This window comes from Gadus morhua, chromosome 7, assembly GCF_902167405.1.
Source record: "Gadus morhua chromosome 7, gadMor3.0, whole genome shotgun sequence".
Taxonomy (NCBI): Eukaryota; Metazoa; Chordata; class Actinopteri; order Gadiformes; family Gadidae; genus Gadus; species Gadus morhua.
Genome location: NC_044054.1, coordinates 7,570,153 through 7,642,241, shown reverse-complemented (window position 1 = coordinate 7,642,241; position 72,089 = coordinate 7,570,153). Strand labels below are relative to the sequence as shown.

Genomic DNA, 72,089 nt, shown 5'->3' with positions numbered 1-72,089 from the left:
TAAATAAAGAAGAACCTGGATTCGGGGATTCAGTCTGTATCTGGGGGACGAGACAGACGAACAGCAAAACACCAATGGAAACAAAGGTGTTTATATGGCTGCAACCAAGCAAGCTAGAAACATACAGGGCTCACAACAAAACGGTCGAGAAAACAATTTTTACAGGGCTCACAACAAAATGGTTGAGCAAACACATTTGTACAGAGACTATCAACATCAAGAATACCACGAGGACAAAGTTCACCCAAGGGTACTTTCAATTTCAAAAGCAACACGGCCAAGTCGGAGTCTGATTTGAAGTCTTCATTTTCTTTCAGTTCACGCTATTCCTGAAAAGCTTGCCCAACGTTTACTCGTGTCTGGCCTCTCTGTCGGTCAGTCTCCCCTTTCTCTTCTTCTGTTCCTCCGACATTGGGTTTCTCTGTCTCTTTTTAGTCGGCTGATCTATGATGAATGTAACAATCCCTTAGTTACTTGTGTTTATATCGAGCCTGTTCCGTGTTTGGGGGTCTGTGCCGCAAAGCAATTTGTTACTTCGCGAGACCCGAGACTCCCGCGAGAGTGGGCGGCGGGTCGCCGGCAGAAACATATTCATTTTCTCCGCCAAGATGCGCAAGGGGGAGTTGAAACAACGAACAAGCGAACAAAAATGTATAATGGAACCATTGCAATGACTCCTAGCCTGTTATATTAAGGTAAATCAAGCCAAATTGCCTCGCAACTGGCTGTTTATATCTAGCCGGTGCCATGTTTGGGTGTGTGTCTGTGCCGTAAAGCATTTTCGAAACTACAATCTGACTACATTTTCGAGGATACTTCCGCCGCGTCACATCCGGAAGCGCTCGGTCCGAACACATCAAGTTGCATAGGCGCTTTTTCACTGTAGAGGCCACATGGGAAAATGACACACCCACCAATCGACCCAGAAATGGATGCAGAACCATCAGCATAACTCTCAACCTGCATACTTAATGTAATTTTGGCTAAAAAAGTTGCATAGTGGGCCTTTAATAACGTAGTGTGGCCAAACATTTTATTTCGGGACTAATCTGATTATTCCTGTTAGTCGGGGATGTTATTGCATCGCGCATTAACTCCACAACAAGTTGAATAACCTAACATTTCGTCTCGCAGGCATTTTACGATTCTTTGTGAATAGGTCTTAGGAGTCCTCTTGAGGACTTTTAAGCTCTCCTAGACTTAGGTGCTACTTTTAGGCCTAAAATACTTTGTGAATTGCTCTTAGTGAAAAAAGTTAGGAGTCACGCCCATTATTTTTAGGAGTTACTCCTAAATTCGCCAGTTAGGACCTACTTTTAGCCCTAAGATCCTTTGTGAATACGGCCCCAGATGTGCGCTCCACTTCGGCCACTTCTTAATTGCATAATTATGGCGACACATTAGTGCCATAATTCACTAATGTGATAAAAGATGCATTCGGGCGTATTATATTATTCCACACGCGTAGATATTAACTGCGAGCGCGCAAATGATCTCTGCGCGCGCAAAACAGCCTCTCTCACGCGCAAATTACCTCAGCGCGCGCAAAACCTCTCGCGAAAGATGTTTTTACGCTCTCGCTCGAATTTAATTTTGGCACTATGGGGGAGGGAACCAAGGCAGGGCGATACGTGAAACGGCCAAACGTGATTGGCCGTTTCTGAAGCGCGATATTGGATTGACAGCCCTCCTCATATTCAATTCTGAATTGTACAGTAAATGGCTGAAACGATAGTTACGTATTGTAACTCCAGATTCTATGAGTATAGGCGCAGCCTTTTAAGTGTCGGCCTCATTGTCCTTTAAATAGCTGAAGAAAAGCTGTTTATTGGGAGCAGAACGTCCGCCGGCGCCCGACTATATCTGCGAAATGCGGACGTCGTTGAGGCACGCCGCACGCAGACGTTATTGAGGCCCACGCTGTTGGTGGTCGGGGATTACAAATTTTCAGTGCTAGGGATAACCCAATATCGATAGCCTTAAAAGGCTGCCCCTATACTCATAGAATCTAGAGTTACAATAAGTAACTATCGTTTCAGCCATTTACCGTACAATTCAGAATTGAATGTGAGGAGGGCTGTCAATCAAATATCGCGCTTCAGAAACAGCCAATCATAGGAAAGCCCGCCCTGCCTTGGTTCCCTCCCCCATAGTGCCAAAATTAAATTCGAGCGAGAGCGTAAGAACATCTTTCGCGAGGTTTTGCGCGCGCTGAGGTAATTTGCTGCTCGCGAGAGGCTGTTTTGCGCGCGCTGAGGTAATTTGCGCGCGCGAGAGGCTGTTTTGCGCGCGCAGAGATCATTTGCGCGCTCGCAGTTAATATCTACGCGTGTGGAATAATATAATACGCCCGAATGCATCTTTTATCACATTAGTGAATTATGGCACTAATGTGTCGCCATACATAATTAATCATTTGAACAGCCGTGACGCGTTTCCATTGGTTCAATTGTCAATTGTCAGTCAATCAACGAATTTAATGGTGACGTTGTACCTATGATGGAAATGTAAATATGCATAAAACAATTAGGCTACATAGGCATATATAGGTGTATTATAAAGACCTGTAGGACTCCTTGATTACATTTTTGGGGGAAATTATTAACTTTAAATCCACTTCCAGAGGGCAATGAGTAACAAAACACGCAGTTTTAAATAAAAGTGAGTTGAGATAACATTAGTTTCACAATATATCCAACAAACATCTTACATTCTAACTTTGCAATAACAACCAGTCCTATTGAACATAAAAGTGATAAAACACTTCACTCCCAGCCTCTCATAACTCACCACCACCGCCCCCGTGGTGATCGCCTATAACCCAACCGGAGCCTCGTCGCTCTCTCCCCGCACGCACCTGCTGGTTGGATGGCTTGTGGACAAGTGGAGTCCACGCGCTAAAGCGAGTCCCGGACGAGCCCCGACCCGGTCCGGGGGTCCGTCCAGTCTGAGGAGGCGTCCGGACTGACTTCAATTCGTAGTCGGTGCTGGCGAGCTGCCACTGCTTCACGGAATGGGGGAGAGATCCGCTTGTTACTTCGTCGAGACGCGTCTCCATTTTAAACCCACTTCTACGCTCAAAAATGTCCTTCTGTGTTTAAATTCATACGCATGCACTGCACTTGTAAAGTTTGCGCTGTGTGTGTGTGTGTGTGTGTGTGTGTGTGTGTGTGTGTGTGTGTGTGTGTGTGTGTGTGTGTGTGTGTGTGTGTGTGTGTGTGTGTTAATAGAGGAGGTCCGCCCTCTACCTAGTCTCCGTTTCCTTAGAAACGCACGAAAACACAGCGAAGACATTCCTGCACACATTCGAGGAGTCTGGGTAACTTGAGTCGACCTATGGAGTGACTGAATTTCCGTTATCATGTTTCAGACTCCGCCTCCATCTTCATACATCTTTAAAAAGGGGTTCAAAGAAAACAGTAAAAGCCGACTGTGGTACATTCGGGTTTTTATCAGACGCTTGTATCCAAAGCGACTTACAATAAGTACATTTGTCATAAGAAGGTGAAACAATAGGATAGTGTAGGATTTCGATAGTCTTTTTTTATTATTGTAGATGTCCAAAGTGAAATCAAGATACTGTGGTGGTTACAATAATTGACACACACACACACACACACACACACACACACACACACACTCACACACACACACACACACACACACACACACACACACACACACACACACACACACTAAGAGAAATATAAATCATTTTTCTTCTACAAGCAGCAAACAACCATTGTATCTTCCGCCTCTACTAAAATATATTATATTCAACAAAAAGGCGATCAAATGATTAGTAAAGTAAGGTAATAGTTTGTTCATGAGCAGATATGTGCAAATACGAACGAAAACAACAAACTTTTTAATCTTAATTCAGTAACAAAAGCGATTTTGCAATTCAGAGTCACACAATCAACGCTACGATTTTCGATTTGTCGGGTTTTGGTCTTTTTTATACTCTTTTTCGACCAGACTGGTATGAGGCACTTGGAGTCGAACCCGCGGCCCAAAGTCAAGGCTGCAGTCGTTTCAGGTAAGAGAAGGTCAAAGTTGAAAGGTCAAACGTCTCTTACAAGAACAACTGCAGTCGAACTTGCGTAGCTGGAACGGATTTCCACTTTCAAACTCTGGTCACAACTCCTCTTGTGTGTTTCTGCAGACTGAGATCTAGAGATCTGGGAACCCAGTAATCTAGAGATATAGAAATCCAGAGACCCAGAAAACTAGAGATGTAAAAAAATAAGTACTGTTTTTGATATTAAGTCAGAATCAATAGAGATTTTGCAATTTGGGGGTCACGCACAAAAATTGATTCTTCATCGTTCATTGACCCTAGCGCTTATAACAAATCTAGAGATCTATAAATCCAGAACTCTAGAGACCCAGAAATCAAGAGATACAGAAATCTAGAAATCAAGAAAAATCGAGGAATCTAGAGACCCAGCAATAGCTGGCTGGGAGTTCAGGTGCTGCTGACTAAAGGTGCTTGCACAACGCCGCGCGGCAACCACCCTTATAACCGCCTCGCTGCCGGAGGGTTCAGCGCGGCGGTGTGAAGGGCCAGGCGTTTCCAAAAGCGGCTGCTGTTGCTGCTGTTGCCGAAAGTTTCAACACGGGGAAAGCTGAGCGGTAGGGCAAGATCTGTGCGGCAACCGCTTCCTGGTTTTCAGCCGCTTTTGTAACCGTCTCCCCTCTGCTGCCCTTCCCTCATGAAATGAGGGGAGGGAGACGGGGGGGACGAGGGGGAGAGGGCGACCGGGGGAGAATGAGACGGGGGGAAGGAAGAGGGAGACTGGATGAGGGAGAAGGAGGGACAGGGGAGAGGGAGACGGGGGGGGTGAGAGGGAGACTGGATGAGGGAAAGAGAGACAAAGAGGGAAAGAGAGTGAAAAACATTTGTTTTATTTATAATTTCTGATTAATATATTATTATTCTTAGGCTACGTTTACATGATGACCGTCTGAACAGAAGACGCAAAAGTGGCGGCGCGTCTTCACTTTTTATTCCGCGTTTAGATGTGCATTTTCGGGAGGAAATCTGCGTGCATACTTTGACTCAAAAGTGTGCGGAAATCAATTGGGTGTGCATGTAAGGCGGCTAGGTGGTGCTGTGATACACTATCACACAACACCGCCATGTCTGAGCGCATGCGTAGAATCTTCCTTTTTCTCTTATCTCCGCCGCGAAAACCAAAACATAATTGCACATCTGTGGTATTTATGAGTAGCGTTAACATAGCTTACTATAAATGATGAAACGGAGCTTCGCATGATGTTGCTTTATTGCTGGAGAACTGGGCCCAGTTTCCCGATAACGATGGATCTTCGCTCGTACGATCATTCTCACGATGGATCTTTCGAACCATCGTTAATTTCTTTGAAGCGTTTCCCGAAACTCCTCTTAACATGAATGCGAATTCGCTGCACTCACGACGTTCGTAGGATTGTACCTGTCCACTGACATGGTGCTGAAACGGGCTATGACGCAGGGGGAGAGGCAGGAATGTCGCAGGAAAATGGGGTTAAAAAGGGTTAAAATATCTCCCCATCAAGGCCAAACGCAGAGTAACCTACGAAAAGAATTGATTGCAATAATATGAATGCTAAAGATATTAAAACACAATTGATTAGGCCTAGGCCGACATATATAGGCCTATCAGTCCTAATCCTGAACGCACTGTGCATACATTTATTCACGGCAATTCCCCCCCTGAAATAATTTCATATTACAAAAATCCAAAGTAGCTTGTGTGACAACTACATTTATCTTAATGTGCTGATTTCTAAAACATATATTTTGCGCAGCAAGATAGCCGACTTTGTCTGATTCCGCATAAGGTTGCATTGATTGGCTCTCTAGTATAGAATAGTTGTAGACATTAAAAATGCAACGTTCCATTCATTCATTATCATTCAAACGCGGCTATTGCTGGCCCGATTAGGAGAGCTTGGTCTAGATCCTGCCCATATTGTTGGGCAGGATGCAGTAGGTAGGCTATAGGCAGGGTTCGAGTTATGATTCCATCTCTGTTGGGGTCTCTTAAAGTTGTTGACGGTGGGGGGGGAGACCGTACCGGCCTTGCGCTGAATTTTGACGTGGGGGGGGATATAGGACGTAAATATGGGCTATTATGACACGGCTCTTCTCAATGCCGTGGAACGCTCCGTTCACTTGCATGGGCCCTTCACAACAACGCCAGCTTCTTCGGTTGCTAAGCGACATCAACATCTTTGGCTTACTATTTCTCTGCTGATCAACACTACGTATGGTAAGTTGGTAACAAATAAATCGTAAAAAAACACCTTGTGAAGTTATTTTTTCGTTTGGCAACTAGCCGCTCATTATCGAAAATAAGCCCCTTCAGATCGAAGCACCTCCGTTTCGCGTCGGTGTCCGGTTCGCCCTGTCTGGGCTTATTTTCCCGATAATGACCGGCGTTCTATTATCCCACTTAACGTGAATATAACTCTGCATGTGGAAGGGAAAATAGCTTTATTTGTAATTACAATGTTATGGTGCTGTATTTTCAGAGACCCCCACAGATATTTGAGTTTGCTGCTTTCATGGGAGCCAGACCTCTCCCACTGGCTCCCACCTAACTCGAACCCTGGCTATAGGTCTTTCAACACTGCCGAGCCGGTTCGGTTTCCTGTGTAAAACCGAGGGGGTCAAATCCCCCGTTCGTCACGGCGCAGGCTTTCTTGGTTCACTGGGGAAGGCGGGGCTGTGCACGGAGTCTCTGACCTCTTTAGAATAATTTGTATTATTGCATACTCCCGAATGTTTTAATTTTTTATGAATGAAGACACCCGCATGCAATAATGAGTTCACTCTATGGTAGGCTAAAGATGCTCTTAGCGTCCTACGAGTACCCTGGAGCACTTGTTAGCTACGAGCGTTTTCACGACGTTCGTTACCAACGATGCTTTCGGGAAACGGTGTGAAAAATGTACGATGCTCGTACGACGCACTTCACGATCCACTTAGGCTAACGATGCTTGCGGGAAACTGGGCCCTGAACAGCGTCGCGCCCCGGACGTAACTTCCGGTTCACGTTTATGCTACCGTAATGACGTGAACAGTTATGGTGAACATTAACATCGATTCAGACTACTGGCGTGATCTGAATGTTACAAGATCCTTCTCTGTTCATTAATACTATCTGTACATATCCTGTACATTTCGTGGAAAGACTCCTGTAAGTTTATTAGACCTGCCAGAGCAGCTTGACGGTCCGACGTATGGAAATAATCCAACATGTTTGTTTATTTCCCTGTACTGGCACATGTATGTGACGTAAACGCGTACACGACGTGAGCAGATCTTAGCAGAGTTTTGCGGCTTGACAGTGTAGACGGAAACGATACGGCAGAGCATATTCAAGATTTCCACTCTGAAGGGTGGTTTTGAAAAACACCGTCACCGTCTAAACGAAAGACACTTCAAATAAAATATTTTGTTGTTTGTACTCGCAAGCGTCCTCGTGTAAACGGGGCCTAAAGACACGTATCAAAGCATTATTCATAAAACGAGAATGAGGTTTTTATTACAATTATGCTTCATTAATAATTGCAACAGAAAAATAGTCCCTTACCTGCACACAATAAACAAGGGGGCTAAAACAATAAAAGCAGCAGACATTACAAATCATCAACAGGTATGCGCATATCTTTAATAACTGAACATGTTATGCTGCCGTTTTGTTCCAACAGAACACAAAAAATAAAGATTCAGTTTAAAGTTATGTGGGCCTACAACATGCAACATTATCCCATATAACTCTTGGTTATTATGAATAAAATATCAATTCTGCTTTGAATGAGGTTCATTGTTATGATTATGACAAAAAAATATGATACCAGAGCCCTTGAGACCAAAACTGGTGAAGTCCGAAAATATACAGACATTCACTATCAATAGGTATTTTCCATACATTTCAAATAATAAATGTGCTTATCTAACTATGGAAGATCTTAAAAGACTTATCATGGTTTATCATGCTATACTTTCCGTGGGGGGGGGGGGGGGGAATAAGAGAGAGAGAGAGAGAGAGAGAGAGAGAGAGAGAGAGAGAGAGAGAGAGAGAGAGAGATCCTCTCAGGCCTCCAAAGCCCCTTCATCAAAAGCCATCATCCTCTAACGCAAAAATGCTGTGTGTGTTTGTTTGTGAACGTGTATGTATATTTGTGTGTGTTTGTGCGCACGCCCGCCCGCCCGTCTGTTTGTCTCTGTTCGTTTTTTTCTACAACTGACACAGAGACACTGAGTCAAACACACCATTATTCCATAACCTAAACCCAGGGAGGAGGTCCTCCTGGGTGAAGGTGGACTGGAATTGGTGGAGGTGTGTCAGTGTGTCTGAGGACCCTCCTCCACCTGGGGACACTCTGTAGAAGGACAGTGTGCCAGCAGGCCGGTCCAGATACACTCCTACTCTGCGAGAGCCAGCGGGGGGGAGACGTAGATCTGTTCGTCTACCATTGTACCGGGCAGAGTAACGACCACCATCACAACCAAGACTCCAGGAATTGTTGTTATATCCAAGAATGCTGGCATCACCCCCTCCTTTCCTTGCGATTCCTCTGTATGTCACTCCTATATCTATATCACCTCCTATCCACTCTACCTCCCAGTAACAGCGGCCAGTCAGACCCTCACTACACAACACCTCTTCCCAGAAGTCAAATCTATTGGCAGTAGGGCCGAGATCGTTTATTGGCCTGTGGCATGTGCCACCGCGACCACTGACATACCATGGCATATGCCGTTCTGGAACGGTAAGTGCCGTTCTGAAACGGTAACTGCCGTTCTGAAACGGTAACTGCCGTCGCGACCACTGACATACCATGGCATATGCCGTTCTGGAACGGTAACTACCATTCTGAAACGGTAACTACCGTTCTGAAACGGTAACTGCCGTCGCGACCACAGACATACCATGGCATATGCCGTTCTGGAACGGTAACTGCCGTTCTGAAACGGTAACTGCCTTCGCGACCACTGACATACCATGGCATATGCCGTTCTGGAACGGTAACTGCCGTTCTGGAACGGTAACTGCCGTTCTGAAACGGTAACTGCCGTTCTGAAACGGTAACTACCGTTCTGAAACGGTAATGCCATGGCATATGCCTTTCTGGACCGGTAACTACCGTTCTGAAACGGTAACTGCCGTTCAGGTGGAACGGTAACTGCAGTTCCCAACAATGGTATATGACACCAGCATAACTCCTCCGTATAATTTCAAGACAGGTATTGCCATAAATGTAAAGGTATATATATTTGGTATTTATTGACACAATATCACAACATAACGCCGTAAATAAAGGGATTTACACGTTTCTCTCGTCCGTGCTGTTGTAAGGATATTTCCGATCTGTTTGTTGTTGCTTTTGTAATGACAGATGCTTTTGAAAACAGCCGGACTTGCTCCGGTGACGGTAGTTATAGCCTAGCCTTCTAGGTGGCCATAGAGCTATAGTCTATTGCTTTGTTCCAATATCCATACTATCCGCAGTCATTATACTTTATTTTAGTATGACTTATTTTTTATATAGTTTGAGTACGTAGTGCGTTGCCAGTTTCTACTGGCACCTACCGTTTTTCCGCTGGCATGCCACTCATGTAAAATGGTATTACCAGTTTCTACTGGCACCTACCGTTTTTCCGCTGGCATATGCCACTCATGTAAAATGGTATTACCAGTTTCTACTGGCACCTACTGTTTTTCCGCTGGCATGCCACTCATGGAAAATGGTAATTACCAGTTTCTACTGGCACCTACCGTTTTTCCGCTGGCATGCCACTCATGTAAAATGGTATTACCAGTTTCTACTGGCACCTACCGTTTTTCCGCTGGCATATGCCACTCATGGAAAATGGTAATTACCAGTTTCTACTGGCACCTACCGTTTTTCCGCTGGCATGCCACTCATGGAAAATGGTATTACCAGTTTCTACTGGCACCTACCGTTTTTCCGCTGGCATGCCACTCATGGAAAATGGTAATTACCAGTTTCTACTGGCACCTACCGTTTTTCCGCTGGCATGCCACTCATGGAAAATGGTATTACCAGTTTCTACTGGCACCTACCGTTTTTCCGCTGGCATGCCACTCATGTAAAATGGTATTACCAGTTTCTACTGGCACCTACCGTTTTTCCGCTGGCATGCCACTCATGTAAAATGGTATTACCAGTTTCTACTGGCACCTACCGTTTTTATAAGAATGATTGTGTAGCTGTGAATCATGAGTGGTATGTGTGTATGAACGGGCAAATACCACAGGAAAGGAATATCTACTGGCAAACGGTAGGTGCCAGTAGAAACTGGTAATTACCATTTTCCATGAGTGGCATGCCAGCGGAAAAACGGTAGGTGCCAGTAGAAACTGGTAATACCATATTCCATGAGTGGCATGCCAGCGGAAAAACGGTAGGTGCCAGTAGAAACTGGTAATTACCATTTTCCATGAGTGGCATGCCAGCGGAAAAACGGTAGGTGCCAGTAGAAACTGGTAATACCATTTTACATGAGTGGCATGCCAGCGGAAAAACGGTAGGTGCCAGTAGAAACTGGTAATACCATTTTCCATGAGTGGCATGCCAGCGGAAAAACGGTAGGTGCCAGTAGAAACTGGTAATTACCATTTTCCATGAGTGGCATGCCAGCGGAAAAACGGTAGGTGCCAGTAGAAACTGGTAATACCATTTTCCATGAGTGGCATGCCAGCGGAAAAACGGTAGGTGCCAGTAGAAACTGGTAATTACCATTTTCCATGAGTGGCATATGCCAGCGGAAAAACGGTAGTTGCCAGTAGAAACTGGTAATACCATTTTACATGAGTGGCATGCCAGCGGAAAAACGGTAGGTGCCAGTAGAAACTGGCAACGCACTACGTACTTAAACTATATAAAAAATAAGTCATACTAAAATAAAGTATAATGACTGCGGATAGTATGGATATTGGAACAAAGCAATAGACTATAGCTCTATGGCCACCTAGAAGGCTAGGCTATAACTACCGTCACCGGAGCAAGTCCGGCTGTTTTCAAAAGCATCTGTCATTACAAAAGCAGCAACAAACAGATCGGAAATATCCTTACAACAGCACGGACGAGAGAAACGTGTAAATCCCTTTATTTACGGCGTTATGTTGTGATATTGTGTCAATAAATACCAAATATATATACCTTTACATTTATGGCAATACCTGTCTTGAAATTATACGGAGGAGTTATGCTGGTGTCACATACCATTGTTGGGAACTGCAGTTACCGTTCCACCTGAACGGCAGTTACCGTTTCAGAACGGTAGTTACCGTTCCAGAAAGGCATATGCCATGGCATTACCGTTTCAGAACGGTAGTTACCGTTTCAGAACGGCAGTTACCGTTCCAGAACGGCATATGCCATGGCATTACCGTTTCAGAACGGTAGTTACCGTTTCAGAACGGTAGTTACCGTTTCAGAACGGCAGTTACCGTTCCAGAACGGCATATGCCATGGTATGTCAGTGGTCGCGACGGCAGTTACCGTTTCAGAACGGTAGTTACCGTTTCAGAACGGCAGTTACCGTTCCAGAACGGCATATGCCATGGTATGTCAGTGGTCGCGACGGCAGTTACCGTTTCAGAACGGCAGTTACCGTTCCAGAACGGCATATGCCATGTTATGTCAGTGGTCGCGGTGGCACATGCCACAGGCCATTAAACGATCTCGGCGTCTCTCTCTATTGGGGTGGAGCAAGGCGTTTAAATACGCCCTGTCCCTTACGTCCATTACTTTTGGCCTTTCTGTTGTCACCTTTCTGTTGAACTTAGACAAAGAGAGGTATTGTTGGGCTGTGTTTGGGTGCAGTGAAAGTTTGCAGGCATCTGACGGGAGAACAAGACATGATTGCATGGTGTACCATTCATCATCATCATCATTAGTACTGTTCTCCTGCAATCTTCTTATTTCTATCTCTTTAAGGCTCTTTTTTTGATCGCTCTCACTTCTTCAAACATTAACATAGACAACAAAAATCAGAGGCACTATAGTGGAATCACGTGCTTTCCATTTTCGAAGCAATATTACAGATTGTGTTTAAGATAATTAAAGTTAAGTTCATTTGAAATCTCATGTGTGTGTGAGTGGCTGTCCAAATCAAAACATTGAAACCAAGACAAATGTATAAAGTGCATTTGCTCCCTCAATAATTACACTAAATAAACATAAACATCAACATGTTCGGCATGATGAGCTTAGTGCTGTCAGTTTAATGCGTTATTAACGGCGTTAACGGGGCGTTCATTTTCGTAGCGCGTGATTAACGCTCTTTTGGCTTGGCAAACGTCGTTTTTATAAACACAATATTTTTACCCCACAGTAATCAGCCCGAGTAGCCCCAAAACATTAACGGACCACCGGGAATCCTTCCGACTCTCCCGATTACCACTCCGCCACCGTGTGTGTAGGCGTTATCAGATAGCCTGGTAATGTGTTTAGGCCTACGTACGGTAGGAATATTCATACTAGTTTAAATAATAAATGTTATAATATTTCCCATCTTTGCTGAGCAAGAGTTTTTTTCAAAAGTTCAGTGATTGAAACAAATAAAAGCCTAGGCTATTGAAGTTTTACGGCAGGCCTACCACTGTCATGCACCTACCCGATGCCAAGTGGAACGGGTTGAATTCACTGCGGGTCTCTCTTCTTATATCCATCTTACCAAATATATTTTATTACTGTCCTTCTCAACACTCTCTGATCTCACTAAAAGGCTAGCAGCACGAAATCAAGGGATATTTCGAATAGAAAAAAAAGCATGATTAATCGCGAGTTAACTATGACATTCATTTGATTAATCGCGATTCAATATTTTAATCGCTTGACAGCACTAATATATATATATAAACTAAACAGACACTTACACTTCTTTAGAGCTGGTTTCAGCCTCCACACTCCACCGTGCTTCACACTGGGGGGGGAAACAAAGTGAGAGCAGCATGTTGAAACATTCACCTTCATCATCTGCTGTCTCATCACTTTCTACACAACATGAGTTACAGCCGCCTTTTCAAACCGCTTCATCTAGCAGCGGCTTGAACTGTGAGCTTTCCTCTCCATACCTGAGAGTGTCCAGTCTCCAGCGTCGACCCTCCAGTCCCGCAAAGAGCAGCGTAGCTCCAGAGTCTCCTGGGTGATTGTAGCTCAGGTCCAGCTCTCTCAGATGGTAGGGGTTGGAGCTCAGAGCTGAGGCCAGAGAAGCACAGCCTTCCTGTGTGATCAGGCAGCCAGACAAGCTACACATAGACACAGACACACACATTTATTCTTCATTATATCTTGTTGAGACCAGTTTTTACTAAATATACCACATTTAATAAGTGTATTCATTCTTATGGAGGACAAGTGAAAGCTTGTATTGATACTTTGGACTTGAAACAGGATCTTAGCTACAACTCAATGAGATATTTTCGGTTAGAGACAGGAGAAGTCTGCTGTGTTTGGTATGCTAAGACCATTTCATCACAGGTTCTAACATTGTGTAGAACCAGTGAGTGTTTTGTCAGCAGGGAAAAATATTAACAGAAATGGATCGGACATGAGCAGCACTAGAATAACCAGTTTGAACAAGAGACTGATAACTGACCTGAGAGTTTCCAGTCTACAGTGTGGACTCCCCAGTCCAGCAGATAGCAGCTTCACTCCTGAATCCTGCAGATCATTGTTACTCAGGTCCAGCTCTCTCAGACTAGAGGAGTTGGAGCTGAGAACTGAGGCAAGAGCTTTACAGCATCTCTCTGAGAGATGACAGCCATTCAGCCTTTATGCACAATAAACAGAACATGTTAGCAACTGCCTTTTTACACACATGAAATAATTAATTATATAAATAACCTGGATCTTTCAACATGAAGAGATAGATGTCACATAGATGTTAAATATTCAACAAAAGTTATCATGATACTTCACTTAAAAAATACAGTTCCATGAATTGGCAGCTATTAAACGTTACGAAAAAACTCTCAACTCCACCTTACTGTCTGACTACTTGGTAATCAGAATAAGGATGTTATACGACTATTTTATTCTTATGAAAACAATATATTTATGACCTAACCTTTCTTGATGTAAATCTGTTAAATGTCTTCTGATATTGAACCTTGTGGTGTAACTGCACACTTGTGGTGTAAACTGACCTGAGAGTTTCCAGTGTACAGTGTGGACTCCCCAGTCCAGCAGATAGCAGCTTCACTCCTGAATCCTGCAGATCATTGGTACTCAGGTCCAGCTCTCTCAGACTAGAGGAGTTGGAGCTGAGAACTGAGGCCAGAGCTTCACAGCATCTCTCTGACAGATGGCAGCCATTCAGCCTTCCCGGACAATAAATGCAACATGTTAAGTACTGTGATTTAAAGCGTTATGTGCTCAAAGTTAAAGGATGCAGCCAAGTAAAGACATTCCTGTCACCCAAAATAACCAAAGACTTCGTCAACTCCCTGCCAGCGTCGCTGGCTCTCCAAACGGACGAGGACGGAGAGCAGGTGTCGGTACGGATGGGAATTAATAAGAATTTCACGATTCCGATTCTGCTTATCGATCCGATTCCTTATCGATTCTCATTGGGTGAGAAAATAAGTACAAATGTGTTTGTTTGTATTAAATCTCTTTAATATCTGATCAGAAGTGCGTCTAGTATTAGGAAATTGCACATTTTCAAATCAATTGGTCTAGACAAAAAAACATATGTTTGGCTTTTTAAGCCCAAATGCCATCATTTTGTGCCATAAAACTAAAAACACAGACTGAAAACAGTCAAGTAAGAGCTTGTGCCTTTTGGAATGCTAACAGTGCTCATTTGCATTAAACTTGTAACAAAATTCAACTTCATGAAGTATTGATTAGACAGAGATTTATTAGATGGGCCTACCTAATAAACCGTTGGAACACACAAGATCGGAAACCATAGCAACGCCGGTAAACAAACCCCGAGAAGCCCAATCCCTATGAGAGCTCCCCACACTACGGCCATCCGGAGGCGCACAGAGCTGTTGGCCGTGATATTATATATATACACTATTATATATAGAGCTCCGGGAGTCGCAAACTGCAACAATCACTTTCTCCTCCATGCTGCAGTTCACCTCGGACTGCACTGCACTGAGTTTGACGGTTGATTGCTGATTGGCTGTTACGTTACACATTTCACTCGGTTGTCACACTGTTGAACGCTGATTGGCTGTCATCACGCAAAATTTGCGTCAAAGTTGAAATTTGTTGCGGCACAACTCCTCGTGAACGCGCTCGCCTGTGCACGGCGAAAGTGTGGCGCGACAAATCAAACCTTGTCGCCGGTTTTCTCTGGCGAAAAATTTGCGCGATACAAGTCTCTACGTTCACTTTGTATGGGATCTTGTCGCCCCATCTCGTTTGGTGTGAACGCACAATGCGCCTCTTCCTCGACGGCGCCATGTTTGCTGCATTCTGAACCAAAACAAAGCAGCACAACTCCTCGTGAACGCGCTCGCCTGTGCACGGCGATAGTGTGGCGCGACAAATCAAACCTTGTCGCCGGTTTTCTCTGGCGAAAAATTTGCGCGATACACGTCTCTACGTTCACTTTGTATGGGATCTTGTCGCCCCATCGCCTTTGGTGTGAACGCACAATGCGCCTCTTCCTCGACGGCGCCATGTTTGCTGCGTTCTGAACCAAAACAAAGCAGCGTGTGTGTGACGTCATGACGCATTTGCCGCGACCGGAACCGATAAGCGGAATCGTTAAGCAGGCTTGCTAATGATTCCAAGGAATCGGTTGACTCGGCACCGGTTCTGAACAAGAACCGGTTCTCGATTCCCATCCCTAGGTGTCGGAGTGAACCAGAGGCTATGCAGTAACAATCCACATCAGAAACTAGCACTACACACCACTCTGCACTAATATGGGACTTGTTGACATGTGGCGCTCTCTCAACCCGACAGTGAAGGACTAGGACTTTTATTTTTTCTTTGCCGCAACTGTTCCAAAAAATGTATGTTGCAGTATTGCTTCCCATTGCATTATCAGAAAATAAGTGAATACTCTGTCAAGCTACTTTGGTTGTGCCTCAAAACGTGCCGCTAGATGGCGCTTTAATACCTCCTCCCTAGTTACTGAGTATTATAGATCACAATTCTTAACAGAACTAAATTAATTCCTTGAATTCAAGGTAGGCTCAGTTGAGGACCCCAGAGTATTTTGGGATATTGTTAAAGGTTTTGTAGCATAGTTGATGAAGCATGCACTTATTATGTTGGACAGGACGTGGTAGACGTGGGGAGGGGGACGTGAAACAGGAAGATGCGAGTCACGCATGTAAGATGATGAGAGTTGGAAATAAAGAAAAATAAATGTAGACGATTGTTTCATTATTGGACAACACAACATTTATGGCGACGAGGATTGTTGGATTGACCGAAGGACCTTCCAGATGTCGAGAAGAACAAAACAGATTTAACATTCAGAACAGCGACGTCGAAAACATCTAAAAAAACTAGCCCGATACGTTGATTAGCAGGATGGAAGATGCTAACCAAGAGTGCGCTGCCGCTGGACAGGGACAACCAGCAGTTTGATATGCATTGGCACAAATTTCACCTCCTTACCCTTAGAACATGGGAGCTGCGGACCTATACACAGAATTCACCCATTGGATGGAGTCCTATTACATCTTTGGTAAAAGTGGATGAACAAAAGACTGATAAATTGCCTCAGGAAAAAGGGCTGACATTGCAGAGAATATTAGCACTGTGGGAGAGCAGTAAACCAAGCGAACTTGAATAGGAGTTGGAGCAGCAGTTTAGCGCGCGCGGCGCACAAGAGAAGAAAGGAGCCCGCAAAAGACGGGAGATGACGCATGCACAATGAAATGTCACGGATATGGACTGTCAAACCACTCACCGGATGAATGTGGTGCCAGGACAGTTAAATGATTATTTTGTAAGAGGGTCAGACACTATGCATGCTGCTGTATGAAAAAGAACAGCCAAAAAGGAGAAAAATATTCAACTAGTAAAAGTGTTACAGCAGAGATGAGGCTATGCTTTGACCTCAGAGAAGCGAACAAAGCTGTGATCAGAGAACGCCATCCTTTGCCTCAGTGGATAGTATTTTGCAGGCAGTTCAAGGATCCAAAGTTTATGCAAAACATGATGACTACATTCATAACACACAGAGGCTGCTACAGGTGGTGTCATCAGCACCTGAGGGCTACCAGAAGGCTATGGATCTGATGATGTGGAATGCCAGGAATTGTATGCTACATGGACGACATGGTTCTGTATGCAGATGATGAGGACCAGTTGGAAGAAAGGCTGAGAAAGTCTTCAAAAGATCATAGAAGATTCAAGAAAAATAATTAACACTGAAGAAAGATAAATGTCTACTTGGATTGAAACAAATGGAAAAGTTTTGACATGCCATTTTAGGAGGAGTCAAACCTGACCCAAATAAAGTGGAAGCCATTAGCAAGCACCAAGACCAGAGAACGTGACACATCTTCATTCTTTCTTAGGCACATGGAGATTTCTGATGAAGTTCATTCCAAACTATGCAAACCTATCAGAGCCGCTCAGAAGATTAACAAGAAAAGGTCAGGAATGGCAGTGGACAAGCGAGACTGAAAGTTCATTCATTACCATGAAGAGCTTACTTTATGCATGATTCTCAAACTACAGTGATATCTGATGCAAGTCCAATAGGATTAGGTGCTGTACTGTTACATAAACAGTCCAATTGACAAAACAAACCGATTGCGTATTGTTAGATCCGTCAACTATGCCGCCTAACGGGAGGAGGACTTAGTGAAACCTGTATCCAGTAACGGTTGTAACAGGTCGGCACCTACCCCGCTTGCTCCGGCGCCCTACCCCTGAGCATAACCCTGGTCAGGACCGTGGCTACCGAACGCGTCTGTTTGATAGCTCTACCCTGGGATCCGTGGACTCTGAAGTTTGCCTGGATTGTTGAAGAGATTGGAAATAAATAACTCTAGGCATGTTTCATTAGTTTGACTAAGTAACCTCCTAGATTCACGATGGTTATACTGATTTCGCTGACGGTTCACAAGCGCTATTCTAAATCCTCTTGAAAAAGATGTTTGCTGATTGATGAAAAAGGATGGGTTGATTATAGTTTTATTTGCAGGATTAATATTTGTAACATTGCATAAAGCGAAATAAACTGTCAAAAATGATTAATAAGACACACGCTGTAATGGCTAAAAATACACCGTCAAAGATATTTCTAATAAAAAATTAAAAAAGACATCTGCGGCACATGATGGGAATATCTAGTTTGGCATTGTCTAATAATCTTGGTATCGAATTCTACCTCTCTCCAATTGGTTGGTGGTCCTTAGGATCAGGGTGGGGGAAAAGAGAGAGAATCTCAATCTTTCCTTGTGGCCGGAATAGTCTATTCAATTGGTCCCATGGCAGGTGGCCTTCCTAGCCCCGAAGGGCTACTGGAGGAATCCTTGCTTGGCTGGTTGAGGGATAAGGCTTGCTTCCGATGGGCTGAGTTTTTGTAGGGTGTTTCGGCGAGAGTTTCGTTCTCGTTCTTTCTTCGTCCTTCATGGAGTCCCCACGGCCAGGATTCCTCGATTCTTCTGCATTTTTCTGCTCCTTTTATTCAGTTCTATCTCTAAGTTACCACCCGTCTCTATGCGTTGTCGACCTTGGATACACAGCTGAGTCCCAAATACTTATTATAAATACAGATTAGGTTAAGTTATGGCTTGTTTGACTTGGAACAGTACACTCCTCGCCCTGACCTTCACTTCAGTTCCTGTGATGAACTCCATCCTAATCAACTTGAGTTGAACTTAATACTGATCTTGGCTAGGTTCTAGTTAAACCATTTGGTTTTTGATTTGGAAATCTTCTGTCAATCCTGGGGGGCACACAGATGGATGTGCACCAGCTAATGTAGCAACTCACTGTATCAGTATAGTCGTGAATGTCGTCCGTGGCTACCCTGAAAATATCCATGTTAGTTGTTTGTAAGCAGTCTCTCGGTTCAGATAGTGCTTCATCTGACCATTCTTGTACTGTCATTACTGTGAAAGGCTCTGCTTTGAGTTTTTGCTGTATGTTGTTTGCAGTAGAATGGCAATGTGATCAGATACTTTGAGTTCCAATGATTAACACCACAAAAGCAGCATCAGGGTATATATTCTCATATTTACTGATCATACTATAGAGTTCCGTCAGTGCCTCTTCCCAATTGGCTGACGCGGGAATGAAAACAACTGTCAGTAGGATGCACTGTAGCTCCCTCGGTATGTAGAATGGTCTGCAGTTAATGGTCAGGCATACCAGATTAGGTGAACACAGTTTTGCTACAACCTAAGTTTTTTTACACCACGACTGCTTGACGAGGGCAACCCCCCCCCGGTTGTCCAACACTTGTGACATGGTTTCAGTGTGCAGCCGTGTCGATTAACTAGAACGCTAACCGGATTCTGATTGATCTAGAGCAGGGGTTCTCAAAGTTTTGACAACTGAGGGCCAATTTAGGAACCCAAAATTTGACTGAGGGCCGCCAAAGGAAAAAAAGCGCTTGTCGCGGTTTGGAAAAAAACTGCATCTTGCGGTACATTTTAAACAAGGAAATATAGCGACTTTGAATTAAACGCTGATGGAGCAGTGAATAGGTTCAGTACACAGCAAAATGGCTTGACAAACTCATTTGTTTTTTATTAGGCGTTTCTTGCGTTTTGGAAAGAGCTCCACATTTCTTGTCCTTTTTTATTATTGCTGTTTCTTTTTGTCTATTCACTTATCTGAATCTGTATTTGAAAATATGTATGTACAAAGTAAACTGAATTTTTCGGTATATTTTTATTGAAAAAAATATTTCACCATTTTGCCAATTAATTTGTATTTTTGAAATACAATTTGATTGCAAAAAGATTATATTAGGAGATAGATTTCACGTAGATGTTAAATTACGAAACAAGTTACTATAATTTACCGTTACATTATGAAAAGGCAGTTATTAAACTTTACTAAAAACCTCTAAACCCCAGCTACTGTCTGACTACATGATAATCAAAATAAGAATGTTACACATCATACACAGTGACGGCTGGTGCTAAAAAAATCTGGGGGGGCGCACTGGCGGGCGGGGATTACAACACAACAAACTACTTGAACATAAATTTTGCTCTCCTCTCCTTCAGGCCAGCAAATTTTTCAATGACTTTCTGATTGAAATCTGTCATTTCACAAACAAGTCTCTTTTCCATGGAGAGCATGGCCAGTGCATTCAGCCTCTCCTGGGTCATGGTGTTTCAATGCTAACTCGGCCAAAAAACTGTAGCTTCATGCTGTTGTCAAGGTGGCTACGGCTACTTTCATGCCGTTTGCATTTTTCAGAGAGATGTTTCAGGTCTCTGACCCCAGTTGTTGTCCACAGAGCTTCAGTGCCACTGCCAACACTTTGAAAAAGCAAGCATGGAAAGCAATAGAGAGCATTGCTAACTCCACATCCAGCTAGCCAACTGTGTTTGGTGTAACACAAACGGGAGAAGCCTCTAGTGTAACTCCTTCCCCTGTCACTTGCCTGCTGCTGGATTTGTATATCAGGCTGCTCCGGTCCAAGCTCCTTTATTCTTTTTTTTTCCTCCACCGAACGCCTCGAGAAAGGATTACTGCGTAACGAAACAACCGAATTTTCGTTTGCTGTCGCCATGTCTCCTCCTGTCTTCTCGTTGTTGTTTTTTTCTGTCTGCTCCGTGTGCGCGTGGGCCTGTCTGTCGCTCTTTGAGTGACAGGCACGGCTCCGTTGCCAGGGGAGTGACTTTGACTGACGGTATCATGAATCAATCAGACTGGATGAAAAATGAGCCCAAGCACGCTGATTGGCCAGGGGCGCAGAGAGCTGCGCCCGGAGGAGAATCTTGAAGTGACCAATTAGAGACCAGCATGAAGTCACATGGAAGCCAAAAGTTTAAGAGGCCACATACACACTCATTTGGCCGGCGCCCCTCGCTATTGAAATGCATGAAACAACCCAGAATAAACCCAATATTGAATGGAAAGGCATAAAAATGTAAAAGTAAAACCCATTGTATGAGTGAACACTGAACAGACGTGGTAATTACTTTTTATTATGTAATTTATGCTTACTGTGTCTATACTTTTTTCCTGAAATTTTGATGGGGGCGGCGCCCTAGCGCCCCCTATTGACCGGCCGCCACTGATCATACACCTTATACCAACATTAACAAACTAAGAATATAATGTGTACCTAAACTGTCATATATACACAAATATGAATATGATTTATGAGTTATTCTTATGAAAACAATTTATTTATGACCTAACCTTTCTGGATGTAAATCTGTTAAATGTCTTCTGATATTGAACCTTGCGGTGTAACTGTTTGCACATTTAGTAAAACTGACCTGAGAGTTTCCAGTCTACAGTGTGGACTCCCCAATCCAGCAGAGAGCAGCTTCACTCCTGAATCCTGCAGATCATTGGTACTCAGGTCCAGCTCTCTCAGACTAGAGGAGTTAAGAACTGAGGCCAGAGCTTCACAGCATCTCTCTGACAGATGACAGCCATTCAGCCTTCACAAAAAATATACAGAACATGTAGGAACTGTGATTAAATTAAAATAAATCTTTAACTTATAACATAATGAAGGAATTTTACTAGTTGCAATAATATTTACTAAATAATTAGATGTACAAGAGTTATTTATGTATTGGAAGAAAAATGTTGAATAGATTTGTAATTGTGTTTGCAAAATATTTTTTTAGTTGAATACTACTTCCATATTCTAGTATTCTGTGTGTGTACGGTAGTTCATTATAAGTTAATAGTACAGCTGTGAGATGGTATATTTTTGTAACTTTTATATTCTACTAGTATGTTTATTCTCTTGTGAGTACAATAGTAATACCGTATTCACCAGAATATAAGACAACCTGAATATAAGACTTCTCCCCCCCTTTTGATACTTATTTCTGGAAAAATATTGCTTTTTATGGACATAATCTTGTTTTCGACCGAAAATAGTAGAAAACTAGTGATAATTCATTGGGAAAAAACATTTTAACACCATAAGTGTATATTTGGATTACTTGGTTACACAATTTAATAAATGAAGTGCAATGTGTCAAAATGACTGTTGTGAGGGGCGGAGGTAGAGTTTAGATTCTCTGCCCGAGCCCGACCCGACCCACGGGCCGGGCCGGGCCTTTGATCGATGATTATTTTTATTTTTTTTATCATTGGTTAATTGGCCTAATCTGAGGAGGAGTCTATGCCATAAACAGAAATATTATAGGCCTTTATTACCAGTGATGGGCAGTAACGCGTTAGAAGTAAGGCGTTACTGTAATCCAATTACTTTTTTCAAATAACGAGTAAAGTAAGGGATTACAATTGCAAAAATAGTAATTTGATTGCTTTTACTTTCCTTCAAGCCGCCTGTGTTACTGCGTTACCAAACCGTGATTTATTTTTGCCATAGACAGTAAAAGAATTTGGAATTTTGCCGTAGGCCTATTTGCTTTGTGAGACTGTCTCGTGACAGTGACGTAGCAACGTCTAGAAGTAAACAACAGACACGCGTGTGCAAGACATGGAGTGCGGGAGAGAGAACGAACATGGAGCATTTAATTCATGGAAGTTCAGACATTACTTTGAGTTTGACTCAGTAAAAGATGTAAAAAACACTTACGTCCGCTGTACACTCTGCGTGGGAAGAAATATTTTGTCTACAGCAAACTATTGCGTCTAAGAGGTGGCAAGAACCAAAAATAACATCTATGGCCCACAGCAGTAAAAAGAGGGCGAATGAGGAATTGCCGAGAACTGATGGCGGTCAAAGCCAATTAAATGCATGGTCAGAGGAGAATGAGCGGAGAATTGCTATCATTTAGCAACCAGCAACGAGCGCTGGAGCTAGTCAATGAACAGCAGTGCATACAATAACGACACTTTTATTTATTTTTACTGTGAAAGTCAACGTTTTCTTTATATAGTGACAGCGATTATGTCGTATGTACCGGTCAACTTAGTCAGAAGATCAAGAAATAGAAGGCATAATGCTAGCTATAGGCTAACCTAGGACAGCAATCAGTGCACTTGCAAATGAGTGCCTGCAAGTATAACCGATCATGGTGTGACATTATTTAACCATCAATCTACCGCAACGTCACCGTCTTTGCGGAAAATGTATTTCTCTGCTGATCAACATTACGAAAGCTGGTAACGAATAAATTGTAAAAAGACACACCATTTGAAGTTATTTTGTCGTTTTGGCAAGTAGCCGTGTAATAAGCGGGATAATGTATAGAACGTCGCCGGTCATTATCGAAAATAAGCCCCTTCAGGGCGACGCAAGACACCTTCGCTGCGCGTCGGTCGGTGTGCTGTTCGACCTGTCTGGGCTTAATTTCCCGATAACCAGCGTTCTATACATTATCCCTTAAATCTGCTACATAAAAATATTTAGCAGAGTAGGCCTAGTATCCAAAAATGTGTACAAAGTTACATATGTATTAAAAAAAAAACTGGTTGAAATCGGGCTCGGGCTCATAATTAAAGTTATGTTTCGGGTCGGGCCGGGCTCCGACAGTACGTGCACGGGCTCGGGCCGAGTCGGGCTTGATTTTCTGGGCCCGATCTAAGCTCTAGGCGGAGGACAGTTTATTTAAATCAAAACGCCATAAAAAATTATCGTTTTGGCGCCCTCTTGAGTTTCCCCCCACTTTCCCATCATTTTGTCTATATCGCAGATATAAGGCAACCCCCCGATTTTTCAGACGTATTTTTTTAACAAAAACCTTGTCTTATATTTGGGTCAATACGGTACATGATGTTATCAACATACAAAGATCTTTTGCATATTATTTGAACCTATCCATATCATATAATTTCATGGATTGTATGTAATCCATGTTATTAGTGAACCTACAGAGATGTTTTGGATGCTTTGACCACTGGCAGCAGCCTCAGAAGACCCTGCTCTGAAGCAGAGTATTTCTTCAGGTCAAACACGTCCAGCTCCTCTTCTGATGTCAGAATAATGAATGCCAGAGCTGACCACTGAGCAGGGGAGAGCGATTCTCTGGAGGTTCTTCCTGATGTCAGGTAGTGTTGGATCTCCTTCATTAGAGAACGGTCGTTCAGCTCATTAAGACAGTAGAAGAGATTGATGCTTCTCTCTGGCGAGAGATCTCCATTTATCTTCTCTTTGATATAAGCGACTGTTCTCTGAATGGTCCGCAAGCTACTTCTTGTCAGTCCCAGCAGACCTTCTTTAATCTTAGCGGTCAGTAGGGCTTTGACTTCGAACTTCGTGATTCGAATATAATTCGAATATCAAAAAAAATAAAAATAATTCGAACGAATATTAGGCAGCCCTTAATATTCGAACCTGTTATGGGCAGGCCAAGAGGGAGAGACGTCGGAGAACCCATGCAGTCTATTCATAATATTGTAATGACCACGGAAGAGGCAGTGAATGAAGTATTGATTAGACAGCGATTTATTAGAAACATAATAAACAGTTGGAACACGCAAGACCGGTAACCATAGCAACGCCGGTAAACAAACCTCGCAAAGCCCAATCAAGGGCTGAATCCGAATACTCATACTTATAGTATGCATTTTGTAGTACGCCACAAATATAGCGCGTCCGAATGCTCAGTGTGCATTGTGTAGCACGGAAAACGTTTCCGAATGCGTACTACCGCCACAGTATACAACGGTAGGTCGTTACCAGACTACGGGTGTGGTAACGAACGAAGAAGAGATGGCTGACCCGACACTACCAACAGCGGCTTAGAAAGACGTCATAGAAAGCGGCGAAAAAAAGAGACATTAAAAAGAGTAAAAAAGTAAAGTAAGTAATTAAGTAAAAAGACATTTTTAATTTAATAGCAACGATGACAAGATGGAAAACAGGTAACTTATCAAGGTAATTTTGCCGGCATCTGAGGGGAGACACGTCATCTCCAAACATCCGGTGGAGTTACGGCGGCGTTCGGAAGAGTTCAGAGGCGTTCTACGCATAGCTGTAGACCGTTCTAGGCGTTCTACGCATAGCTGTAGTAGACACTGAACATAAATAGTATGTACTAAGTACTCGGATTCAGCCCAGGTATTACTGAAGGCATTTAATGGTCAAAATATTATTAATAAATATTCGAATATATTCGAATACTAATATTAATAAACAAACGAACTTCGAATATGATTTTTGGCCAAAAGTCAAAGCCCTAGCGGTCAGTGATATACTTTTTCCCTGTCCCAGCAGACCTCGTAGGAAAACCTGATTGGTCTCCAGAGAGAGGCCCAGGAGGAAGCGGAGGAACAAGTCCAGGTGTCCGTTCTTACTCTGTAAGGACTTGTCCACAGCACTCTGGTAGAGAAAGAGTTTAGAGAGTTTATCTTTCCTGGAGGTTTGTAGTTCTTCTGAGAGCAGATTGACACCAGTGTCGAGGAAGGACAGAAAGACATAAAGGGCAGCTAGAAACTCCTGGACACTCAGATGGACAAAGCAGAACACCCTGTCCTGGTACAGCCCGCACTCCTCTTTAAAGATCTGGGTGAACACTCCTGAGTATACCGAGGCTGCCCTGATATTGATGTCACACTCTGCCAGGTCTTCCTCATAGAAGATAAGGTTGCCTTTCTCCAGCTGGTTAAAAGCCAGTTTTCCCAGAGAAACAATGATCTCCCTGGTCTCTGAACTCCAGTGTGGATCTGTTTCAGCTCTCCCATGGTACTTCCTGTCCCCCTGTATGGACTGAACCCTCAGGAAGTGGATGTACATCTGAGTCACGGTATTGGGTATCTCTTTTATCTGGGATTTCTTGAATATGTCCTCCAGAACTGTCGCAGTGATCCAACAGAAGACTGGGATGTGCCACATGATGTGGAGGCTTCTTGATTTCTTAATGTGGGAGATGATTGTGCTGGCCAGCGTCTCCTCCCTGAATCTCTTCCTGAAGTACTCCTCCTTCTGTGGGTCGTTGAACCCTCTCACCTCTGTCACCATGTCGATACACTCAGCAGGGATCTGATTGGCTGCCGCAGGGCATGTGGTTATCCAGATGCGAGCGGAGGGAAGCAGGTCGCCCCTGATGAGGTTTGTCAGCAGCACGTCCACTGAGGTCGGCTTTGTGACATCAGTCCTGATCGTGTTCTTCTGGAAGTTCAGAGGAAGTCGACACTCATCCAGACCATCCAAGATGAAGACAACTTGGAACCAGTCAAATCTGCAGATTCCTGCTTTTTTGGTCTCAATAAAGAAGTGATGAAGAAGTTCCACCAAGCTAAACTCTTTTCCTTTCAGTAAATTCAGCTCTCTGAATGTGAGGAGAAATGTGAAGCGTATGTCCTGGTTTGATTTGCCTTCAGCCCAGTCCAGAGTGAACTTTTGTGTTAAGATGGTTTTACCAATGCCGGCCACTCCAGTTGTCATTATTGTTCTGATTGGTTGATCTTGTCCAGGTAAGGGATTAAAGATGTCTTCACATTTGATTGGTGTTTCCTCCTTGGCCAGTCTCCTGGAAGCTGTTTCAATCAGTCTGACCTCATGTTCCTTGTTGACCTCTCCACTGACTCTCTCTGTGATGTAGAGCTCTGTGTAGAAGTCATTCAGACCGGTTGGCTGTCCTGCTATAGCAATTCCCTCAAACACCCGCCTGAACTTCTTCATCAAATGAGATTTGAATTTATGTTGGCACTTGACAGCAGCAGATCCTAAATGAGAAAACAACAGAAGACATCAGATAGTGGATGGTGAAATCAGTGGAAACAGGTCAATATTTCCTCTTAAATAATCAACTTCATGATATTTAGTGGCTTTATAACTTTGGTCGAAGAAACTGGTCATAACAAGGACTGCGCGTTACAGATTCAAAATGGTGAATCTTTAATTTTTTTCAACCCAGGGTCTTTTTTTCTGCATGAAAACGGATCAAATAAGCCCTACAGACATGTTTTCAGTGGAGCAAGGCTGAGAGCCCAAATAGCTAACAGGGCATTGTCTAGGGGCTGTGCGCATAACGCTTCCAAATCGTCATTTTTTAACCACCAATATTGCTCAAAATATCACACAACCTCTGCAGTAGCAGGACTAGGGTCCCTACACATAAAACTAAGCATCAACAACTTAGTTAGCGTACCGGAAGTTTATTAAAAAATACCTTGCTTTTTGAAGTTATTTCAATACCAATATTATTGGTCTCATGATAGTAATAATGATAGTTAATCATCTTGTTATGCTGATATAACAAGATAGTTCTGCATCTCTTCCACTGAGTTGTTGTTTATTTGAAGCAGATTGTTTAACATTCTGTATTCTGATAGACCCACATTAAACCTATATATCTGGATCAATACCATTTAACCTCATACCCTTACCCTAACACGAGGAAAGATATCTCGACAATGAAAAGCTAGGGATGTAAAAATCTTCCATAGGCCTATCTCACAACTTCCTGGTTCGGCGTTCGATTTTGCCTCCACCGGGTAAAGTGACTTCCGGTCGCGTAGTCCATGATATTTGACAATGGCGCAGTCAAAAAACAAAAGCTTCTGTTGTCTACCTCTATGCGCCAATTCAAAACAAAAACAACCGTATTTACATTTCCACGACTTCCCAAATAATACCCAATACAGCAGTGGCGATCAGACGGAATGAAGGAGTTAATTTCGTAATTCAGAAGGGGAGTACACTGGTCTGTAGTCGGCATTTCTCAGCGGCTGATTATGACGACGGGAGTGCTACGCTGAATACTGGAGCTGTTCCTAGTCGTTTTGACTGGAACAGCTACACCACAGCCCCGAAAAAAACACCCGTGTATAAACGGGTGTCAGCTCGAAAAGCTCAGGCATGCAAACTAGTCACCTTTCGGCGAAATTCGCCGTTTTGAAGACAAAATTGACCACTTGTGTGATTCGTGGAGATCCGTTGAGAAAACATTTGGGGGGGGGGGGGGGGTCTGATGGCCAGCCATGGAGTCCTTGTAGCGCCTGCTAATAGCGAGCGGACAGAGAGAAGGCGCAGCATTCTGTCAGGCGGCACGACAAGTGGGCGCACTCCCGTGGAACTGTCGCTTCCGTGCTCGTCGAACGCATGCGCTCGCTCGTGAAGCCGCGCGGACATCCGACAGCGCGAGCGGAAAGTCGCCTACCATCTGAAACGGCCAAGCGTGAGCCCAGCGGAGCCTTTAAATGCCTCGTATCCACCGAGCGTTTCCACCGCCGACAGTACCCTCATGGTAGGCCGGATGTCGATCGCCGCGGCAGCCACGTAAACATCCCGAAGGTGAACGACGAGAACTGATTCCCAAAACAAACATAACAAAAATATGGTCACGTAAATAAAATATACAAACGAACAGAGCTTCGTCTCCCCGCGACCTTATATTATCTAAAACGTTCTCATCGATTCAGCCAATGAGAGTGCGAGGGTAAACAAATGATAAGGCACCACCACACAAGTTAAGTAACGATCGCTGTAGGCTTCAATATCATGCAAGCACCTTGGTTTTCTTTTTATTTTGTTCTACATCACAATTGCATGCTTTAATAAAGTATTGTCTTCTTTAATAGGTCCATGCTCCACCTCCTTGCCAACGTTTTACGCGACACGTCCATTGTCCAGAATAATACCTCGCGGTTTGTTTTTATCCCCATGTCACGCCCACTTTTGGCGGTGGAAACGCGAACCGTGCCGCAACTTTGCGAACCGAACCGAACGCACCCTCCGGTGGAAACGCGCCAAAAGACAATTTTTCAGCGGGTCACCAGTTGTGTTGATACATACTAGTCGATATAGCCGAGAGAAGTCGCTCGAAAGCGGGCCCTTGAGACACTGGTCCAGGCCAAGAAGAAAAATAAATAATGGCATAGGCCTACTCCTATTGCCCTGTCCTCCCACCTCTTTTTATTCTTCTCAATATTCTTTCTTAATTTTGTGATAAATTATGTACCTATTGGGGCTGCCCTTGCACATAATAAATTAATGCTTTGTTCGTAATTGTGCGCAGTCCTGTAATTTTTTTAGCTTGTGACTAACCCTAACACATTAAAAAATGTAAAAGAAAACTTCCCGGAGTATAAACCTGGAACCCTATAGTGGGTCTGTGTTTTTCTCAGCTCACGCATCATTCTCACCTTTTTCACCCCGAGCCAGTTTGCATGCCTGAAAGCTGAAGGAGAGGACAAAACACAAACGGACCGGAGAGGTACCGGGGAACATGACTACGCGACACGCCCCCCTGCCAGTAAGTAGATGTGTGCTAACTAGCTGTTATGTCTGTTATTTCTGTTCAACACTTGTTGGGCTATTGTATAATTTTGCCAAACATGGCATGGTTAACGTTAAAACATTCAATCAACATCAGACTCACTGTTAAACTGGGGATACATATTAATTCAGATTCAGCTTTATTGGCCAGGTTTGCGAACAAACGAGGAATTTGACTTTGGTTTTTACTCTATGTACAACACTCAACCTATAGTTAATACATAAAAAAGAAAAACAGAAAACAGTACAAATAAATGTAATAATAATAAATATAAATAAACTTAAGTATACAGAATAACAATACAATAAAAAGAAAGGGTGAATACGAATGAATGGTAATGAAGACTGATTTGTCTTCTTTTTTTGTAGGTGCACTGGATGATGCCCTGGAGTATATTGCTGAGCTGGAGGCAAGGCTGCAAGAAATGTCCATGGGGCCACAAACTGTCCTCAACAGATTTTGTGTGTCTGATCAGACCATGACATATTATACTCGGTTTCTATCTCAAGAAGTGTTTCAAGTGTTTTGGGAGTCTGTTTTGCCCCTCAACACAATATATTCTTTATTGGAGCAAAGCACAGAGGACTGGACAAGAGGCGATTCCAACACCAAGCCCTTCAAGGAAGATTCCAGCCATTGATGAGTTTTTCATCTACTGTTGTAGAGTAGCAACTGGCCTTAAAGAACAAGTCATTGCTGACATCTTCCAGGTCAGCACAGCTGAGATGGTACCAACTCCAAGCTGGATATTCCCTCTGGATATTCCCTAATGAGCAAGTTTAACAGAGTGCAAATTGCAAAACAAATGTCTTACCAGCATACGCTCTGTAGAGTGTGGACTTGACTCCAGTCTTCCCCACCGACTTGGGTTTCTTCACCACCAGGTCACTCACAGCCTCTGGATGGATTCCCTGAGGCGAACAACAATACAGGAAATGCTCATATACTCTAGACAAATACTGAAGTGTATGATTTGAACAGAGGACACAACAGCACACGTGGGTTCGAGGTCGATGCCACATCTGTGGTTGACTGGTACAGGCCAGGGAAGGTGGAACCACATCAAGGCCCAGCTGCACATAATGCGCTGTCTGGAACAGCAGAGCGGTTATATGGCTACAGAAGCCTTTGCCCGCAGCAAAGCTACAGCTCTGAGAGACCCAGTTGTCCAACAGCCTCCAGGGTTATCTGTGAACACCATAAGAATTGAGTTACTGAACTTAGTAGGTAGGACCTTGATATAAGGCCATTGGAAACTGGCAAGGAGCCTGCAACCGCAGAAAAACCATGTACAGTTCCGTGCAAAACTCTTGGGCCACCATTACATCTGTTGTTTTAGCAATGTAATAACATGAACTAGATGTTTGTCCTTTTAATGCACTCTACAAATTTCCTTTATTTACGGCTTGTGCCTTAATGAAGAGGAAGAAAAATAGATAGGTCTGTACAGCCACAACATTGCAACAAGCTAGGTGGGCCAAGTCTTAAGCACGCTACTGTTTGTAGGAAAGAACAATGAAAATGATCTGAACTTCAGAAGAAGAGGAAAACTGCAACTGCAGTTGTTAGTCCAGACAGACTATCAAAACTAACAGACTTTGGCCAACGGGCCCTAACTCAGCAGAAACATGTAGTGTGTGGGGCTCCTCATTCCTCCTCATCGAGCGGTTGCATCTACCTCTCACTACCACCTTTCCATCAACTATATTTGACACTTAGCATATACATAATGTTAATAATATGTCGCTGATCGGAAGAAAACTGGTCAGCAAATAACTAGCTGAACCTATCCTTGGCTAAACTAATGCTAAAATGCTAACACTACACACGGAGACTTCATAGCCACCATGGCTAATTATATTCATAATATTATAGTCTACACGTAACAAATATGATCATTTTACACACATTTCACACACAGACAATATTTCTGACAATTTATATGGATCGTATATGGTTTGCTTGTCATCACAAAACATGAATGAGCAAGGCGGCCATTGAGTAGCCTACTGACAACAACAAAACACCTTAGACAACTTACCTTGATAATTGTGTACAAACTCCTCCACAAAAAACTTGTACCCCTTTGTCAGCCTGGGCTGTGGTGTTGCTGAGTGTGTCTCCACAATCTTCTGCACATCTTCGAATCGCAATTTCGGAAAACCCACCAGGGAAGTGGCGAAGAAACGATCCATTTTTGCATTGACGGCAATACAAAAATGACTACGCCGGAAGAATGTTTACCCGGTGTGACGTCATTTCCGATTTTTATAAGATAGGCCCATTGTGTCATTTAGTCTGAACAGAACAAATAAGAGTCTCTTCTACGCTTCAAAATAATTGTCTCCTCTGTCTTCAAATTAAGAGTCTCTTACCGCCCAACAGTTTAGCAGCTGGTTCCTTCTGGTTATTCTCCTTCAGGCAGAGCTTTGTGCCTGGAGACTATTAGCAGAAGGAGATGCTATTTAATGTTCATGTAGAGCTTAAGTAAAATATCTTTTTGGACATTTACCCACCTTGATCAGCTCTGGTTGATGCTGCTGTACAGTCTGAGTACTGGTAGCCTTTGACCTCTCCTTGGGTTGTCTGTGGAGAGAACACACACAAAGTAGAGAGACAGACAGACAGAGAGATATAATATATATTCTTTAACTTGTAAACATCAGTATCGGACAGTCTGATAACATTATAATTGTCTGTTTTCATCGTCTGATTGAATCTCCTACCTCTTTTTTCTGGAGGTGCTTCCATCTTTGAATTGCGGAGGATGATTCATAGATAAGTCACTCTTCAAGGAGACAGAGCTGGGTCCAGGGGAGTCTGCTCTCTCCTGTTGGACTCCTCTAGAAAAACAAGAACCAGGATTTATAGATGTTTGATAGATTCTGTATTTTAATCATCTCTGATAAATCCTCACCTCTTCTCAATAGACTGACTAGAACCTTTAAATTTAGCAGGTAGATATATAGAGTGATCACTCTTCATGGAGACACAGCGAGCAACCAAGAATAAAGACTCCCAGGTCCAAAGTCAGCTGCTGAAGAATTGTACTGTATTTTTATGATCTCTGATAAATCCTCTCCTCTTCTGATTACCATCTTATCTTAAAATATGTATTATGGTGTTTTCCCGACAAGTGAACGTAGTATATGAGTTCCAGAAAACATTTCTTTGAAGCCGTCAGAATGTGCTTTTTCTGGTGTCTATAGCTTTAATGCAAATGAGCTGCCGTCCACTGACCAATGAGCTGTCAGAGTGAACCACAGCATGGAGGAGAAGTGATTGTTGCCGTTTGCGGACTCCTGGGGCCCGTTTCAGAAAGCAGGTTTAGTGAAAACTCTGAGTTAGTTAACCCTGAGATGAGGGAAACTCTGGTTTTTCAGTTTCACAAAGCCAGTTCAGCTTTACTCTGAGTCAGTTACCCCGGCAACATACTCCGTGAACCTAACCTGCTCGCTGGCAGGTTTTCTTCAACTAACCCCGAGTTTCTCCTGCTCTTAAGTTGAAGCCTGCAGACTGAAGGCAGTGGCAGACATGGCGTGTCCTTTTATTGAAGAGCCAGTTGATGTCGAGGCGCAGATACTTGGATGTTTTATCATTCCCTGATGAGTAGCTACCTGTTTGAGCGTTTCCGTTTCTCTGCATCATCAATAATTTATATAAACAATATTCTCAGCCCTCACATCGCTCACATGACACATCGTGGACACGCTCTCAGTTCCGAGCAAATTCTTTGTATTGCACTTCGTTTTTTTGCCAACGGCAGTTTTTTGTATAGCGTCGGTGATGCAGAGCATGTGTCCAAGGCAACTGTCTGTCGGGCTGTCCGAAATGTGACACTTGCACTGAAACGGCTACTATGCACGTTTGTAGTGTTCCCAAGTCACAGACCCACCAGACTTCTCAAAGAAGAGTTCCACAGAATTGCAGGTATCAGTCTAAGCAGTAATTCATTTATGTTATAAAGCTTTGAGACTTGAAGCACTAATCAGTCAATTTGATATATTTTAGGGTTTCCAGGTGTGATTGGCTGCATATATGGCACTCACATTCCTATCATAGCTCCTTCAATAAATGAAGGAGACTATGTGAATAGGAAATCTGTCCACAGCATTAATGTACAGGTAGGCCTAAATAGTAGCCTTTAACATTCCAAATGAAATATGCTTCACTAATCACTATACAGCTAATTACTGTTCTCCACTGTGAAGATCATATGTGACGCAGCCCACATGATAAATAATGTGGAAGCGAAGTGGCCTGGGTCTGTGTATGACTCACGAATGTTTCGTGAGTCTACACTGAGTGCCAGATTTGCCCATGGTGGGTTTATATATATAGTTTATATATCCAGTATATAGTTATATCCTATGATCAATATTTTGTTTCCTCCTATTACAACTGAAACAATAAAGTGTATCTTGTATTATCATAGGAGAGTTTGATGGTTATCTACTCGGAGACAGAGGGTACCCCTGCCAGCGCTATCTGCTGACCCCTTACCCTGACCCTTGCCCACAGCAACACTACAACTTGGCTCACTGCAGGACACGAGCCAGAGTGGAGATGACCATCGGCATGCTCAAGGCCCGGTTCCAGTGCCTTCGAAGGCTCAGGGTCACCCCAGAAAGGGCTTGTGACATTATAGTGGCATGTTTGGTTCTCCACAACATTGCCACTATTAGAGGAGAACAATGTCCTACTCTTTCCCCCAATGATCCAGATAATAATCCTGACCCCCCTGCTGATGCACGAGATGGAAGAGCTGTTAGAGACATGATATGCTTCAATTATTTCTAACTGACTCTGCCTTTTTTCTGTTGGCTATAATGGAGGTCAAATTTTAAGATAACCAGAAAACACAAATTTGGAGACTTGTATGTATAAAAGGCATTTAGTTGTTGCTTTCATATAGACAATATTAAATACTGGCAGTGTTGGGATTTTTCTTTGTTTAGCAGATTTCCCTAATTACTTAAATATATCTATCACATGTTGAATGCAGCCACTAAATGCTGTTTAATGAGGGCAGGCTAAACAACATCACAATTGCTTGTACTTAAATTATACCTTATCTGTTTGAACTACATTTTTATATTTCATTTTTAGTTGCAGCCAAGTCCGTTTGGGGCCTGTTGGGTTGCACCTGTGCGCACAAACACACATATGGAATATAATTGTTGAATAAGTGGAACATTCAAGAGAAAACATTTTCTTTTTCTCAAATACTCTGACTCGGTCAGCTATTTTTTTCCACGCGAGCTCCCGCTTTTTGGCTGCTGCCATAGTATTGCTTTTTAGTAAAAAGATATGCTCGCTTTCTGCATATGCATTCATTAAGATTTGCAACTCCGCTGGGGAGAAGTAGGAGGATCGAGGCTTGTTAGTACTTGTTGCCATGGTGAATCATGTTATCTGTGTTCCATTGATGAGGGCTTTTTATATCCTCATGCACGAGCTTCACTCAGAGTTACCTTGACTCAGAGTTGATTGAACTAAGCGTTATCACCAGGGCTGTAGTGGAGGGTAAACGCACGTAAACGCCGTTTACGCACCTCTGGAATTTAGGAAATAGCGTTTACGCACCTCTAAATAGCGTTTACGCACCTCAAAGTTCCCTGTGCCTTGATTTCTGCCGTTGGAATAATCGGAAATGAATTCAGCATCATTTTAAAACACCTAAGACAAGGTTTAATATTGTTGAACAAATAAACGCTGTAATCTGAATCATTTTCATCTGCGCTAGGCCTATGCTATTATGGTCTGTGACCCTCCAAGCAGTGCCTTGCGGCTGCGGCAGCGACACCAATCAGGATCCAGGAAAATATGTAAACAGGAAGTATGTAAACACATGGCCCTGCGCGTTGTGGATTATCATGCCTGCCTACCTGTCATTAATTAGCCATGGATATCAGGCGATTTTTGAAGAGACCTTCGAGTGCTCCCACTCCAACAGATGCCCGAAAAAGGCCTCAAGTACAAAGTAAGACTGAAGATGATCAATTCACATGAGTTGTTTTTGTGATTTATAAATCAATATTACTTGACGAACTATTGTGACTCCGAGTATGGCGTCACATTAGTGCCATAATTCACTAATGTGATAAAAGATGCATTCGGGCGTATTACATTATTCCACACGCGTAGATATTAACTGCGAGCGCGCAAATGATCTCTGCGCGCGCAAAACAGCCTCTCGCGCGCGCAAATTACCTCAGCACGCGCAAAACAGCCTCTCGCGCGCGCAAATTACCTCAGCGCGCGCAAAACCTCTCGCGAAAGATGTTTTTACGCTCTCGCTCGAATTTAATTTTGGCAGTATGGGGGAGGGAACCAAGGCAGGGCGATACGTGAAACGGCCAAACGTGATTGGCCGTTTCTGAAGCGCGATATTTGATTGACAGCCCTCCTCACATTCAATTCTGAATTGTACAGTAAATGGCTGAACGTATTGTAACTCCAGATTCTATGAGTATAGGCGCAGCCTTTGAAGTGCTTCAGCCTCATTGTCCTTTAAATAGCTGAAGAAAAGCTGTTTATTGGGAGCAGAACGTCCGACGGCGCCCGACTATATCTGCGAAATGCGGACGTCGTTGAGGCACGCCGCACGCGGACGTTATTGAGGCCCACGCTGTTGGTGGGGGGATTACAAATTTTCAGTGCTACGGCTCACGCCTAGGGATAACCCAATATCGATAGCCTTAAAAGGCTGCCCCTATACTCATAGAATCTAGAGTTACAATAAGTAACTATCGTTTCAGCCATTAACTGTACAATTCAGAATTGAATGAGAGGAGAGCCGAGGAGGGCTGTCAATCAAATATCGCGCTTCAGAAAAAGCCAATCATAGGAAAGCCCGCCCTGCCTTGGTTCCCTCCCCCATAGTGCCAAAATTAAATTCGAGCGAGAGCGTAAAAACATCTTTCGCGAGAGGTTTTGCGCGCGCTGAGGTAATTTGCGCGCGCGAGAGGCTGTTTTGCGCGCGCTGAGGTAATTTGCGCGCGCGAGAGGCTGTTTTGCGCGCGCAGAGATCATTTGGGCGCTCGCAGTTAATATCTACGCGTGTTGAATAATGTAATAGGCCCGAATGCATCTTTTATCACATTAGTGAATTATGGCACTAATGTGACGCCATATCCGAGCATTCAGATTGGCCAATGCGTAGTCATGCTATCCGTGTACTGCCCACGTCAAAATGAGTGAAAGTCAGTCAGAGTTTTACTATCCATATTAAACTCCGGTTTCGGCGTATCAACTTCGCTATAGCTTGGTCGCTATGTTAAAGCCTCAATTTGGAGATGCGAGGTTGGCGGTTGCAGCCGTGGACTCCGCGGCTGAACCGTGGATCGGGCGGATGACGCGACAAAAAAAAATATTTTAATTAAATTCGGGCGGTTGGCGGTTAAACCAATAAAAATATAAATATTTATAGATATTTGTATTTTATATATTATAAATATTTTTATTTTATTATTTATTTTCTTTAAAGTTATTTTCCCAGCAAACTGGCCTGTTCCCTAGAGGAGCAGTATGGGGAATCCAAGTTGAAACAACTTGCCCAAAGGTTCAGACTTGATGACAGAAAAATTCTTGAAGGCTATAGGGATTTTAAGGATAACTCAAGCATCATTCCAGAAAACCTTGCACCACTCCTGAATATCGACCATCTCATTCCAGTTAGCACTGCTGAGTGTGAGAGGGGGTTCAGCTTAATGAACATCATAGTGTGCCCCCTGAGATGCAGTCTGCACTTGGTCACAGTGTCGTCCTTGATGTTTATTCAACTGAATGGCCCACCACTCAGCCACCACAAAGTTCAATCCAACACGTATGTGAAGTCCTGGCTGGTGAAGCACAGGGGAGCCATGAACTCCAGAACACGCCCCTGCAAGGCAGGACCTGACGTGGAGGACAAGGAGGCCCTCTGGGTACTACTGTGAAAAGCATGCATACTAATACACACACATTCACACATGCCATTGATAGATAGTTCTTAATCTACACATACTTTTCTTTACTGTTGAAATTTGAATAACTTGAATAAACTACAAACACATTAATTGACTGTCATTGATTGATTTAATATGACTTTAATTGATAACATAATGGAATATAGCCAGGCTAGCCTTACAGAGTCGCAACACTTTGCGTTGCGTTGCGTTGTGTCGAGGTCGGTCTGATCAAAAAATTCATAGTTTACCCACCTCTAATTTGACCACTACAGCCCTGGTTATCACCTGTTCTGAAACCGAAAATTCAGAGTTGTACAGCTCAGAGTTGGTCAACCTAGAGTTAAGGTTTTAACTTAGAGTTTGTTGAACCTGCTTTCTGAAACGGGCCCCCGGAGCTCTTTATCTATATAATATAATAATAATAATATGATATAATCTATAGGTATTAATTAGTGCTGTCAAGCGATTAAAATATTTAATCGCTATTAATCGCACTAATGTCATAGTTAACTCACGATTAATCGCACATTTTTTCTATGCTAAATATCCCTTGATTTCTCTGTCCCATCAATTTCTCATTTTAATGCTCTTATCAACATGGAGAAGTGCATCGGCTTGCCTTGTGCAAATGTTTTTTTATTGATAACAATGGCATATACTGATCAAAACAGGACGGTACAAAAAAAGCCTTTAGTGCAATTAAACGATGAACACACAAACATACTGCCTTGATCATAGCAGTCAGGCTAATGCTTCTTTGTTTTGAGCCAAAGAAAAAAATAATAATAAAAAAAAAAAAAAAATTACGTTAATCGAGTGATAAAAAAATTAACGCCGATAAAATTGGATTTGCGTTAATGCCGTTAATAACGCGTTTAACTGACAGCACTAGTATTTAACCCCCTCGTAGTGGGGGTTATCTCGGCCATGGTTGAGGGGGGAAAGGAACTTTGGCATTGACTCTCTGAAGTCTATATTGAACCGCGACATGGAGGAGAAAGGGATTGCACTCCCAGAGCTGAGCTGCCAGTACTGCCGCCAAGCTCCCCCTTCGGAGCTGCCGGACTGCCCCTTCGGAGCTGCCGGACTGCCCCTTCGGAGCTGCCGGACTGCCCCTTCGGAGCTGCCGGACTGCCCCTTCGGAGCTGCCGGACTGCCCCTTCGGAGCTGCCGGACTGCCCCTTCGGAGCTGCCGGACTGCCGCCAGAGCATCGGCGGCAGTCCGGCAGCTCCGCTGGACTCCCTGCCAGGCAGTCACATGGTAAACTGACAAATCCAACATCTATTTTTGTATTGAATATCTCTGCTTCTGAAATGCGAACATCTCCGCCCAGCACTCGTCTGCTGGTCCACAAAATCTTGGCTATGCTCTGTTTGGAGGGGGTTGAGGGAGTGGGAGTTAATATTGAAATGTGCCCCATTCCTACGTAGGATGGGGCGCAGAAACTGACTGGCTCGTTTGGTAACTGTAGGCGGCATACTTTCAGAAATGTATATCTCACTCAAAAAATCATGTACAGACTATTTTCAAAGTTTGTATGCGTGTGGGAGCACCAGAAACCCAAAACAAGACCCCAAATCCCAGGAAAAGTGATATTTTTTATAATATGTCCCCTTTAAAATTAACAGGTAGTACATAGAGTGGTCACTCTTCATGGAGACACAGCTGGGTCCAGGGGAGCCAGCTGTGTGCTCCCTCCTGCTGATCTGGGCTTCTGTTGGGCAAAATAACCTGCTGAGTACATCACATGTACATTCTAAATATAGCTAACTCCTACCCTAGCCTGATGAGCACATCACATGGCAGACACATTACAATATAGTCAACTCTTGCTCTAACCCAACGAACACAAACATGATAATATATAGTCAGGTCAAGGCCGGAGCCGAAGGCCCCATTTCCCAGGCTGGCAGATGATGGACACTCAGACAATGCACCAGTCATCCTCAAGAACGGGAGAGCCACATTCATTTATCACACAGGAGACACTTTGAAGCTCTCCCCCGTTAGAAGGAACCAAGAGAAACACCTGCCCATACCAAGGGCCTGAGAGCCACATTAAATTATCACACGCAAGACAGTTCGGGGGGGCACTCCCCGGTTTAATTTATCACACAGGAGACATTTTGAGAGCTCTTCCCCGTTAGGAGGAACCAAGAGATACCCTTGCCCACACCAGGGCCTGAGAAGCCACATTTCGGGGGGGCACTCCCCGGTTTAATTTATCACACAGGAGACATTTCGAAGCTCTCCCCTGTTAGGAAAAACACAAGGGATACACACCAGGGCCTGGGGGCAAAGGCCAAGCAAAAACACACAGAACCACACACACCTCAAACGCACACACCTCATCGAGAGGAGGATACAGCATAAAACTGTATCACACAGGGACTCTTCATCTTCTTCTGAAGCAGACCTTCCACGGAGGCGAAGCTCCGGACGAACCATCAGCGCTGATTAGGGACTTAGACATATTCGATTTCTCACGCTTTATGACTCTGTATAACCGTTGCCACTTTACTTAATAAATCCAAGGTCCTCGTGCCGACAGACTTTATTACCTCTCCGTCTCATTTTATCTGGTCCAGTAACTAGACAGACCGTTTTTCCCCTCATGTGTGAATACACACACTGTAACGCAAGTGTTTCTTGTCGGTTCTTTGACGTGTCTTGTATTTCCACAACGAGACTGTTGTGGGGGTTATCCGAGCCATGGTTGAGAAGGAATTGGGGGAAAGGAACTTTGGCTTTGACTCGCTGAAGTACATGAACTGCGACATGCCGCCGGTTGCCGCGAGGCACCATCGCCCGGCAGCCGGCAGCAGGCAGCGTGCGGTTCAGTCGACTTCAGAGGTGCGTTCAAGTTCAGCGAACATAGGCGAACGTTCGCAACGAATGCGTTGACATTAAACAATTAATTTTGAACGATTTTTGAACACCGTTCTAAACAAACTGTAAACGAAAAAAATGGATACGAAGGCCATGGTATTAGCGGCAGCCTCCATGTTAATGGAAGAGTTTACAGAAGAGGGTTTGCAAGTGGTCGACCTCGTTGAAAGCCTACTGCAGACAACCAGTACGGAAAATTCAAGAATAGAGGGCTACGTCACCGAAGTTGTACCCACTTACTGCGATATAACGTTCAAATCGCATTTTAGGATGCAAAATACAACAGTTGAAGTAAGGGTGTAGACAGGCTATATGAAACGTTTTATCTATTGCTTTCTGTGTAGGAAAGGAGTAAATGATTTCAATATAGTTCAGTTTAATGCCATGGCAACGAATGTCACGTAGCCGAAGTGTTTGTGGAGAACTACCTCTTCAGACAGTTTGCCTATGTTCGTAAACGTTTGCTTGCTTATGTTCGTTTAACGGAAAAATTTTAAAATCGTTCGCGAACGTTCGCCTATGTTTGCGATTCTGAACGCACCTCAGGTTGATGTGAAAGTGGAAGAGCCAGAGACGTCGCAGAACCCGACAAAGTCGTTTGTGATTCATAATATCGTCTGGAGGCGCACACAGCTTTTGGCCATGATAATATGTATTATATGATATAGATATCTATGTATTATATGATATTATTTAGATATAGAGCTCCAGGAATGTAACGCAAGTGTTGTACACTTCCTTGTTATTTGGATAACCGTTCTGCTTTTGGTGTTATGGCGCATAACACGTCGGACTCTCGTCTCTGGTATTTCTACAACGAGACTCGTATTGGGGGTTATCTCAGCCAAGGTTGAGAATGAATTGGGGGGAAGGAACTTTGGCTTTGACTCCCTCAAGAACATGAACCACGACATGGAGGAGAAAGGGATTGTTGGAGGCGAATGTCTACCGCTTGAGCCCCGCTGAGGGACCACCGCCGGAGGCGGAGGTGCCTAAGCGCTGCCCGGCAACGATCCCTTTCTCCTCCTTGTCGCAGTTCAGTCTACTTCACATTGATGTGGACGTTGAAGAACCAGGAACGTCGGAGAACCCAACGCGGTCCTTTGAGATTCATAATATCGGCTCACACAGCTTTTGGCCGTGATAATATATATTATGTGTTACGACCGGCCTAGGGGAACCGGACATAACAAATGGTGCCCCCCTCTTTTCCCCACTCCCAAGGACGACCAGGCACACAGGGCTGCAGTCTAGCATAAGGTAATAGGCCTATCTCACAAAAATCGGAAATGACGTCACACCGGGTAAACATTCTTCCGGCGTAGTCATTTTTGTATTGCCGTCAATGCAAAAATGGATCATTTCTTCGCCACTTCCCTGGTGGGTATTCCCAAATTGCGATTCGAAGATGTGCAGAAGATTGTGGAGACACACTCGGCAACACCACAGCCCAGGCTGACAAAGGGGTACAAGTTTTTTGTGGAGGAGTTTGTACACAATTATCAAGGTAAGTTGTCTAAGGTGTTTTGTTGTCAGTAGGCTACTCAATGGCCGCCTTGCTCATTCATGTTTTGTGATGACAAGCAAACCATATACGATCCATATAAATCGTCAGAAATATTGTCTGTGTGTGAAATGATCATATTTGTTACGTGTAGACTATAATATTATGAATATAATTAGCCATGGTGGCTATGAAGTCTCTGTGTGTAGCGTTAGCATTTTAGCATTAGTTTAGCCAAGGATAGGTTCAGCTAGTTATTTGCTGACCAGTTTTCTTCCGATCAGCGACATATTATTAACATTATGTATATGCTAAGTGTCAAATATAGTTGATGGAAAGGTGGTAGTGAGAGGTAGATGCAACCGCTCGATGAGGAGCCCCACATACTACAGGTTTCTGCTGAGTTAGGGCCCGTTGGCCCAAGTCTGTTAGTTTTGATAGTCTGTCTGGACTAACAACTGCAGTTGCAGTTTTCCTCTTCTTCTGAAGTTCAAATCATTTTCATTGTTCTTTCTTACAAACAGTAGCGTGCTTAAGACTTGGCCCACCTAGCTTGCTGCAATGTTGTGGCTGTACAGAGTAGACCTATGTATTTTTCTTCCTCTTCATTAAGGCACAAGCCGTAAATAAAGGAAATGTGTTGAGTGCATTAAAAGGACAAACATCTGGGCTAGTTCACGTTATAACATTGCTAAAACAACAGATGTAATGGTGGCCCAAGAGTTTTGCACGGAACTGTACATGGCTTTTCTGCGGTTGCAGGCTCCTTGCCAGTTTCCAATGGCCTTACATCAAGGTCCTACCTACTAAGTTCAGTAACTCAATTCTTATGGTGTTCACAGATCACCCTGGAGGCTGTTGGACAACTGGGTCTCTCAGAGCTGTAGCTGTGCTGCGGGCAAAGGCTTCTGTAGCCATATAACCGCTCTGCTGTTCCAGACAGCGCATTATGTGCAGCTGGGCCTTGATGTGGTTCCACCTTCCCTGGCCTGTACCAGTCAACCACAGATGTGGCATCGACCTCGAACCCACGTGTGCTGTTGTGTCCTCTGTTCAAATCATACACTTCAGTATTTGTCTAGAGTATATGAGCATTTCCTGTATTGTTGTTCGCCTCAGGGAATCCATCCAGAGGCTGTGAGTGACCTGGTGGTGAAGAAACCCAAGTCGGTGGGGAAGACTGGAGTCAAGTCCACACTCTACAGAGCGTATGCTGGTAAGACATTTGTTTTGCAATTTGCACTCTGTTAAACTTGCTCATTATGAAAAGATGCATATTAGAATACATCTGTTATCACTACAATATAAAAAAAAAGTCACATTTTTATTTGACGTTTCGCCCTTTGATGTCCCACATCCTAGAGGGAATATCCAGCTTGGAGTTGGTACCATCTCAGCTGTGCTGACCTGGAAGATGTCAGCAATGACCTGTTCTTTAAGGCCAGTTGCTACTCTACAACAGTAGATGAAAAACTCATCAATGACTGGAATCTTCCTTGAAGGGCGTGGTGTTGGAATCGCCTCTTGTCCAATCCTCTGTGCTTTGCTCCAATAAAGAATATATTGTGTTGAGGGGCAAAACAGACTCCCAAAACACTTGAAACACTTCTTGAGATGGAAACCGAGTATAATATGTCATGGTCTGATCAGACACACAAAACCTGTTGAGGACAGTTTGTGGCCCCATGGACATTTCTTGCAGCCTTGCCTCCAGCTCAGCAATATACTCCAGGGCATCATCCAGTGCACCTACAAAAAAAGAAGACAAATCAGTCTTCATTACCATTCATTCGTATTCACCCTTTCTTTTTATTGTATTGTTATTCTGTATACTTAAGTTTATTTATATTTATTATTATTACATTTATTTGTACTGTTTTCTGTTTTTCTTTTTTATGTATTAACTATAGGTTGAGTGTTGTACATAGAGTAAAAACCAAAGTCAAATTCCTCGTTTTTTTGCAAACCTGGCCAATAAAGCTGAATCTGAATTAATATGCAACCCCAGTTTAACAGTACGTCTGATGTTGATTGAATGTTTTAACGTTAACCATGCCATGTTTGGCAAAATTATACAATAGCCCAACAAGTGTTGAACACAAATAACAGACATAACAGCTAGTTAGCACATCTACTTACCGGCAGGGGGGCGTCTCGCGTAGTCATGTTCCCCGGTACCTCTCCGGTCCGTTTGTGTTTTGTCCTCTCCTTCAGCTTTTCGAGCTGACACCCGTTTATACACGGGTGTTTTTTTCGGGGCTGTGGTGTAGCTGTTCCAGTCAAAACGACTAGGAACAGCTCCAGTATTCACCAGTGTACTCCCCTTCTGAATTACGAAATTAACTCCTTCATTCCGTCTGATCGCCACTGCTGTATTGGGTATTATTTGGGAAGTCGTGGAAATGTAAATACGGTTGTTTTTGTTTTGAATTGGCGCATAGAGGTACACAACAGAAGCTTTTGTTTTTTGACCGCGCCATTGTCAAATATCATGGACTACGCTACCGGAAGTCACTTTACCCGGTGAAGGCAAAATCGAACGCCGAACCAGGAAGTTGTGAGATAGGCCTATTTATTCAATAGGCCTTATGCGCAACATTCTTCCGGGTTCCACAAAACAGTGGTCTTGGCTTCCGGTCGTCCGCTGCTCAATAAGCTGAGTTTATTATGGCGACCTTCTACAGCCGGTGTTTACAGGAGCTACCCCGAACAACTATTACCGATGTGCACAGTATTGCCAAACGGACGTCCAGAGCCCCGGGGACTCTGTTAGACAAGGGATTTAAGTTTTACGCCTCCTCATTTATTCATAATTATGAAGGTATTTACATTTGTAGCTTTTGCTAATAGCGCTCGTTAGCGTTAGTTAACTGTAAGTAGCCTAGTTGTGTACTTGTATGCTATCAGTTAGTTTAGCAGTATTTTTGCTCACAGACAATTAAGACAATCAGATGAAGACTGCATTTTAGCGATGGGTTTATACTACCAATAGTATAATTACTACGATGTCCTGTGTGTTTAAGCTGGTCTTTGTCGACGTGGTACGCTGGTCGTATGTGTCTAGTAGACGCATAAGACCAGACACTACTATCCTAGTAGACTCTACTAGGTTAGCTGCTAGGTTTAATGTCGACTAGCTGCTACCGTTCTGGCAGGTGTTTCAGATTTCTAAAACATTGATTTGTATAAAGACAACTGTGATGAATGAATGAATGAAATAATGCTGTATCTTCTTTTCCACCAGTTTCAAACAAAGACAGGTTGAGAGGTACTGTCACTGTCAGAGCAGCTTGTCACAGGTCCATGCAGAAGAATGAAAAACCACAAAGCTTGAGCGTAGGCTATGTTCAGGGATGGGTTTGTTAAATTGTCTGTTTCAGTTCAATGACTGTACAGAATGCGTTCATCAAGCCTCTCAGAATGAATATATTTACACTGCAACTGCTTTCATTTGGCCACCAGCATGTTCTCAACTATGTAAACACCATATTCACAAATACAACACATTCTTCTGAGACACTTGATAAATGGCTATAGTCTACCTGTTAGTGAAAGAAGGTAATTTGTGCAAAGTTGATTGACAGTAAATATTTCTATCGACACATATTTGGTATACCTCTACTCGTATGGTTAACAATTTTTGTATACTAAACACACACACACTATACCGATAAAATCATTAGGACACTTGCCATGACATTACATTCGAAAGCTATATATATGGGTTTCCTCCCCTTTTGCAATTGCTACTACTTGCAACTATTGACACCCTGTAGTGGCAGGCATTCCAGTACTGAGCAATATCTGTTTATTGTGGTAGACTTGTAGGAAGCCCCTTGTCTTAATTTAGTGGTATCTGTTCTGCCAACTGTCCAATTGTCTCTTTGTGTATTGTATACAGATAGTGCTTCGTGATTCAGATCCCGTCATCATGACCTCAAGTCAGTGTTCATGCAAAGCTGGCACAGCAGTATGCAATCACACTGCTGCACTGCTCTTTCAGACAGCTCATTACTCCGAGCTCAATATCCAGGTTGTCCCCCCTGTTCATGCCTGTACAGAAATGGAACAACAATGGCACAAGCCCAGAACTGCAGTAAGGGTTGAGGCAAATGCACTGTATATGTATGTAATAGTTAGGCTATGTGTGCTGCAATAAAATAGTAATTTGCTAAAATAAAGTATAGTGATCTAAGGTTAGAAGCATTAGAGGTGCAGCGTAATATAATGGCGACTCTTTACTTCATAAGGGAGTAAAACCCGGGCCTGTAAACAGCATGATTGTTACAAGACCCAGGCTTAACAGGTGCATGGAAGGAGGAATCAGGTGAGGTGTAGTCACTGAGGTCATACATGTAAACATTAGCTGGGGCACAGCAGGTTATGATTTGTAACAATATCACTATATTTGGAGGTCACGAGCAGTTACTGAAACCATTAGACTATGCATACCACATATTTTACTTTTATAATTGGAACCTTTTCATAGTAGAATATTACCTTTACCACTTTGTTTCATAGAAGTACACTCTCCAAGGGTGTGCATGGGCACCCTTTTGATATTGGGCTGCTATGCATTGAGGACACATACGAGGACTTTGCTATAGAAGAGAGGCCCCTCATAGCAACTATGGCAATAAGTCCTGAGAAAACGCTGGTGGAGACATCATTTGGCTTAGCCCAAAAGGGAAGTGTTCTGTCTTATCAGCAGCCTATACTACCCACTAAAGTGATCACAATCCACATGGATGCTCCACCTTTCCCAAAGTTACCCATTGATGACTATCAGCTTCCCCCGACAGACATGCTGGAGTTATCACTAACAGACGAACAAAATTTTCATCTGAAAAGTTTGACTGTTACATTAGAAATGACCAGAAAGATTGAAGAGGCAACCAGAGAGCAGGGTGGAAATGTGGAGTGGCATCAGCTGCGCAGGAGTAGAATAACCTCCTCTCACTTTAGAGAGGTGTGTTTTGTGAGGGGAGAAGGCTCAGCACAGTCACTGGCTGAACGCATGCTGAAGGGAACAAGGCAGACAGCAGAGATGAAAAGAGGTGCACACACACACACACACACACACACATAACTGTCCATTTCTAAATGAAATTAACCGTTACCTTTCAATGACATCAATCTCCTAATTACAATAATTTGCATTATGATCACTGTATTGCGATCATTCAACTCAAATTTAGAAACATCTTCTATTCAAACAGGTGCAGATATGGAGTTCACAGCAGCTGAAGAATACAGCAAAATCAGGAACGTGAACTACATGCCTACAGGCCTAATTATTCACCCTGATGCCCCATGGCTAGGCACCTCACCAGATGGCCTTGTATTTGACCCTCTTGCACAGCCACCTTTTGGCCTAGTTGAGATCAAGTGCCCCAATGTTAACAGCTATGTAGATTGCAAGTACCTTAACATGAAAGAGGGAACACTGCTCTTAAAAGAATCACACACATATTACTGGCAGGTGCAGGGGCAACTTATGCTTACTGGAATGACATGGTGTGATTTTGTCATTTGTGCCCAAGAAGACATGCTGGTCCAACGAATAGTTGTTGACCCAGAGGTCACAAAAGTAATTAGACAGAAGGCAGACGAGTTATTTTTCAAGATTTACATGCCCGAGTACCTGACCAGACGTTAGGTACTGAGCACAACATTTAATTGACAATCATTTTCATTAAAATCATTTTCTGTTTCAACCATTTTTCATGTATTTACAATAGGTAGAATGGGTTGGGGGGGGGGGGGGGGGGGCTGCTAAACAACATTGTCAAAATAACAACTGAAACAAGAACAGTTAAAGAATTTGTGCAATTTGAACTTTAAAATATAAAAAAATTATGACAACGTAGTTAAGGCGGCAGGCGTGTGTTGCTTAGGCGGCCGCCTAAGCTGTAAAGTGCTGTGGGAAACCCTGGGTAAATTAGATCATCTATTTGGCCCACGCCTTGACCAGTGGTTTGTTCTGATAATTAGATAGAAGGCAGGCTACTGCGAAAAGCTGGTTGATACTACCATTAATAGTCAAAGGGATGATGGAATCGAATAATTTATTTTGTTTTATGCGCCTAATCACTCTCTCCACGTGTATTCTCAGCCTGGCAATTTCCTGAGTAGCTAAAACATCTTCACGAGACAGCTGAGAGTTCCTTCCCAGAAAAGGTGGTCTGTGTACTTTGCCCGGTACTAAATCATCAATTGAAAAGCCTTTATCAACCATTACAGCCATGTTTTCATCTAGTAGAGGGATGATTCCAGATTGCTTGAACAGTTCTTTATCGCTAATGGAACCAGAGTACAGTGTTGACACAAAGGTGACAGCACCGTGCGGGGACACACCAATCATTCCCTTTACTGTGGTATGAGACTTATACTGGGAGTACATCTCACTCTGCAAAAGGAGCGAGGAAGGCGCCTGACATTTTAGTTCAGTGCAGTCTACTATCACCTGTGTGTCAGAGTACTTTTCAAACACGTCAGGCATCATGGCACGGACTGCATCAGGGGACATCCAAATGCCCACAGCACCCAAAACTGTGTAGAGAAAATTAGCCCAGGTCCTAATTGTTCTACTAACAGTTGATTGATGTACGTTGAAGCGGTCCGCTAGATCCCTCTCTTTCAGACCCAGAGACAGATAGACCAGAAAGAGGAACAGCTCATCAATCAGCGGTAGACAGCGGTTCTGTTAGTAAGAATGTACAAAGAAAGAAGTACATTGTGTAAGACAAATGTGTTTGTAACAGCATAGCACTACATCGAAAATATTCAAAGTCAAAGTGGCTTTATTGTCGTACTTCACATGTCAAGATATACAAAGGAATCAAGATGACGTTTCCCACTCTGCAAAAATGCAGTTCGTAATAGCAGCATAAGACTAAGATCTTTGTGACATTGACAGTGCAGAATGACAGTCAGTAAGTAAGTATACACAATGTACAATACGGACATGGTATGTACAGTAGGTATAGAGGAAGGGCAGCAGTGTACAGTGCAAGGGGACTAGCTGTAATAGTGCAAGCATGTGGCTGGGGAGTGAGGGGAGAGAATTTATCATTCTAACCGCTTGGTGTATGAAACAGAGTCTGGTGGAGCAGCTGTGGAGGATCCTGTACCTTCTCCTAGAAGGCAGGAGGCTGAACAGACTGTGTGCGGGGTGGCTGGTGTTGCTCGCGATTCACAACATAGACAAACAGAAAATCAGATGGTCTACTTACTGGTCTACGTGGTGGGTCAGCAGTCTCATCAGGAACTGTGGTTGACGAAGACTGTCCAACACGGACAATTCTCCTACTGACAGGTGACAGGTTCAACCTGATGCAACCAAAATGCATTGAAATGGCGGTAGCTGGCAAATCTGGGGGGGGGGGGTGCAATTGTAAGAACATGTTGGATTGGAGCCATACATCATGAGCAGATTTCTATCCTTTATTGATCAAGTAACTGTCTGGGCCACACAAAATACAATTTTCGGGGGTATTGATCAAGTAGAAATAGAATAGAATAGAAAATATCACTGCAACATACTTCAACTATCTTGTAGGCATAGCTTTTGGATTTTGAGACTTCTTATTAATCACAGATTCAATAACTTTTAACACACAATACATATACATATATGTGCATAAAATGTGGACTATGTTGATTGCCATGTGAAATTAGCACAACTAGTAGCTTCCTGTGTAGTGAAGCTTTATTGACAGAATAACTGGCACACACAGAAGGAGTAGCAGAATTCACTGAAGTGAATTAACGTTTCCTACCTCGTGTAAAACCTGATGTCCTCATCGGAGGTCTTGTATCTTTCAAGTCCAAACTTCTGCCCCAATGAAACCTCCTCCAGTCGCCTCTGTAGCTCTATGATGACCTGCTGCTGTGCGTGGATTTTTTCGTAGGCCAGGTCCATAAATGCAGGTTCTGGTCTGCTATCGTAGTCGTGACACAAAGCCACGCTGGCATCGATCGGCACCTCACCCTCATCCTCATCCTCCTCCTCCCGCTGTGTCCTTTGCCACACGCTTGGCCGAGTGACCGGCAGGTTGTAGTTGTTCCAGGCGAACAACACCGGAATCGCCCCGGGTTTCAAACGGCGTCGGCCACCTTCAACGACATCTTCTTGCATAAAATGCCGACTGCAGACAGTGGTGTGTCTCCTTATAACGAATTTATCACGCCTAATGTTTCGGACCCATATCGCCCTAACTGACTCATCCTTTGGAAACTGGTGGAAACTTACGCTAGAGTTAAATTTCCCCGACACAGAACAGCTCGGCACACAACAAAAACTGCTGTTCAGAAGTTGCCGTTTCTGGTATTTTAACATTTTAACATTTGTGAAATTTTAATTTCACAAATTAAAGGTAAGGACAACACATTTTGTGTTATTTTATGTGTTAAACCCATGTAACACAGTTACTGTGTTGATATTTTAACACACCTGTGTGTTATAGTTGACAATTTGGTTATGGTTAAGGTTAACACAGTTACTGTGTTGATATTTTAACACACCTGTGTGTTATAGTTGACACAATTTGTGTCAATTTGGTTATGGTTACGCTTTTGTCCAAAGCTATACAAATACAAGACAATTTAATACTTAAATTTAACAAGGAGCAAATTAAGATGTTGGTCAGACTATAATAAGGATAGTAGCAATAATAAACAACAATGTCAATTCAATCACAGCCTATAATGAACTAAGTGCATGTTGTCGTTTTATTTATATTTTTATTGATCTTAGCAGATAAGACAATTATGAAATTATTTAAATCAAGTAATGAGTGCAATAAAGATGAATTCCTGACAGCCTAATGTGAAATTATGTATTATTTATTAAAAATATTGTACACATAAACATTGCACAAGTTCATAGCGAGGGTTTACAAAAATATCATTGTTAAAAAATATCAAATGCATTGGTCTAAAATCAATTAAATCTCTTATACTAATTAGTTTAAAGTCCTCTGTTCTCTGGACTGCAATTGCATGGAAATGGTTATGGAAAAACTTTGGAACAAGTATTCTTAAGAAAAACAGAACATTTAGATTTTCACTTTCTGGTAAAATGTGCATTACTTCTCCAAAAACCAGCTCCCCATTTTCATTGCGGTTAAGGGGTAATATACAAGTTGTTTGATATCTCTGACCAAACACAGTCACAGAGTGTGCAACATGAACAGAGCTGCATTGTCCAACATCACGACCAATCGCCGTTAGGTTATCAATTAAGCAGACATCTTCTTTTAATGAACCAAGTAAGACTGGAAAACTGTTTGCCACAGTCATTTTATCTTTAAGAGGACTACCCAATTTCCAGTTAAACATTGCCTGTACCTGATGCTTGAAGGCTAATGTTTTTGAGATATTAATAAAATTACACACAACCTGGGCCTGCCGTTTTAGTGGAGCATGCTTACCTTCAAAGCGCATGCACCAAAGTTTACCAAGTGGCCCAAAATACACCATTCGCCAATAATGCGTCATGAAATGGTGCTTCGGTATCAGAGGCCTGTCATATAGACTCTTGAACAAAGTGTGGTGATCAATGACTAACTGCTTCAACAACATCGCTAATCCTTTTGTTGCAACAGGTGCAAATATTATATCACAAATCTGCCTAAGTAAAATAAATAATTGCCAATGTTTGTTTCCCTCATCAATAAAATCCCCAATAAGGAAAGGTAAAAAAAGCAACAAACACCACATCTGACTTGCATTTTGCCTAATGGGATTCTCTGATGTTCTTAAATGAATAATGGCACTAGGTTTGCTTTTCATATTGTTTAAACCATAGTCGAAGCCAGCTATCCGGCTGTTAAGCTGGTCTTCTGTGAATAGTTGTTCATCATATACAAAATGTCTTAGCATAAGTTTCAATTCCAGCGGGGCTACTCCCTCCAACACGTCATGCATCACGTCGCCACAAACATTGTCAGTGATATGAAAAAAATTCAAAGAGTTAAGACAAGAGTCTTCTTTAATGCCGGTTAAAGGAGGATTGTTAAGTTCAACATGTTGACTGTAATTGTCTCTATTACGTAATTCTACGAGATCATCATTAAATATATGTTGGGCATTTTGTTTATGCACCAGGCATATATGGCAGAACCTATTGGCTGAAAAACTTTCAAAGAAACCCCCAACTGAATGACAGGCCAAATTATCTGCGGTAAATAAGCATAATGTACCATGTAATAAAGAGTTTTTCCCATGTATCTGTACTTCCACCCCTCTTGTTTCAAGAATGTTTAAATCCTCTAACAAAGGTTTGAATATTGAGTTAAACCCATAAACCTCCCTGTCTATGGAATTGAAAAGTAAACATAAATGAATATTTTCAAGAGAAGAGTTAAAACGAGCAGGTATGTTCCTGAGGCAAAAATACACAGCACCCAATTTATGCACCTTGGTTTTGGACCCAAGAGGGTTTGTTGTTTCTAAATCATCAAAATAAAGTTGTATTTGTAAAGCTTTTGGAAATTTGTTGTAGAATTCATTATCTCTGAATCGAATACCATCACAGTAATCAGACATGTTAGCATCACTACTTTTTATTGCTTTGACAACAAAGCTCCTGCATTTGTTCATTTTCAAATAGAAACCTGAGGGTATCAATAATTGATATGTACTGAAATTTATCTGCTATTAGAGCTTGTTTTAATACACCCTGTTTTCGTTCTGTGTCACTTCGATATCCCAAGAAAAATTCTTTTGGCTTCACCAGAGACAGATTTTCTGAAAAATATTTGTTCATTTTGTAGGTGGTATCTAATCCATCAAACATATTCCTCCCACTTTCAAATTCCTCCATCAAACTTTGGACATCTGGATCATTACAAAGCATATCATGACTATTAAGTACAGATAGTCTTTTCTTGCAACCTATCCAATACCCTGCCGAGTAACTCTTTAGAGCATGTCATGTTTCTTTGAACATCAGCAAGAGTGCAGTTGGAAGATGAGTACATTTTAGCAGCAAATTCTGCCACGCACTTTTCATAGTTATAAGTTCTGTCTTCTGAAATGTCCATATCAGTTTCAGAACAATCATCAGCTTTAGAGCATGATGGTGGTGACAAGTCCGGCAAAGTCTCAGTGAAATTGGTATTTAAGCTTTGAGTATCAGGATGGTCTCTCCTGAGATGTCTGGCATATGAATTAAAGTTATGGTATGTCCGTTGGCAAAGGTTTTGACCGCAAATAATTGTGTAATCCTGTCCATCAGATAATGCATGCACATGTCTAAGATGATTGATTAGTTTTCTTACATCTTTCACTTTAATTTTACACCTGGGACAACAGTACATGTTTGTAAAACTGGCTACGTCATAGTTTGGAGCTTTGCAATGAGCTCCACAACTTTAGCTCTCTTCCCACCAGAGAGGGGCACTTCATAAAGACTCTCAAAGAAATGAAAGACAGAAGTGAGCTGGACAGGATATGCAACATTACACACCCAAATCATTTTGAAAAGTTTGTCAATGGCACAGGTCAAACCGTTATCCTTAAGAGGAATGGCAAGTTTGTCGTTTTCTGCAACAATGATGTATTGGGCGGAGGCGGAGGGATCTCCAATGCACACCAAGTGGGGCTGGCGATGTTCTACTGGTCTATCAGGAGGATTGTTCAGCACACTGGAAATGCTGGTTCCAGTCTGTTATTTTAAAGAAAGAACAAGAACATAAACAAGTCATTAGACATATGCAGGGTTTCAAGCCATTTACAAATTGACAATACTCATTTTACATTATACCAGATATAACATTGCACCATAAAACATACAATATAGGCGTTCCGTACTGTAAGCACACAAAATAAACATTTACTATATGAGGGGCCTACTGGCTTTATATCCAAAAGGTAGCCCAAAGCTGACTTCACACTGCATTTGGTGTTCCCTTTGCCCCTGCCTGATGCAGTGGGGGGCAGCAGATGGACAAGCTTATGAAGAGCTCTGTAACATGAAACTATAAAAACAAACACAATTTAGTAAACTCTTACTTTCTTGTTAAAATCAAATGCATTCATTCACTGTAGCACAAAAGCTTAACAGAGATAATTCCTCCAACCATCATCCTCAGGAACTGGTGTCAAGGCAGCTGCAGGTTCACTTGTGGACATTTTTAGTATCTTTGGGATGATGGTTCCCTCCCATTTTTGGATGAACATGTCAGCTTTTCCAGGAAACATCTTTCCAAATTCTGTGTCAAACTACATAAATGGACAAAATACAGTCATTTGAATAATTATAATAATATCAGATGGGTTAAAGACAATTCATCCAACTTTCATTATTTTCATCTTCATTTTACAATTGTTATTACAAATAGGTAATTTGAATAATTAGAATGATATCAAAGGGATTAAAGACAACTCATCCAACTTTCATTATTTTCATTGTCCCAACACAATATGCACTCACCATGTATGGCATGTCCACAAAGCGTGGAAACTCTGCAAAAAATTCCTCCAACGTTGGATGTCTAGCAGCAGTCCACAACCTTCGGCTAGCATAGGTTTTGTCCATGGCTTCTTTGATGGTGCTGAGGTTTTCCTGACACGGTCTCATTCTTTTTATAACCGTCATCCATTCGTTGACTGAATCATCCCCTTCTGCAGGCATTTCCACCCTAATGGACGCTCTAGGGTTATCAGTGGACTTGACACGCTTGCGCTGATAACGGCGTTGATCATCTTGAAGATTCCTCCTTAGATTTCGGAGTCGGATCTCAAGGAATCCACTGTGGGATATGGGGTCACAGAAATGTTCCTGGAAAAGAAAAGGAACTTAAATAGTTTTCCATTCTCAAAAGTATGTAAAATACATACAAGTGTGTACAAATAATAGGAAACCCTAAATGCTTAATCTCTATGCAGATATAGTGGTCATTATGTCTAGCTTTCAATTTTTTTCTGTCAGTTGAGTCACTCACTCTAAAGTAGATTACCAACTCACCACACTGAACCAGTATGTATGAATGATCTATATTGTACAATAGCAGTAAATATGCTTTAATTGTATAATTTCAAATCTTTTAAAATAAATTAAATTAAGTTATAAAACTCATGGTGAACAGAATTATAGTACTTTAACTTTCCCTGTTACAATAACACCACATTACATTTATATAGCGCTTTTCTTGACACTCAAAGTGCGTCACATGGAAGGGGGGACCTCACTAGCAACCACCACCAATGTGTAGCACCCACCTGGGTGATGCACGGCAGCCATTATGCACCAGAACGCTCACCACACACCAGCTTGAGGTGGCGTGAGGGAGTGAACGAGCCAATTACAGTGGGGAATGATTAGGGGGCCACATTGAATGAGCCAGGTTGGGAATTTAGCCAGGACACCGGGGAATCCCCTTCTCTTTGCCATGGGATCTTTAATGAGTACAATGAGTCAGGACCTCGGTTTAACGTCTCATCCGAAGGACGGCATCTCCTACAGTGCAGTGTCCCCGTAACTGCACTGGGGCATTGGGATCTATCATTTTGGCCAGAGGGAAGAGTGCCACCTACTTGCCACCCACAAACACCACTTCCAGCGGCAACCTAGTTTTCCAAGGAGCTCTCTCATCCAAGTACTAACCAGAACCACACCTGCTTAGCTTCAGTAATTCAGCTAAGACAAGGTATCTGGCGGCTGGCATAACAGTTGTTATAACAATGAATGAGCGCTACTTACAAATCCCTCATTCTCCTCTCCCATCTTGATTTTGAGTGACGGGAAAAGTGCTACCATAGATCTGGCCAACTTGGATTTGTCTTCACTTTGTGGATAACTGTCGATTAAAACAAATAATTCAAATCAGTGAAGTTAAAAGTTAAAAGAGTATACAGCTATCTTACAGACTTTTTAAACAGGCTTTCTTTCAGTCTATAACTATGTCACTACTTTCAAAACTACTGATATACATTGTGTTGATATTTTCAATGTACAATAGAAGTGACGTATTAATATTGAAACATTTTAAAAGAAGCGCTTTAAGTACCTATAAGCTAAAGTGAATTGTAAAATGGTGTATTAACTTACAATCCCTTCCTCTCAATCAACTCACTGACAGCGATTTTAACAAGGAGTTTCCTTGAAGACTCTGAAAGTGTTCCAGAGGCCTCATAATCTGCTAGAACACTTGCACCTTTCCTCACAAGAACTGCTCTCAGAGTTTCAACACCAATGGGATCCTGTTGATGGGAAGAAAACAAACAAATAAAATCCATATAATACATGAACCATTTCTGATGATTTCAGTGTTCATTAGTACAGAAAGTATTCACTGCATGCATTTGTTGACTACTGGATGAATGAAGTAGTTCCCAAAGACCAGTCACACAATTATGACAAGTAATGCTTATTTACTACATAGCTAAGATGTTCACTTGAGTGTTGACCTTCACATCGCATGTTTTGTCCTGTCCAGCCATTCTTGTTCTATACTGTACATTCTAGTAGCTCCAAGTACACTTTTGTTTGCAAAGTTGCAAGCCCCATTAATATCTATTTCCAATTAGTATTTTTCATGTTATCACATTAGTTGGTGTACATACCCTGATTTGATTTGTTTCAACTGCATCCGACTGTTCAGTCTTAAAATGTTACAAGAGACAATTATTATCAAACATCGCTTGTATTGGTCATTGTGTCTATACTAAAGCGGTAGTAGTTATTTAGAATATTCAAATCATAGTGGTACTTTTGTTTCTTTGTTTAATTCGTTATATTATGTTATCACATTAGATGGTGTACATACCCTGATTTGATTTGTTGGGACTATTTCAACTGCATCCGAGTGTTCAGTCTTAAAATGTTACAAGAGACAAATTATTATTATCAAACATCCCTTGTATATATTGGTCATTGTGTTTATGCTAAGGCGGTAGTAGTTATTTAGAATATACAAATCATAGTGGTACTTTTCTTGTTTCTTTGTTTCATTCGTTATATTAAAGAATTATCATTGCAAAGATACATACCAACATTGATGCTTCACGTGTCTTGAAAAACACCTGGAACTTGTCCATGTGTTGAACAAAGTCATGGCAGTCTATATCAATGAATTCATTAAATTCAGGGGAGAATTTGAGAATTCTGTCACATTCAAGGAGTTCACTGTTAAGGAGTAGTGTTGCATTCGATTTGCAGTCATCTACTATCTCTTCGACAGACTCCAGCTGAAATATTTTTTTGCTGATTTCCTTGTCATCCAGAAATATGGTAACAAGCGATTTCGGCATCGCCATGTCTCCTTGTAGCTGCAACAAAATAGATTCTTTTAAATTTGATATCACACCATATTGTGAACACATAACTTATTTCAACTTCCATACTGTTTAAATTTTAAATTATTCAGCATTTCCAAAATAAGAACACACAATCTTGGTGACTAGCGAACTGGTCAGAAACTAAATGTTACTTTAGGCTATTATCAAAATGCCAGCATTGATTACCGTTTCATTAATGCGTCACATTATTGCTTAACCTGCACCCCAAAAAAGCAAACTACACACTCTATAAACTATAAACGATAGCTAATCATAACGTTATGCATAGATGTAGTTCAACACTGGGTCTAACTGCATGCAATAACGTTTCATCAAACCGTGTTCACTAACGTTAGTGTCACGTTCGGAATACAAATGTGTTTTCCCTTGGCAGCGCGGTAAATGCATTGAGTTAATTCAACATCGCTAACTTGTAGATTATACAGAACATGTTCTAATGTTATGTCCTGGAGCTAGGGTGGCCATTCGTCCGGCTTTAGGCCGGACAGTCCGGCTTTTAAATGCCCTGTCCAGCTACAGACGCAGCCTTAAGCCGGACACTCATTTGTCCTCCTTTTGAGAAAATAATAATAAAGGTCCGCCTTTTGGAAGTGTCGCGCGAACGTTCCAGATGTAAACAGGGAGCGATCGCCTCCCCCGAAATATCCCGTCTTTCAAAGGCTGTAATAGGGGCTAGAGACCCTCGGGGCGGGAGGAAATAACACAATTTGCGATCAAATCGGCGATAAAATAGCCGAAATAACGATATAACGGCATATAAAAAACAGGACTACACTCACGTTACCTGACCTTAGGTTCTATGTCTGTTATGACTGTCATTTAAAGCTTGTAACCACCGATTGTTCGGAATAAAACGGTCACCGTTATCTATGCATTAACGTTAAGTGAATTAAAACAATAACGGTGGTTATCATGATTTATAGTAGTTAGTACGTTAGATATTGTTGTAACTTATCGTAATGTGTAACGTAGATAGTAGTTTGTAGTTTTGACATCCTGAGCCCTAGCAATTCATACCTTGTTACAAGGTCATACCAGTTCCCACGAGCAAAGCAACGTTTCCCGCCTGTAATGTTAGCAATCATAGCGTCTAGCGTTAGCATTCTAGCTGCTTTCCACCGAATTCGCTAGCTGAATTAGCTATCTTAAAATACATACCAATGTGGTCAGCTTGCTAACGTTAGCTGTCCATAGCTAAAACTTTACCCAAAATGCGGATTTACCCACATAGTAATACTAGTTGACGTAACGTTAGAATATTTTAGTTTCTACATGTATGGCAGTGTTTTTCAAAGTGTGTTAATGTAAGGTCAGGGTTGACTTAACATGGACTAGTCTAGCATAACGATTGCTTATCAATAACCTAGCTGCTAGAGCTACTTGGCTAACAATCGATGCTGGACTTTATTTTAGTTTATTATCGTTTAACCTTTACAATATTGCAAGTTGCAACAGTCTTTAAAATAAACATAACAAATACGTCTGAAGACATGGGTCTACCTTACCTTTTATTCAGACATTTACTTCCACTGTGTGCCAGTGCCACCTTCCAACTTCTTCAAGTGCGCGCCAAGATAAAATGAAGTGCTGAGAAAAATAACTTCTCTTCTCAGGGTAACGGCTCATCCAGGACACCAGGGATTGGCCAATAATTTAACACATTTTGTGTTGGGCAGTATATTCCAGTAATATAACACATTAACAACACAAAATAACACAAAGTGTTAAAATTGTGATAACACAAAAAATGTGTAATTATTTAACACATCATTTTTGAGAGTGTAGCCAAAACAACAAACAAAAACAATCTAACCCAAAACTAACTTGCCTAACCGACAAACCAAAGAAAACAAGGTTTACAGGATTCTTACTGACTCCCTACGTGATAAACAGGAGAAAAACAAAGATAAACCAAACAAGCTACTCACCCCTATGATTACCTGGACAGCCAAAATTTTAACACATCACAATACAATACAATACAATGCCACATGATAAAGCCTGGTGCAGTTGGGAGCAGGGTCAAGAGAAGGAGAATGATTGTCTCCAGAGGCGGCCATTTATAGTAGCTCCTCCAGCCCCTGCACCAATCGACAGCCAGCACCTGGAGAAACACCAATGGTGGTAGCACCACCCTCAGGCCGGGAGGAGCAGCACCTGGAGAGGGAGAGAGCCTAAAGGCGGCTGCATGCTTCAGTGTTGGTGTTACGTTGTTGCGCAAAATTTACTCAAAGCAATTCATGCTCCCTTTTAGGTTGCGCGTGTTGCGCGTGTTGCCAAGCAATTTACCGCCAGAACAGTAGGTGGAGTAATATGTGGAGTAAAGTTTTTCGTTGAAGACGAACTCGAGAATGACGTCTTTGTCTGTGGGAGTCGTTGGTTTGTTTATGTGCCAGATCGTGTTCTCCCCATACACAGTGAATGATGGCAACAGACAGAGGAACAGGGGTGATGAAGTTGTTGATCATTGGGGTTGTATAAATGTGCATATCTCTCTACATTTTAAAACGACATAATGTGTTGGCAGCAAAGTTAACTTCCCTTCACGTTAATGCTTTTGTATATGAGCCTGCCGGGTTCCATTCTATCAAACCACCCACCCTCCTTCCTCCTACGGCAGCGTTTCTCAAATTGAACCATGAAAAGGAGATTTTCCTGGTATTGGTCGAAGACTACCTAAGTGAATGGTGTATTTGTGTGTGGGCGTCGTCGTCGGCTGTTTATAAACCGCCTCCCAGTTATGTTCTACACATTCAGTGAACTATGGCAGAGCGGACAATCCTATCCCAAGGACAGTTGAGGGCGTTGGAGGTGCTACTCATTGAGGAGCAGCTTCTTATCTTGAGGCACCAGCAGAAGAGAAGACGGAGGCGGAGGTGGTCTGTACGGCCACTAAATCAACCAAGACTAATGACGGGCGAATATCGTATTCTTGTCCAACCTATGAGGGCTATCGATGAAGAGCACCATTTTAAGTACTTTCGAATGTCGGCTGGCCGATTCGATGAGCTGCTTCGTCGTGTGCAGCCGCACATACAACATCAGGGCACACACAGCGCGCCAATTGATGTCGCCCAGAGACTGGCTGTGGCGATACGAATTTTAGCCTCGGGTGGAACACAACAGGCTGTAGCTGACAGCTATAAACTGGGATCCAGCACAGTGTGCCTCATTCTATCCGAGGTCTGCCAGGCTTTGAGGAAAACGCTGCAGCCAGACTACCTGCCCGTTCCTTCGACCAGTGGGCATCCATAGCAGCGGATTTTTGGAAACTATGGAACTTTCCGAACTGCGTTGGGAGCCTCGACGGCAAACACGTGAATGTCAAGGCACCACCTCATGCCGGGAGTGATTATTTTAACTATAAAGGTAATCACTCCTTCGTGCTGATGGCAAATTTGCGATGCCAGATATCGCTTTACAATGGTGGACATCGGAGCCTATGGACGGGAAACAAGTTGAACCTGCCTCCATCAGCTTTCCTTCCCGGGACCACGACCAAAGCCCCACACTTTATTGTCGCTGATGCTGCTTTCCCCTTGCATAACAACATCCAGCGTCCATATCCAGGTATGTTGCAAATCATAATAATGAATTGCATAGCACGTTGCATACATATTTGGCAAAGCTTTGTATCTGGTCTGTGATTGTGGTGCACGATGTTTCGTTATGTTCTATTCAGTAACACTGTATCTTTGTTGCATTATCAGGGCATTTAAGCGGAGAGCAGCGCATTTTTAACTACAGACTCTCCAGAGCCAGGAGGGTCATAGAAAATGTGTTTGGAATCCTGGCTACACGGTGGAGGATTCTCGGGAGGTCACTTGAGTTCCATCCAGAGAAGGCTGTGGATGTGGTGAAGGCATGCGTTGTCCTTCACAACTACCTGGTCGACACCGATGAGGCTAACGACCCTGTCAGCCGCTACATTCCTCCCAATTTCATTGATGCACCCGCAGGAGGCTCCCAACAGCCTGGTGAGTGGCGCAGAGTGGTGGGTGGTGACTCCAATCTCCAAGCAGTCCATCCATCACAGATGACTAGGAGCCGTGCCACCAGAGCTGCTGCAGGTGTGCGAGATGCATTGGCAGGGTTCTTTATGGGACCAGGAGCGGTGTCATGGCAGAATGCCATAGTGACACGTGGCACACTTGGCCCCCAGATGACCTAGAAGTGTTGATCCGTTCTGCTGATATAATAATTCCACACTCTTTCAAAAGCCTATTTGCTGTTTCATTATGTCTTTGCTTTGCACACAAAGAAGGTTCAGAACCTATACTAGAGAACTAGTCACAAAGAATGTATGAACAGCTTTTGAGCTGCTGCAGGTGTACAAGATGTATTGGCAGAATTCTTTATGGGACCAGGAGCGGTGTCAAAATGACAGTCACGTGGCACACTTGGCCCCCAGATGACCTTACCTAGAAGTGTTGCTAAATCCTCTTTCAAAAGCCTGTTTGCTGAAACATTGTCTTTGCTTTCCATACAAACAAGGTACGGAACCTATACTAGAGAACAAGTGACAAAGGGCAAAGAATGTATAACAGCTTTAGAGCTGCTGTGGGTGTGAGACGAATTGATGCAATAAACTGTTTCATTACTTATTTGCCAATTTATTTATACAAGTGTAAAATAAGATATAGTGCAAAGTACAAGAACAGTAAGTACAAAATATGAATAATAAAAATACAATGAGCAAAATCCAAACAAAAGAGAACAAAAGTATAAGAACAGTGCTGTACAAAATTCACAATAACTATAAATAATAAAATAAACATGCAAAATCCAAACAATAGAAGAGAACAAAACAAAACACAAACCAATTATGAATAAAACAAATATTTACATAGTGCTTAGGGGCATTCTCTTAAGTTTTCTACGCCCTGTGCCGAAATCAAACATTGCAAAATCCTCATCATTAAAGGGTGCCTACTCTCCTGTAATGCAGTCCTCGCCAGGTCCCCCACAACCTGGCCAAATCTTGCATAGTCATCAGGGGCAACCATGCTCTCAAGTGACAGAACAGTCTGCCTCCACTCCTCCAAATCTGCCACCCTTTCACTCATGAAGTCATCCAGCTGCCCCCTTCTTTTCCTCTTCCTTCCTGTGTGGGAAGGAGGAGATGGTGACATCATGGAGGCTGAAGGGGTGGATGGGCTGAATGCTGGCAAATTGGGCCGGGGAAGAGCTGTTGCCTCAAAGACAGGGATTAAAGTGAAAAAAAATCTTCTGACTGAAATTTTATTCGCGCTACAGCCAAGTCACGTGCAGTGTGTGAAACATGTTCCAGGTTAGGTTAATTGACACCTGCTTAAGAAATACAAATGTATAAGACGTCAGCACCAAATGCAGCCATCACGTTTAAATGCTCGACCAATACTGTTTCACAGGAGGAGGATTTTAAACAGCTGTTCTTTTGCATCTATTGCAATTTTTTTGTTGTCTTTTCAATTAGACTAAGATTTTTTTTTTGCAAAGCTCGTCTCATATTTCACTCTCTAAAAAAGGCTTGCCATCGTTCCCCGTTTCCGTCAGCCATGCCCATCTCCATTTATTTTTTTGTGTTTTATCAATATCCGATACATCAGAGCCGTCAATCATTATAAGGGAGTTCATATTAGCTTAACTTTCGCTCTGACACTCAACACTAACACAACAAAGAGACGTAAGATGTGGCGTGAAAATGGTGTGTATATATATACATTTGTATATAATATATTTAATATATAATCGGGATGTACATTAAAATGCTTGTGTTTTCAGTCAATTTTAACGGTAGACCTTTTAAATACTCACTATATAATTTGACAATTTTACCGGCGTTGACGTATGACGACATAATACACGCGTGTATTATGTCCATGTTCGAAACTGCATACTACCGTACTGCCGACTACATACTGCGCGGTATGTACTGTATACTGCATACTGAATGTGGGATTCAGTATGCAGTATAGACCGACTGCACCGCAGTACACAGTATGCAAGTTTCCCAGAATGCATTTCACGGCAGCGGTAGCGGTAAAGCTGCTAAAAGCTGTTTTAATTCTCGCTTCAGTGCTGTTAATACATCACTTTCTTAAGTTTTAATATTTTTTTATGCGAGAAAGTACCTATTTAGATCCTTAATATGCGATTAGTTTATCCAAATGACGCCTGTTTGTAAATTTGTCCCGACGTTATCGGAGATGTGAAGTGGCCTCTGTGAACTCCAAATGACGGAAATCCGTCGTAGCGACGGAGAACTTTAAGCCATGCTCAAAGAAGGCCTCTGGCGAGGATGGCTCAAGGGAGGTTTCCGATGAGGACGAGGTGGATGGCTGGAGGGAGGCTGCCTGTGATGAGATGGATGGCTGGAGGGAGGCTGCCTGTGATGAGATGGATGGCTGGAGGGAGGCTGCCTGTGATGAGATGGATGGCTGGAGGGAGGCTGCCTGTGATGAGATGGATGGCTGGAGGGAGGCTGCCTGTGATGAGATGGATGGCTGGAGGGAGGCTGCCTGTGATGAGATGGATGGCTGGAAGTTTGCAGGTGACGAGGTGGATGGCGATGACGCATTGCTGGCAGTTGAGGGCTTTTCATGATAATAGATAATAGGGCTGTTCATGATAATATAGGAAAGTATTAGTTGGTATACAATGGTAAAAGGACATACATAGTACAAATACTACATTTATACCATTAACACTGTGGGCACTTTGAGATAGACAGTTTGAGACAGTTGCTCTGTGTCCATGAATTTAGAGTCTATGACCTGACTAACGTTTGCTTTCAACATTTGCAATATGTTGAAAGCATACTCCAACTGAACTATCCCACCCTGATTACACTGCTAGCATACTAGCACGGCTGTCAAAACAACAAGACCTTCATATTTACCTTGTCGTAGTTTGAGCAGGTCGCCCGGTGTTTTATGTGCACCCCCAACCACGACAGCGATATAAACCAGGGAGAAACCCCCTTTCCCCCCAGCATCGCCACTTCTGCTTTGCATCGCCTTCTTCTCTCGGACATATTTGTCCCGTATGCTTTTCCACTTGTTGACACACACTCCGACCGGCATGCCCATGTTGGATGCTATCTCATCCCACGAATTCGAGCACTTCTGTGTGTCTTTGTAGCCCACCAGCGATGGGTTGTACAAGTGCTCGTATTGACGAACTGCCTCGCTCAAGAGCTCTTGCTGTCGATTCATCTTGATGTCGGAAATGGAAAATCGTCCTTGCCTTCTGGCTTTTAAAAATGGCGGTATGAAAACAGGAAATGTGATACTCCAGACAGGAGTTGCAGGCTGCGCGGCTCGCGTAAAAGCTTACGTAAAAAATGACGCAAGTCTAGAAAAATCGCCCGACGCACGCAAGACGTGAGAAGTCGCGCAAGGGGTGCGCAAGGGCGCGCAAGGGCCTCTTGCGCTTGCGCTTACGCTTACGTAACGGAGCATAAATCGGCCTTAATGCCGCTTTTCCACCGCACATGTAGCTCGACTCGACACGACACGACTCGACACGACTCGACACGGCAGCAGCACGGGTCGTTTTCCACCGCAAATAGTACCTCCTGGACGTGGGCGGGGTCGGCTGCGCGTAAGGGCCGTGACGTATTTTTGTACGCGACGCAAACAACACCTACGCAACCCACACATGGAGAGAACCCACATAACAACAATGGAGGACATCGATAACATTACTATTATTAGCTGGCATGTTGAAGAAGTTGAAGAAGTGGAATATGTTGGCCGCGGCGCTGCTATGGCTGTTACCAGCATGGTTGCCATGTCGCTCTCGTGACTGCGTCACACTCTCTGGCCAATCAGTGGCCGGCCGTCTGCCGACGTCACCTTTTAGCATCGGCTCAGCCGCTTGGAACCTAGAGCGAGGCGGTACTAGAAAAGGCATCCACTTCAGGTACCAGATACCATGTTTTCGCGGTGGAAACGCAAAAAAGTCGAGTCGAGTCGTGTCGAGCTGGTACCATGCAGTGGAAAAGCGGCATAAGGGTGGTAACACCACCCTCAGGCCGGGAGGAACCACAGCACAGACGAAATCCACTCCAACACTGAAAAATACAACATATGACCCTGGGTCATAACATATGATATAGATATCTATGTAGGCTATATGATAATATTTAGATATAGAGCTCCAGGACTCCCGTGTGTTCTAGAATATTTACAGAACACGGCTAAAGGCTGTGTGCGCCTCGCCATTGCATACATCCACTGTAAACAGAGCGCATGGTACCGTTGCTGCAAGCTGCTCAGGGCCACACCCCCACCCTCCTCCTTGACCCGCCTCGCTCCTCCTCATTTGCATTATAGCTACAGACACCAAAACAGCGCGACTGGCTCGGAGTGGCTGTAACTCTGCACCACGGCTGAATTTCGGGAACGTCTTTGAATACTGTGTTAGTTGCCCACTAATACCTATATTAAAGAATACATAAAATAGCATGTCATGGGACCTTTAACAACTCTCTCCAGTCAGGCAATTTCCCAAACGCTTTGAAAACTGCAGTTATTAAACCCCTTTTAAAAAAGCGGAGCCTAGATGCCTCTATTATTAACAACTACAGACCAATATCAAATCTACCCTTCATAAGTAAAATCATTGAGAAAGTTGTCCTCCAGCAACTTAATCACTTCCTGGCATCAACTGGTTGCTATGACACCATCCAATCAGGATTTCGACCCCTGCACAGCACAGAGACCGCCCTTATTAAAGTTGTAAACGACATCCGTCTTAACACAGACTCTGGCAAAACCTCAATACTAATGCTGCTTGACCTCAGTGCTGCATTTGACACTGTAGACCATACAATACTTCTGGACAGGTTAGAAAACTGGGTGGGGCTGTCAGGCACAGTCTTAAATTGGTTCAGGTACTACCTACAAAGTAGGAACTACTTTGTTTCCATTGGCGACTTTGTATCAGAATCAACCAACGTGTCATGTGGAGTCCCACAAGGTTCGATCTTAGGACCCTCTTTATTCAACATCTACATGCTCCCACTAGGGCAAATCATGCAAAACAACGATATTGACCATCATTGCTATGCTGATGACACGCAAATCTATGTATCGCTATCACCAAATGACTATCGCCCCATAGATCTGCTGTGCCAGTGCATTGAGCAAGTGCAAGTGAAAGAATGGATGTGCCGAAATTTCCTTCAACTAAATGAGGACAAAGCAGAGATAATTGTATTTGGTTCTAAAACGGAAAGGCTTAAAGTAACCAAACACCTTCACTCTCTGTCCCTGAAAACCTCAATCAAAGCTAGAAATCTAGGGGTTATCATGGATTCAGATTTACTTTTCGACAGTCACGTCAGATCAGTCACAAAATCTGCATATTACCACCTTCAAAATGTAGAAAGACTTGGAGTGCTCATGTCCACCGAAGACTTACAAAACTTGTACATGCCTTAATCATTACTAAGCTTGATTACTGCAATGGTCTCCTTACAGGTCTCCCAAAACAAACTCTGAGGAAGCTTCAGCTTGTTCAGAATGCTGATGTTAGAGTTCTAACAAAGACCAAAAAATTGGAACATATTAGACCAATTCTTAAATCGTTACATTGGCTTCCTGTAGGTCAGAGAATTTAATTTAAAATCATGTTGCTAACCTATAAATCCCTTCATGGTTTAGGCCCAAAATATTTAACTGATATGCTTCCACTACATAAGCCTTCTAGATCACTAAGATCCTCTGAGACCAATCTGTTAATTATCCCCAGAGTAAACACGAAACATGGGAAAGCAGGATTTAGTATGCTGGAATAAACTCCCTGAGGATTTAAGACTTGCCCCAACTCTGAGGACCTTTAAAACAAGACTGAAGACTTATGTTTGCTTTTGCTTTCTGCTAAATCTTAAATACATTGCACTTTCTTAAAAGGTTTTTTAACTTTGCCTTTATTTTCTATTTTAATACTAAAATGCCTTTTTAACTTTCTATTTTACTCATTTCTTTGCATATGTTTTCTTTTACTTATCTATTATTTTATTTTATTGTATGACAATGTTTATACGTGAAGCACTTTGATTCTGCCTTGTGTATGAAAAGTGCTATATAAATAAAGTTTCCTTGCCTATATTGAGCGGAAAGAGTGGGATGAAATCAAAAGAAAACGGCAAAGAAGATTTAAAGGTCTTCAATGGACAAATGTAATTTCTAAAGGGTTCAGGAGCATATATCCATATTGCTCAATTTATTTCAAAGGGCACACCCTTTAGTTTCCGGCTCCCAAAAACACAGCCCAGAATTGAGCTGTCTGGGATATTGCGGTTTTGAAGACTGCCCGGTCACTGTGACAGTAACTTTAGAGAGTGAGGAGGACTTAAAAGCCACAGTGGACTTTCAGGGGGGGATGTGTGTCCACAACAAAATGGAAATAAAGAGAAGACCTGTCAGGGCAGAAGAAAGAAAAGTCCTAGGGGAAAATTTGCAGACACAGTTGCCCGAGCAATGTATCTGGAGAAAATAGGCCCTTTAAAGGAGGACGTACTGGCTTCTGGCTGCAGGGATGAGGCTCCAACCCCCAATGTTTTGAAAAACATTTCATGGGAGTTAAGAAAGAAAAGTCGCCTGCACAAAAATGAGATTTTAAGTCTCCAGGCAATAGTTAAAAATAGAACCCATGCTGCAGATGAAGTACTACAAAAAGTACTTCTTCATCTGATAGGGGTCCTCCTGTGGTCCCAAAGGAGCATTGAAATTGATCAGGAGCGCTGCCGGGAGGACATCCTTTATCTTGATGCTACAGGTAGCATCTCGAAGAAAGAAAAGGACTCGCCTCCATTCTATGCATATGAACTGGTGGTCAGAAATCCCCAAAAAGAATCTCCACTTCCAGTTGCGACTTACCTGACCTGTGACCACACTACCGCCTCAGTGACTTATTTCCTAGAGGCCTTTCAACCAGATGTCACAAGGGCTTATGGACCCAGAGGCATTCAAGCACCCATATTCATCATGTGCGATGGGTCAATGGTTCTAATGCGGGCAATTTGTTTGACTTTTGCCCGAAAAAATCTGCATGACACCATCGACGCCTACTACAGGATAGCCAGTGGAACAGCAACCAAGAAGGACTTTGGGTTGCCTGTTCTCCATCGCTGTCTCAGTCATGTGATGAAGAATGCCAAAGACGTGTCGAAAGTAGTAAGCATCACCTAGTTTTTTAACTACATTAACTCAGAGTAAATTTGGAAAACCTTATATTTTTTGTGAAAGCGGAAGGTCTCAGATGTAAAATACTATGCATCAGCCTTTTAATGCACAGGGGAAACACAACGGCGAGTTAAATTAGTTTCTAATACTCTCTTAACATAATCATTTAAGACCCAAAGTATTTAAAATAACAAAATATCCAAAAACGTTTTCTACTTTTTAAAAGTACAATGGTGAGATCTGCTCTTCCTAATGATCACACATTAGAACGCTCTTAGCAGAGTGGCCTTGGGATTTCCTAACCTCAACTGTGCAAGAGAAACAAATGTTGTTCTCAGTAAATGTCCACTAGACCTGCATATCATTCATTCAACTTATTTATTTTTTTACATCCAACAGTGCACCAAAACACTATCATCTGGCCATGCACACTTTTGGTCTGCTGACAACAGCTAAGTCTTTGTGTGACCTGGGTGACATGTTGGAAAGTGCAGCAGTTGTGTATTCGAGTCCATCCAGTGGGGCCAATGTTCAGAAAGACTTCCTAAACCTGCAGTCCTGGCTAAAAAACAAAGGAATTCCAAAAGAGGAGAAAGTGAAGTCGGAGATTAATGCAGAGGATTTGAAGGTATGTAATTATTTTGGTTAAGACGGAACAGAGGCTTTCATCAAAGCAATATACACTTGTGGGAAATAACACAAGCAACAAAATAGATTATGAGATACGAAAAGAAGTGCCATGAAGTAAAGTAAAGGTGACCCCAAGAATGTATTGGTTTAGAATTTCTGATCTGTTTCAAGGGACTGAGACATGCTCAAGAATAAGGGGGTGATATTAATAACTTCTTATCAATCATTTCAATCTTATTTTTTTGTATCATTAAGGTTAGACATTGGGTCAGTTTTATCTCAAAATGTGCACCACTAATTTTTCAAAGACACTAGTAATCACTATTGTACAATGCACTTTAGGAAATCCAAGGAAACACTGCAAAGAAGTCATTTCCAAAGCTTCACTGGATCTGGATGGAGAGCCAAACCCCTACCTCTGCAAAGGTTTATTCAGCCATATGAATAAATACCCACTTCCATATGCTGGACTTTGGACTGCAATAATGCTTGGTAGGTAATTAATAAACAAGCAAATTTTCTCCTTTTGAAATGAAAAACTGTTTGTGCAAGGAATTTTATGCAAATAAATTAATGTAATCTATTTCAATGCTTAGGTGACCTTGGAAGACATGGCACTGGGCAGGCATATGTAGAGTGCAGTAGGAGATATACTGTCCTGACAAACATGAAGAGACAAGTTGGGCGTCCTATGCCAAAAGATGCAGCAGACTCCAGTGAATCTGTGCGTACAAGTTTTTGAATGTGGGAGATTCGGTGTGGGAGTTATAGCCCCAAACGCGTCTGTCCTTGGTATAGCGCCACCTAGTGGCCGGCGTGTCTGGATTTGGTCGTCTGCTTAGAACTCAGGGACCTGGATCTAGTCATGCAATTGGCGTGTCGGCACCATTTACGGTTTGGGCTGTGGGCACACTTTTAGGATTAGCATGTCGGAATAATAATCCTTACAAAAACAATAGGGATCCAACCTGTTGGCTTGGACCCCTAACAAACAAACAACACTAACCCTCCACTGAGGGGGCAACAAACAACACTAACCCTCCACTGAGGGAGCAACAAACACTACTAACCCTCCACTGAGGGAGAAATGCCACGACGAAGAGCCCACGTAGCTCCGACTCGCGACCGACAGCGAACCCACTCGGTTCGCCTATCTGGCCCAGGTACGTAACCCATTTCAACCCCTCTAAGAACTGATTGGTAATGGCAAGCAGAGTTAACAGAAAAAGGCAGCGCTGATGCCAGAATAACAGATTGAGAGCAAGCAGTATCTCGCAAGATCCGTATGGAGTGTCTATCAGCTGCCTCACCAGACAGTGACACAAATGCATCAAATACAAATGGCTTAAAACAGTCATCAATTTTCTGATCAGATGAGTTAGTGTTCACCCCATGATCTGCTTTAATCAGTCCTACCCCTTTTGCTTGAAAGGAGCGCGAGGGCTGCTCTCTGCGTTTCAGTGTCAAGCAATTTGCAATGACATGGCCAACCTGATGGCAGTAATAACATTCCCTTTCCTCTTGCGACCCACGAGGGTTAGATTATCTGGTGGAGGGGGACGTGAAACAGCAGAGACTGGAGAAAAAGCAAATTTATGAGTTAACACATACTCATCAGCCAGTACAGCGGCAGCAGAAAGTACTCCTGCTTACTGCTCATTCAGGTACACAACAATACGCTCAGACAAACAACGCTTAAAGTCCTCTAACAGGATCAGCTCTCTCAACGCATTGAAATCACTAACTTTACATGTTGCACACCATTTATCAAATAGCGTTCCCTTCTCACGGGCAAACTCAATATAGGTCTGAGCAGAAGTTTTCTTGTGACCTCGGAACTTCTGTCGGTATGCTTCAGGGACAAGTTCGTATGCTCATAGGATAGCCATCTTAACAGTTTCATAATTTAAGCTATCTTCAACAGGGAGTGCGCCCATAGCATCCTGAGCTTTACCATGCATTTTACACTGAAGCAGAAGCGTCCATATTTCAGGTGGCCATTGTAAAGCAGCAGCTATTCTCTCAAACACATTGAAATAGGAGTCAACTTCACTATCCCGAAATACAGGTACTAAAGCCACATGCTTACTAATGTCAAACACCACTTAAGGTGAGCTGGTGGAGGTGGTGACATACCTGAGCCCCTAGGAGCACTCCGTCCTGTTTCAGAAGCCTCAAGCTCGAGCTGTTTCAGTCTCACTGCCGTCTCAGCCTGAATTTCAGCTTTTCTTATCTCCAACCTGAACTGGAGCTGGGCTTGCATCTCCCGCTCATGAGCTTCCAGTTGCAGCCTAGCCAGACGGACTTTAAACCGTGCCCCAGTATTGCCAGTGCCAGTACCGCTCGGTGGGGAAAGATCATACTTAGGCATAGTAAACGGGGTCTTCCCTCACTCACCTGCCTGGTAGGCTTTCCCCGAGTCTGAGGGCGTCTCAGCACTTGGATCAGTCGTTGCTTCTGCTGAGGCACTGGGAAGAGACATGGACTCCAACTGCTCAGTCATAGTAATCACACCCTGTTCCACCAATCCCTCGTTCTCTGATTTCTTTTTTTTAGCATGGACCTGATAAGGGGAATGTTGAAGTGGATAGCTATCTCCACTAAATCATCCTTCCTACAATTATACACTTGTACAACAGTAGGATGTTCAACAAATGTATCGAAATTAAACTTTTCTGCCATGGTTCTCAGATGGTTTTCATTCAAGATCCCGGACGAGCCCCCATTTATGTTACGCCCCGGCTCGTTTTAAGAGCCGCAACACGTGATTGGGATGTTAAATGAAATGGATGGGAGACCATGGACAGATTCAGGTCAAAATCGGGGGTTTAATCAACTGAAAAGAGTGCACATGCACACAGAATTACAACAAAAGAAAACTACACAAGGTTAACAAAAGACACTGGCTGAAACCACTCAATCACAGCCAGGCAATACAACGACATCAAAACTCCAATTCCCTAAGCCACCACAAATGGTAGGCACCAACAAAGAGGCGGACTGATCACTGGTTCACAGCCACCCCGAACTGTGGACACACACGCTATTTATATGCAGCTGGCTTGATTGGAGACTCCCGATTGGTAGCTTCGATGGAATCCAGGAAGTAGGGAGGGGACCAATCATCGGAAGGGAATGACCCAGCTGGATTTGCATACAGAATCATTTAACATCACATACACATTAGACGGCAGCCGTAACATTACTGTATGTGATAAAGTTTTAAATAACAATTCTATTTTTAGTACATAATCCCTGCCACATGCTCAGTCTTTTTGGTGAATCCAATGGAGAATAAAGCCGAGCAAGCAGAGTCCG

At 42.9% G+C, this 72,089-nt stretch overlaps 2 protein-coding genes and 1 long non-coding RNA gene across 3 annotated transcripts in view; all 3 read right to left on the bottom strand.

The window, feature by feature from the left end:
- The window catches only part of ect2l (epithelial cell transforming 2 like), a 22,544-nt gene extending 19,347 nt beyond the window's left edge, over positions 1-3,197 (bottom strand). Inside the window, exon 1 of the mRNA XM_030361036.1 lies at positions 2,858-3,197. Within this exon, the coding sequence (XP_030216896.1) occupies positions 2,858-3,058 (201 nt within the window). The 5' untranslated portion in view covers positions 3,059-3,197. The remainder of the gene's footprint in view (positions 1-2,857) is intronic.
- Positions 3,198-13,066: 9,869 nt separating this feature from the next.
- On the bottom strand, positions 13,067-26,716 carry LOC115546730 (NACHT, LRR and PYD domains-containing protein 12-like). The gene is made up of 6 exons (XM_030360437.1): positions 25,312-26,716; positions 23,966-24,305; positions 21,441-21,608; positions 14,193-14,366; positions 13,643-13,816; positions 13,067-13,292 (listed from the first exon to the last, which is right to left on the bottom strand). Exons 1-6 carry the CDS (start codon positions 26,714-26,716, stop codon positions 13,067-13,069), a joined length of 2,487 nt encoding a protein of 828 aa, XP_030216297.1.
- A 3,108-nt stretch (positions 26,717-29,824) lies between these two features.
- On the bottom strand, positions 29,825-30,498 carry LOC115547922 (uncharacterized). The gene is made up of 2 exons (XR_003977444.1): positions 30,130-30,498; positions 29,825-30,070 (listed from the first exon to the last, which is right to left on the bottom strand). It is a non-coding gene; the product is annotated as an uncharacterized LOC115547922 (long non-coding RNA).
- Between the last annotated feature and the right edge of the window lie 41,591 nt (positions 30,499-72,089).

Coding starts and splice junctions, on each gene's coding strand:
- LOC115546730 (XM_030360437.1), bottom strand. CDS start 26,716: ATGAAGAAGTTCAGGCGGGTGTTTGAGGGAATTGCTATAGCAGGACAG. Junction 24,306..25,311: donor CAATCAGGTTTTCCTACGAG/GTCTGCTGGGAC, acceptor AGATTAAAGAAG/GTCTGCTGGGACTGACAAGA. Junction 13,293..13,642: donor TGTAGACTGGAAACTCTCAG/GTCAGTTATCAG, acceptor GTCTATGTGTAG/CTTGTCTGGCTGCCTGATCA.